General features: G+C 40.0%; 1 protein-coding gene across 1 annotated transcript; it reads left to right on the top strand.

Moving 5' to 3' along the window:
• Window positions 1-26,147: 26,147 nt before the first annotated feature.
• On the top strand, window positions 26,148-50,009 carry LOC141145900 (mas-related G-protein coupled receptor member H-like). The gene is made up of 2 exons (XM_073632708.1): window positions 26,148-26,366; window positions 48,571-50,009. Exon 2 carries the CDS (start codon window positions 48,574-48,576, stop codon window positions 49,603-49,605), a length of 1,032 nt encoding a protein of 343 aa, XP_073488809.1. The 5' UTR covers window positions 26,148-26,366; window positions 48,571-48,573; the 3' UTR covers window positions 49,606-50,009.
• The last annotated feature ends 1,970 nt before the right edge of the window (window positions 50,010-51,979 follow it).

The raw sequence follows: 51,979 nt of genomic DNA, 5'->3' as shown, positions 1-51,979 counted from the left end.
ACGTGTCGTACGTACGTTCTGTGCGTCGAATTAGGGGGCGGAGAACATGAGTTAATTTCGAACGTCAGGGGCGGGCGACGCAGGCGGAGTTTCACACATGCGTAGTGTATGAAGAGGGCCCTTGCGCACGTGTCGTACGTACGTTCTGTGCGTAGGTGATAGTGGACCAGGACGTTACAAAACGAAGGTAATTTTAAATATATTTTTTTTGGGTTTTATGGTCATGACTTTGTAGCAAGCGGCCTATATGGCTTGATAGATTGATGAGGCCTACATAGGGAGAAGATGATGAGGGGTTAGCCGAAACCTATAATAAAAGTGTTTTTTGTCTTGTGACTTCATCTTTTCCAGATATAATGAATCCCCTATTTAAGGATCCAGAGTTCCTTACATCTTTTATTTCCAAATATCGAGAGATGAGGAATTTGTGGGAGGTGAAACACCCTCAGTATTATGCTAAGCATGTGAGGAAGTCAACGCTGGAGAGACTTCTGGCCTTTGTCCAGGCGACCATCCCGGAAGCAACAATGGAGACATTGCTCAAGAAAATTGGGGGCTTGAGGAACATGTATAAGAGGGAGCATAAGAAGATCCAGGAATCAAGGAGATCAGGAGCATCAGCAGATGATGTTTATGTACCCAGGCTGTGGTACTATAATCAACTACGTTTTCTGGATGACCAGAATGAAGCCAGGCCATCACTTTCAACCCTTCCCTCCACCCTTCCCTCCACCCCAGCAGAGGCTGATGAGGAGCAAGCTGGGTCTTCCATCCTGGATGAACCAGATATGACCATCTGGAGTCAGGTAAATTATTTTAACAAATATTTACTGTACTAATATTAATGATGTTAACTGGATGTTATAATTGTCTAAAATAATTTGGCACTCAAAATTGTGTATACATATCAATTGACAGTAGTGGCTAAATATGTTTGGCACCTGCTTGAAATAATTAGGGTGTCTGATTAGACTCTTTTATTAAAGAGAAGTATTCACATTGAATTTGCTATTCATGAGAAGCAAACTGTGTGTCATTGATGAACCCAAAAAAATATACTCAAACTATTGTCCTTTTTTTATACACAGGATGAGTCCATCCAGGAGGAATGTGGGGAAAGTGGCAGGCAGGAGGAGACCAGGCCCATGGACAGCCTGGAGGAGGCCGGATTCACCATCATCCTGGAGGAGGCTGGGCCCAGTGTCAGGCAGGAGGTGGCTGCTCCCAGTGAGGTGGCTGCTCCCAGTGAGGTGGCTGGGCCAAGTGAGGTGGCTGGGCCAAGTGAGGTGGCTGGGCCCAGTAGGAGCCTGACCGAATCCCAAGTGCCTCCCCTCCACCTTCCCAAAAAAAGGGCCAGGAAGGGGATGGTCACACAGGACGCATCCCTGCGCCTCATGCAAGAGGCCACCCGTTTTTTAAGGAGCCCCCCCGAAGCGGAAGAATCCTATGGCTGCTACTTAGCCAGCAGGCTTCTTCAGATGAATAGGGAGCAGCGCCTCATTTGTGAGCGCCTATTTGGGGAAACAATCCATAAGGGGCTGCAGGGCACGCTAACACAAAACACCCAACTACATGAGGCAGCCCCCCCTCCTCCTCCTACTCCTCCTCCTCCTCCTCCTCCTCCTGCCACAACTGAAACACCAGAGCCACAGCCTCAAAAGAAGGCTACAGGGAAGGCTGCAGGGCAGCGTGGAGGAAAGGCTGCAGGGAAGAGAAGAAAATGATGACCTGGGTTCAGTCTGGTCTGACAGAAGACGCAGGCTGTTGTAGGACCACAGTCTGGGGACATCTAGATCATCTGCTGGTGCTGTTGATCTCTGGGATTCTTGGACCAGATTGTGCTCCCTCTTATATGGACTCCGCAAGATCCCAATTTTCTGGTACACCGACTTTTTCCAGCGTTGACTTCCTCTTTATTTTATTTTGACCATGAATAAATGGATCATTTTTTGAGTTTAGCAAAAGACTTTATGTTTTTTCTTTGAAATCATTGATTTTACACACAATGTTAAATTAACAAGGGACAACAATCTCATTGAGTTTGAAAAAAAACACACCAAAAATACATTACTAATGTTAATAATGTTCAAGTGGTAAGTCTTGAAAATCCAAAAATTTACGTAACCAAAAACGGTGCTTTGGGTTAACTTTATCTAAAAACTAAAAAATAATCACTATAAAAAAAAAAAATAATAATGGGTTCTTTGTGTTAACTTTACAAACCTAAAAAAAAAAAGGGGAAAAAGTATTATTAGTATGGAAACATTGTTTTTAAAATGCATACTATATCATTCATGAGATCAAAGAGAAAAAGAATCCAGAAATCAGTTTGGGAGAACTCTGATTATGAACAGCAAAACACCTTCGTTCTTTATAGAGCCTTCGTAAAGAAGAAATAAAATGCGCTGCATTCAACGATCACAGATTTTGCAGCGTGATGAATGTGCTACCTACAATACGAACACTAGTTTTACTAGACCGAGTGCTTCCGTTTAGTTTTTGCTTATGAGCATGCGTCGTTTTTTTGTCCGTCGGACTAGCATACAGACGAGCGGACTTCGGGGTCCGTCGTAGTTACGACGTAAAGATTTGAAGCATGCTTCAAATCTAAAGTCCGTCGGATTTGAGGCTAAAAAAGTCCGTTGAAAGTCCGGAGAAGCCCACACACGATCGGATTACCAGCCAGCTTTAGTCCGTCAGCGTCCGTTGGACTTTTGTAGACGAAAAGTCCGACCGTGTGTACGCGGCATAAGTGTCAGAAAGGGCTTTGTCTTCAAGTGGTTAGAAGAGTGGGTGATGTGTGACATAAGCTTCTAAATGTTGTGCATAAAATGCCAGGACAGTTCAAAACCCCCCCAAATGACCCCATTTTGGAAAGTAGACACCCCAAGCTATTTGCTGAGAGGCATGTCGAGTCCATGGAATATTTTATATTGCGACACAAGTTGCGGGAAAGAGACAAATTTTTTTTTTTTTTTTTTTTTTTGCACAAAGTTGTCACTAAATGATATATTGCTCAAACATGCCATGGAAATATGTGAAATTACACCCCAAAATACATTCTGCTGCTTCTCCTGAGTACGGGGATACCACATGTGTGAGACTTTTTGGGAGCCTAGCCGCGTACGGGACCCCGAAAACCAAGCACCGCCTTCAGGCTTTCTAAGGGCGTGAATTTTTGATTTCACTCTTCACTGCCTATCACAGTTTCGGAGGCCTTGGAATGCCCAGGTGGCACAAAACCCCCCCAAATGACCCCATTTTGGAAAGTAGACACCCCAAGCTATTTGCTGAGAGGTATAGTGAGTATTTTGCAGACCTCACTTTTTGTCACAAAGTTTTGAAAATTGAAAAAAGAAAAAAAAAAATGTTTTTTCTTGTCTTTCTTCATTTTCAAAAACAAATGAGAGCTGCAAAATACTCACCATGCCTTTCAGCAAATAGCTTGGGGTGTCTACTTTCCAAAATGGGGTCATTTGGGGGGGTTTTGTGCCACCTGGGCATTCCATGGCCTCCGAAACTGTGATAGGCAGTAAAGAGTGAAATCAAAAATTTTCACCCTTAGAAATCCTGAAGGCAGTGATTGGTTTTCGGGGTCCAGTACGCGGCTAGGCTCCCAAAAAGTCCCACACATGTGGTATCCCCATACTCAGGAGAAGCAGCTAAATGTATTTTGGGGTGCAATTCCACATATGCCCATGGCCTGTGTGAGCAATATATCATTTAGTGACAACTTTATGAAAAAAAAAAAAAAAAAAAAAAAAAAGTGTCACTTTCCCGCAACTTGTGTCAAAATATAAAATATTCCATGGACTCAATATGCCTCTCAGCAAATAGCTTGGGGTGTCTACTTTCCAAAATGGGGTCATTTTGGGGGGTTTTGTGCCACCTGGGCATTCCATGGCCTCCGAAACTGTGATAGGCAGTGAAGAGTGAAAGCAAAAATTTACACCCTTAGAAATCCTGAAGGCGGTGATTGGTTTTCGGGGCCCCGTACGCGGCTAGGCTCCCAAAAAGTCCCACACATGTGGTATCCCCATACTCAGGAGAAGCAGCTAAATGTATTTTGGGGTGCAATTCCACATAGGCCCATGGCCTGTGTGAGCAATATATCATTTAGTGACGACTTTTTGTAAATATTTTTTTTTTTTTTTGTCATTTTTCAATCACTTGGGACAAAAAAAATAAATATTCAATGGGTTCAACATGCCTCTCAGCAATTTCCTTGGGGTGTCTACTTTCCAAAATGGGGTCATTTGGGGGGGTTTTGTACTGCCCTGCCATTTTAGCACCTCAAGAAATGACATAGGCAGTCATAAACTAAAAGCTGTGTAAATTCCAGAAAATGTACCCTAGTTTGTAGACGCTATAACTTTTGCGCAAACCAATAAATATACGCTTATTGACATTTTTTTTACCAAAGACATGTGGCCGAATACATTTTGGCCTAAATGTATGACTAAAATTGAGTTTATTGGATTTTTTTTATAACAAAAAGTAGAAAATATCATTTTTTTTCAAAATTTTCGGTCTTTTTCCGTTTATAGCGCAAAAAATAAAAACCGCAGAGGTGATCAAATACCATCAAAAGAAAGCTCTATTTGTGGGAAGAAAAGGACGCAAATTTCGTTTGGGTACAGCATTGCATGACCGCGCAATTAGCAGTTAAAGCGACGCAGTGCCAAATTGGAAAAAGACCTCTGGTCCTTAGGCAGCATAATGGTCCGGGGCTCAAGTGGTTAATTGGCAGCATGATAGGCTTCCTGAAGAGATTTCTTTTCAGGGATCACTTAAAGACAGCCATTGTAGGAGATAGCCAGACAGATTGAGGTCCCTAGACACTTTACTTTAAAACACAGTAAATCTACAGAGGGTCTAAAAGTCTGAGTGATTGAGACGATACTAAGAGGAGGATCAATTGCTAATAGGTTTAACAAATTATGTAATAGAGAGACAAGTTGGATTTTTACTCTTGTTTCTCTAGCATCAAAGGGACTCAATAAGTAACTAGAGGTAAACACCATTTTGTAATGGGTTCAGGAACATTATTAAATAATCCTTCAGTATATAGGTAACTGTCATTGTTATACAATTGAATTAATAAAGAGGATAGTTATAATTATTGTGTTCATTTACTGCAGGTGGTGTTATGGTTGTGATTTGAACCAGTGGCCCTTGTGTTGCCAGGCAGAGGTGCAAACCACATGGCCACTATGCTTTTGCTGTTTTTATACTTTACATTTTAAAGTTTTAGATTTGAAGCCATATACTAATGACATATCCCTATATTTTTTATGGCTTTTAGTTAATTATAAGTATAATTTGGAGTCTAAATATACAACATGTGGATCTCTAGAAGAGGTTTTTATAGCTTTGAACCAGTCACCAATTCAGTGGGTCTGCTGGGTAATGTAGTCTGCTAGTTACTGCCCAGTAAACTGTGAGCGTGCTGGACACTTTATGTTAGTATTCCAGTGCTACCCTATTTCATGTGTATCTTTTAAAAATATTTGTTTCTGTTAGTTGTTTTCACATGGTCCAGCTGGTCTATGTAGTTTTACAAACTGCTGTTCCTGGTTGTATTGAGGATAATGGGTTGCAGTGTTGTGGCATGCAACCTCCCTTTTCTCCTGTAAAAATCAATCACAATATTCCCTCTAGATAGGCTTGACAAAGAAGGGGGTCCTTCAAAATGCATAGCCACGTCCACTCATCTGCCCACATGTGGCATTATCCAGAAGATCCCTTGGAACACACTGTGTCTGTGTACAGAGCTCTGGTCTGTGCTTCAGCTGCAGCTATTCCTCCATCTGACAGCTCTGCTATCCAGGACTAGAAGTGTGAGCACAGAGAGGCATACTTAGATTGTTGAATACATGCTTTTTCGATTTTAATTTTGTGAGTGGCCAATTTGCATTTGATTTTATCATTAAAGCTTTTAACTGTACTGCACTTAGTGTGCGCTCTTCTTGTTTGTTTGTATTAATACGTGTAAGTTAGGGGTGAGTGGTGCTACCTGTAAATTAAAAAATAATATTAGTGGATCACCCTTCTCAAGTGAAAGTGCACTAAGGTGAATTACCACCAAGTGTATTAGAAATTTAGTGTGCTAAAAATGCTCCACCTTAAAGGCGCATGTGCAGAGTCTGAGGGAACAGACATGTCTCCTTAGAGCAAAATAAGGAAAAATCTTGCGAGCCACAATAATCCAATGCTCAATGTGCATAAAACGTGAAACTCAGAAAGTAAAATATATAAAAAAAAATATATATATATATATATATATATATATATGTAAATATATCTAGCAGCAAACGCAGTTCACGCATTTATAATCGTGCAAAAAGTGTAGAAAAGAGATGTTTGCGCTGCGCTTGATAATCTATTATAACTGGTATCAAAAATCACTATTAAATAAAAATAAATGACAAATAAATGAATACAATTTTCCACATAAGAACTTCCTATGTATAGTGTGCGCATTAATTTCTACATTGTGCATCCATATCAAACAATCAAAGTGCAATGTGCATATACAATAACGCCAAAGCAAACTTAATCCAATGATGTATTTAGACAACATGCAATATCTCGCATGTAGTGCAGCATGCAAAAAAAATCAAATAGCATAAAAGTGCTCAGTGCGTCTTAAACGCTATCAATATAATCTGCGCTTAGTGATCTCCAAACTATAGTGTCCATAAAATGTCCAAATCAAATGTGCATCTGTGTCCAGCAAAATCCAAAACATCCAGTGCAATGAATTCGAGTGTTGCAAACAACCTTGGTGTATTCTGGTAACCCCCCAAAGTGATTGCGCTCACCTCAAAGCGTGTGACACAGTAGCTAGCTATGTCAAATCACGCTTGGTAGCCACTCATTGGGCTCTGCAAGGTATGTCAGATGCGATCTCCACTCACTCTGGGTTGAAAGGGCTCCATAGACATCTCTTTAACCAGTTTAGCAGATTTAAATTATTTGCTTCATCAGATTCCGGCGTATGAATGTTGTTAACATGGATATACTACCCAGCACACCTTCCAACAATGGACATTTTCACACACAGCATGCTGCTGTCTCACAGAACTTTAGAGTCACAGAAATCTGCTCTTACATTAAAGTTCCTGTTTCTTCTTTTAATTTATGAGTCTCAGCCTGGTTCAGTGTTCTCTTTATGTTTTAAGGGACTTTTCACGGAAGCTCCCAGGAAAGTAATAGGAAATGGGACTCATCAAAATTAATATGGTTCATATATTACATATTGGATAGTCTATGCGGTCCTGATGAACTGAAGTCGATTCTAGACTACTTTTTTTTTTACATAATTTTTTTTTTAAATTTAAACTTGTTTTTTTTCCCTGCAGGTATTTCATTATGTTATTTTTGGCCACAAGTGGCCCTGATGAATTCATAGCAGTTTTGTTGTTATTTTTATGCTTTTCTTTTCTGGTCCTCAATGCACTATTACTTTTTGATTAGATATAGTGGTTCTCCGGTGCTGTCCTTCCTTTTGGAACATCTTGCAGCCCCTTACGTCACCCCCAGACCCCCACTTAAATTATGTGGGACTCTGATGGTGGCATTGGAGACTCTCTGGGATTTTTTGAATTTCCTCAGAGATGCTCCTGTACCCTATTGATAGCGTTTTATATGTTAACATTTTTGTATCTAATAGGGTTGTTCATTTGGTTTTTGTTTTTTCTCCCTCTCTCTCTTTCCTCTCTTTTCCTTCTCTCGGGGTGGTGGTTGCGGCTCACGGTTCGGGTTGTATATTCCCTGACATAACGATTGTCTTTGACGTGTTATGGCCCCCATAAATATATTGTACTTGAATTACAAGGATTCAATATTCCACATAAGCGCACTAAGGCTCTGCGCTCCCTTGCCACAAAAAAGCGCATATTATTTGTTTACAGGAAACTCATTTCATCGATAAGGCCTCTCCTAAATTTTTATCTGCCACATACCCACAATTCTATACAGCTTCAGCTACTGTTAAGCAACGTGGTACACTTATCGGGTTTCATAGAACTATACCATTTACTCTTGTATCCCAACTAAACGACCCTGAGGGTAGATATCTTCTACTTACGGGATATATTTCAGATACACCAGTAACAATTGTATCGTACTATGCCCCCAATAAATGCTCGGAGGCTTTTCTATCACATCTTTTCCAAATTATTGATACACACAAGTTTGGGACAACCATTTTATGTGGGGACTCGAATACTACTGTTTTTTCCATATTTAGATAAATCTCCACCATCAGTTATTACAAATTCTAACAAATTATCCCTCCAACGCTTGCTAAGTATCCATGGTGTGGTAGACTCTTGGAGAGAACTTAACCCCACTAGTAGGCGCTTTACTCACTACTCATATCCACACAATTCTTTTTTGCATTAAGTCTCTTCGCCGATTACATCATTTTGATCCTAGCTAGTATGCTCCCAGAGATTATTTCCTCTAAAATTATTCCCTTTTCTTGGACTGATCATTGTGCGATTGTCACCACCATAGCTTCTCCGATACCCAGGTCACAAGATACAACTTGGTGTATCAATGATTCGACACTAACCCACCCATCCCATCGCTTAGAGATAGAGGCAGCACTTACAGATTACCTTTCATTTAATGATAATGAAGATATATCAGCCCTTACTCTATGGGAAGCCCATAAAACTGTAATTCGTGGCAAACTTATACAACAGGCCACATCTCTTAAAAGAGAACGTAAGATTTTATTTGCAAAGTTGGAAGCTAATTTTAATGCTAGTCATATGGCTTTTCAGTCTAATCCTAATGCTACTACAAATGCAAATTTAGATAAAGCACGTCTTGATTTGGACCTATTTTTAACTGACTCAGCAGATAAAGTCTTACGCAAAAAATATCACATTCAATATCTTAAGGCTAACAAACCTGACACCTTAATGGCACGTATTCTTCGAAAAATACAACATACACAGACATCTATAAGACTGAAAACTTCTCGCGACGCTTACATGAGTAATCCAGTTAAAATATTGGATATTTTCAGTTCTAACCTGGCTAAACTGTATTCCTCTAACATTGACTTTGACAAAACTAAGGCAGACGACCTGTTCTTTGGTATTAATCTCCCTACTTTAGAACGAACGCAATATGATCTTCTTGAACTTTAGAAGTTCAAAACGCCATCAAATCCTTGAAACCCCATAAGAGACCAGGTCCAGACGGATTTTCAGCAACTTATTTTAAACAATTTTCATCTATTCTATCTCCAGTCTTAACTAGAGCTTTCAACTCTTTGTTATCCGGAAATTCGTTTAGAATCGAAACTCTGACCTCTATAATAACCATGCTTCCCAAACCTCGTTCTGATCTCACCTCCTGGACTAATTATCGCCCCATTTCCCTCCTAAATTTAGATATCAAATTATTAGCCAAGATCACAGCGACATGATTGAATGTGATTATAGGTCAATTAATACATTGTGATCAAACAGGTTTCATGCCCATGCGAAAGGCGAGCGACAATATAAGATGAGCTCTCTTGCTTATCCATACTGCTAAAAAAAGAAAAATTCCGACATGCCTTATATCTTTAGATATTAGAAAAGCTTTTGATTCAGTTTCCTGGCCATAAATGCAATATATTCTGCAAAAATGGGGGTTTAGAAATCACTTTCTAACATGGGTTTCCTCTCTTTATGCTAATCCACAGGCCTACGTTAAATATGCTGGTTATAAGTCAGCAAGATTCGACATTAGTAGAGGAACTAGGCAAGGTTGTCCTTTATCCCCGTTGCACTTTGCCTTACTTATAGAGCCCTTGGCACAATTAATCCGTTCTAATGCGAATGTCAAAGGCATAGAGTTGGGTGGTTACAAGCGCAAATTAAGTCTCTTCGCCGATTACATCCTTATTTTCTTAACTCATCCACATGTGTCGGCCCCTAACTTAATAGACCTATTAGATAAATTTGCAGTAGTCTCTGGACTTTTTGTTAATCATAATAAATCTAACGCGCTAAAGGTTTCTTTAACACAAGCGGAATTTCTCCAAGTCCTCATTACCATTCAACTGGGTATCGCATCATCTTCCATATTTGGGAATACAAATCACAAACTCATTAACAGATCTTTTTTCCTTGTCAAAAGAAGTTTATTGAGTATACAATGTTATAAAGATACATAAAGTAAGTTTACAAGGATCTATAAAGTAAGCTCATTGTTTTACAGTAGGGTTTATATAGGTAAATATCATGAAATTTCAAATATTAAACATTGGGTTCACGTAAACCTAAATTAAAGATATATATAATTTCCTTAGTTACTTTTGTAGGTATTTAAATGATTTATACCTACTATACATATTGTTTACAAGTAGAGTGTATATAGGTCAAATAAATTCTGATAATGAGCTTTAATCGTAAGGTGGAGAAAAGGAAAGAGAAAGAAGAAAAAGGGTTGAAAGGTAGAGGTATGGTCCACAAGGTTGTCCCGCTCGTCAGTTTATTATTCTTTTTAGTTCTCTTTGAAGCCTTAGAATGGGTGTCTCTGTAAGTCATTTAATCTGTTACCATGGCAACAGGACAGAGTCATTGAAGTTTAACAGGAACTGTTGTTTTATCCAAGGATGCCAAAGTTTTTCAAATTTTGGAATTTGATTTTGATCGATGGCTACCATCTTAGCATGGGACATTGTATTATTCATTCTGTGAATTGTTTCTGCTAGTACCAATGTAGGAGATTTCCATGCCTTGGCCACTGTTTGTTTTGCAGCCGTTATTAGTTGGATCATTAGTTTGAATTGAGAGAGTGTTAACCATTCCGGTTTTAGATTAAGTAAAGTTAAATATGGATCTGGTTGTATTATTTTTTTAAATATTTTAGATGCAATCACGAAGACTTCCTTCCAGAAGGTTTGGATTACTAGGCACGTCCACCATATGTGTAAATATGTGCCTATTTCTGGGCATCCTCGAAAACAAAGAGCTGAGGTATTAGGTGAATATTTTGCCACTCTAGCGGGTACAAGGTACCAGCGAGTTAGGACTTTATAATTTGTCTCCAGTGCTAAGATGTTGGGTGAAGATGACTTAGATGTGAGCCATATGTTAGACCAGTCCGTGTTTTCTAAAGTTCGTCCCAGGTCCTCCTCCCACCTCTGAACGTAGGAGGGTCTATTAAGATTTGCTACTCCATATAATTGATTATAAAGTGATGAAATTGTACCTTTAGCAAATGGATCTTTTGTACAGATTGATTCAAAAATGGATAATTGGGATAATGGTGTATCCCCCTTTAGGAATGGTGTATAGAAATTTTTGATTTGGAGATATCTAAATATCTCAGAGTTTGGTAGATCATATTTTTCTCTAAGCGATGGGAATGAAAGGAATGATTTAGATGCTATGAAGTCATTTAGTGTCTGAATGCCTGATGTTGTCCAAGCTTTAAAAGAATTTGGGTAGATCCATGCCGGATAAAAGGCTGGATTTCTGATAAAAGAAAGGAGAGGATTGTGTGGAGATTGTAACTGATATTTGATTTTTAGTTTATCCCAGAGAGATAAGAAGTGTTTAGTTATGGGATTATGAATTTTAAAGCGGTCTTTAGGATCAAGCCATAATAAGTTTGATATTAATAGAGGGTCATTTTCTGAAGCCTCTATAAATACCCATAATGGGATTTCCTGTTTTGCATGGTATTTGGACAGACTGGCCAAATGTGCTGCTCTGTAGTAGTTAGTAAAATTAGGGTATCCCAGGCCTCCTTTATTTTTGGGAAGATGTAGTGTGTGTATAGGTATACGTGGTTTAGAAGAGCCCCATATAAACGAAGTTGCTCTTTTTTGTACTATTCTCAAAAAATAGGAAGGAATTGGAATAGGGAGGACTCTGAATAGATAAAGCAATTTGGGTAGAATAGTCATTTTGATTGCATTAATCTTCCCCATCCAGGATAAAGGAAGTTGCGACCATTGTTTTATTAGATTTGTGATCTGTCTTAATACAGGAGGATAATTGGTTGAGAATAAGTCAGAATGAGATGCTGTTAAATGAATTCCAAGATATGGGATTGATTTTTCAGCCCATGTAAATGGGAGTGCAGTCCTAGCCGGGATCAATTCCATGTTTGTGAGTGAAATATTAAGCACTAGGCATTTCTTAGGATTAATCATAAGGCCGGATAGGGCTGCAAATCCATCAAGAGCTGGTATTAAGTTAGGACCAGAGACCTGTGGTGATGATAGAAAAAGTAATATATCGTCTGCAAATATACATAATTTGTGTGTAATACCTCCTACTTCAATGCCAGTTATAGTTTGGTTTGTTCTGATGTATTGGGCCATGGGTTCGAGTATAAGGGCAAATAATAAGGGAGATAATGGGCAACCCTGTCGGGTACCTCTTTCGATATTAAAGGCTTCAGATTTGTATCCAGCATATTTTATATAGGCTTTGGGTTTATTATATAATGCTTTGATCCATGTTAAAAAGTGGGGTCCAAAACCCCATTTTTGTAATGAATATTGCATATATTGCCAGGATACTGTGTCAAATGCCCTCTTAATATCGAGAGATGGAAAACATAAAGGGATTTTCCGTTTTTTAGCAATATGTGCCAATAACACTGCCCTGCGTATATTATCGCCTGCCTGTCTATTTGGCATGAAGCCTACTTGATCTCTATGTATTAATTTTCCTATAATGCTATTGAGGCGTTGTGCTATTATTTTTGCTAATAATTTAATATCAAGGTTTAACAGAGAGATAGGCCGATAATTCACACAGGAAGTATCATCAGAAAGGGGTTTTGGGATCATACAAACAATTGCCATTAGTGTTTCTTGCCGAAAAGAATGTCCATCTAGAAGTTTGTTAAAAGTTTTAGTGAGAATGGGAGAGAGTATTTCTGAGAATGTTTTATAGTATAAAGCCGAGTAGCCGTCTGGGCCTGGTCTTTTGTTAAGTTTTAGGTCTTTTATGGCGTTAGCAACTTCATCTATAGTTATAGGCTCATCCAAACTGCTTTTTTGATTCTGAGATAACTCAGGTAAGGTTATTTTTGAGAAGAAGGATTCATCCTCTGTAGGATTAAATTCATTGTTTGTCTTGTATAAAGTTGCGAGATGTGAGTGAAATTTATGGACTATTTTAACTGGATTACAAGTGTAAACATTTTTTGATAATTTCAAACGTATTGGTTTGAAAGATTTGTTAGTTGAATTTAATGCCCGAGCCAAATATGTACCTGGTTTGTTTGTATTCATGTAGAAATTGTGTTTGGAGCGTTTGAGGGATTTATCAACTGACTCAGTGAGAAATAGATCGTATTCCAATCTAGATTTTTCCAGATGAGATTTTGTACTCTGAGATGGATTATCTTGAAATGATATGTAGGCTGCATTAAAATTGAGTTCTAGTTTTTTTGCTAGATTTTTGCGTTCCCGTTTAAATAGTGCCATTTGTCTTTGTATTGTACCACGCAAGACAGGCTTATGAGCTTCCCACAGTGTTATTGGGGAGATGTCTGTTGTATTATTAATTGATATGTATTCCTTTAAAGCTTGTTCAATGGCCATCTGATGTAGTGGGTGTTTGAGCATTATGTCCGGTAAGTACCACGTTGGGTCATGCGCTTTTGGTATGGCTGAGGCTATAGTAGTGTATACTGCATTATGGTCAGACCAAGGAATCGGAATTATATCTGATGCAATAATTTCTGGTATCATTCCTATTGTTAGAAAAATATGATCTATTCTGGTGAAGGTTTGATGAGGGTGCGAGAAATAAGTGAATTTCTTTTTCATTGGGTTACTTTCTCTCCATGAATCTACCAGATTGTATTTGGAAAGAAGTTGAGAAAAAGGTAATCTAGAGGTTATTTTGGATGGTGTAAAAGGTGATTTATCTAGAAATGGGAGGAGGACCTGGTTCGAATCCCCACACATTATCACTGTTCCTATTTTGTGTGTATTAATCACTTGTAATATATGTGAGAGGAATGGTGTAGGTTGTTTGTTAGGAGCGTAGTAGGAAATCACCGTGATTGCTGTATCCATTATATAACCCATGAGTATCAGGTATCTACCTTCTGGGTCTTTAATTTCTGATGATAAGGTGAATGGTGTGGATCGGTGAAATGCAATTAGAGTTCCCCTTTGCTTGGTACAGGCAGAAGCCGTGTAAATTTGTTGATAAAAAGGAGAAATATATTTTGGAGTAGAATCTTTGGTGAAGTGTGTTTCTTGGAGGCATACTATGTGAGCCTTCTTGTTATGGAAAGTACGGAAGGCTTTGGTCCTTTTTTGAGGGACATTTATTCCCTGAACAGATCTTTTTTCAACCAACTACTTACCACTTCTAAAATCAATTACCGGTTTATTGAAGCAATGGTCTTCTCTTTCCTTGTCTTGGTTTGGGCGGATTAATGCCATTAAGATGTCAATTCGACCGAAATTTCTTTACCTATTTAGGGTACTCCCCATTCCAATACCTTCATACTTCTTACGTCTTACACAGCGCAGAATTATGTCATTTATTTGGGGCACCAACAAAACCCCGTATCACTAAATCTACATTGTTCCTTACTAAATTGAAGGGCGGATTAGGGTTACCAAATTTTTCTTCCTACTATTACGCAGCACAACTATCCCAATTGCCTAAATACCATTCCAATATGGAAACTCCTCTATGGGTTGCTGTCGAATCTGTTGATATTGACCCCATCTCTGTGGCTAACATGTTATGGCTCCAGCCTAAGGATAGAGTACATATATCTAATCCTATTACCAAGCATTGCTTGGCTATCTGGGACAAATTTAAAAGTTCGCACAATCTTCAGTCCTCACATAACCCCCTCCTTTCCTTCATTAAAAACCCAGCTTTCTACCCAGCTTGGAAATTCCCGATGTCATTCACAGCTTGGTCTTCTACTAACTTAATCAGATTGCATAATTTAGTTTCTAACAACTCATTAGACACATTTTCCGAATTATGTGAAACGTTTGGATTTCCCAGAACTGAACTATTTCAATAACTACAAATTAAACATTTTTATACACCCTTCATTAGGACAGGTTCTCCACTCAACCAGATGTCGCAGTTTGAGCGCATTTGTAAGAGCGACCCACACATTAGAGGCCTGATTTCACTCCTATATCGACACATTAATATTACCTCTAATGAAACACTACCCTCATATACTGTCAAATGGTCGCAAGATATGGATCGCACTTTTGACATAGAAGAGTGGTCTAATATCTGGTTAGCTACTAAAATGTCTTCCCCGAATTGCTTTGCGTTAGAAACCAACTTTAAAGTTTTGGCACGATGGTATTTAGTACCGGCCAGAATAGCAAAATTTGTTCCATCCTATTCAGACTCATGTCCAATGCCTGGTACACACTTTCATATCTGGTGGCTATGCCCGATAGCCCAAGAATTTTGGAAGAAAATATTTGAGATGGCCTCCAAAGCTCTGGGCACCTCTATTCTTCCAGACCCGGCAATGGCTCTTTTGAATCTCAAACCATCGGACCTAACGCAAACACAATTCAAATTATTCATTCACCTTGCCACTGCAGCTAAACAAACTATAGCCAAAGCATGGAAATCCCAAACTTTGGTAGTGGCTGAGGCTAAACATAGGATGAACAGAACCCTTATCTTTGCCAAAATGATGGCTATAGAAAATAATAATATAAATAAGTTTTGCAAGATGTGGCAACCTTGGGTCAAATATTACTTACCAACTGACTTTGACCAATCCTTACTATTACCTTGCTAAGTTTACTCTTCTTCCTTCCACTCCATGTCATTAGACATATGCACTGCCCGGGTGAGAGACTTTCTTTCTTTCTTTCTTTCTTTCTTTCTTTCTTTCTTTCTTTCTTTCTTTCTTTCTTTCTTTCTTTCTTTCTTTCTTTCTTTCTTTCTTTCTTTCTTTCTTTCTCCACATATTGACTTACTGACATTAAATTAGAGGTGAATGATACTTACTTTACATTTTTTTCTCATATGTAGATTAAAGCTTGTGTTGCTCAATTTTTGTTCTATTAATAGTATCTTTCCCTTGTTTCTCCTTTCCTTTTTTTCTTCTTTTTTCTTTCTATCCAATTATCCTCATACATGAAATAATTTACCAGTATTGATACTTCAGTCATACATTGTTCATTTTTCTTATAATATCACCTTTTTTTGTGTATAGACTATATTTACTCTATACATGAAGAAAACACGAGTTATTGTTTATTTACCTTGATCACTCTAAGATTCATCAAACATTCCCTCTATTCTGTAAATTGATCATTCATTATCATAAGATCATGCCCCCATTCGTCCACAGTTTGATCCCATTTGGGGTGGTCGGGTGATCTGGAGGCATGACTCAACTGATGTGCAGATAACTGAGGGAATTTTATTCATTTTTTTTTTCTTCATTTTTATTTTTATACTTCTTAGAGTCTTATACTCTCTAATATTAGGATTGCGTTTGTTCTTGATACTTTTTCAACTTCTTTTACATATATTTAAGCTCTTTCTTGTATTATCTAAATGAGATGGTATCATCAATTGTATGATAATGTTTCTTAATTTCCGAATCTTATGTACATGTCAATATAATGTTATATTCTTCCTTTTATTGTAAATTCAATAAACATATTGAACAAGAAAATGCTCCACCTTCTAAAGATAATAAAACTTTTTATACCTTGTGCAAAAAAATGTGCATTCATTCATTATATACATTAACAGCATGCTTAGAATAAATAAAGAGATGAAAGCTATTGGCTACTGCCCCGTTTATAGTCCCGACGTACGTGTTTTACGTCACCACGTTCAGAATGATCTTTGTGTGACCATGTGTATGCAAGACAAGTTTGAGCCAACATCCGTCGGAAAAAATCCTAGGATTTTGTTGTTGGAATGTCTGATCAATGTCCGACCGTGTGTACGGGCATTACACATAAAATGTGGACAACGGTGGGAAAGATCCTGCGAGCCACACAAAACACTACTCAGCTGCGTGCGTTAAACATGTCTCATACACATGCAAATGACAAATGTAAAAAAAATTACGCTGCGCTAGAGTGTGTTGGACATGCTACTAAATTATAGCATGATAGAACAACTGCGTCTATATAAACACATGTGGATGGGGGAACAGAATACCTCTATAAAGTGAGCGGACCTAATAATAGATGGATACTAACAAATGTAAATACAAATGTGAAATATAACAAATAAATATAAATGCATCAAAGTAATAAATGCAAATTCAAAAGTGAAATATGACAAATAAACGCATCAAAGTGCACAAGTACCAATAAGCATAACTAAATCACAGCATTACAAAAAAGTGCAATGAATAAATAAAAATAAACGCATCAAAGTGCAAATGTGCCAATATGCATAACTATATAACAATATTACTCAAAATATAAACGCATACAGTGCAAATGTGCAAATAAACATAACTTATTACAATCTAAATATATATATATATATATATATATGAGCATGTAAAAAGTGCTAGGTGCCAAAAACAATACAAAAGGAAATTTGGTGTCACACAGTTCATGTGTAAAAAAGTCCTCAGTGGAACCAAAACATATAGTTCACTATGAAGTCCTGCAAAAGATATAAAGGTGCCTAAACGTGATATCCACTGGTGATACAATCAAACTTGCTAGTAACTCTCAAAGTGCCACAGATCATGCAATGGTGGGATTCGGTAACCCCAAAGGTAATGCGCTCACCTCAGAGCGTGTGACCAAGTCGCTAGACTAAGTCAAACCACGCTTGTGAACCACCCCAGGTTCTATGTAGATCACAGGATCCCAGGCTCCAATGCAGTAAAAGGTGTGTATATATATATATATATATATATATATATATATATATGGGAAGAAAAAGCTACATAGTATAATACCATTTTAAAATGTATTAAAAAATAGAGATACTCTCCCCAAAAGCGGTACTCACAATATATAAGTACGTCAGTGCACCACTCTAAGCATGGCAAATATGATACTTTTTGTGAGGGTATGGTGTGCGTCTCCTCAATAGGCAGCTCAGCTGTCTCTCGCTCCGTCCTAGCCCCTCCCCTTTGATACCTTTATATTTATTTGTTATATTTCACATTTGTATTTACATTTATTAGTATCCATCTATTATTAGGTCTGCTCACCTTGTAGAGGTATTCTGTTCCCCCATCAACATGTGTTTATATAGACGCAGTTGTTCTATCATGCTATAATTTAGTAGCATGTCCAACACACTCTAGCGCAGCATAGACATAAAATGTGAACAGATAAAAATCAGCACATGCAAGTGTTTGTAGCCACATAGCCACACTCAAAGTGATATGTGTGTCCTTTTTAAAAACTTCCCAACGCAAGCTGACCTAGTGGCCAATTAGCCGCTGGATTGCTTTTATAGGTGGTAGAGGGGGGTCCCCCCTTCCTGCCACTCTCCATTAAGTTCTCAGGCTCTCTCATCCCACCAGGAAGCCTGAGACAGAAGTCAGTGCTTTCACCAGCTTACCATAGGTCTGAACAGGGACGCTGTTCAATCATCTTTATGGTATAGGAAATTGGACGTTTTATATTTTTAATAACTTTTATATAATTTTATAACTTTCAGTATTGCCAGAGTGATAAAAAAAATTAAAAAAAATCAAAGAGACAGGGTAAAACAAAAAAAATTAAAATAAAAACATTATATAAAAAAATAAAATAAGCACCCCCCATCTCACCTGATTCAGTCCCGCATGCATACGTAAACAGTGATCAAATCTGTGTCAAAGCAGGAGCAATAATTCTAGCACCAGACCTCCTGTGTAACTCTAAACTGGTAATATGTAAGGGCTTTTAAAATGTCACCTATGGAGATTTTTAAATACCGTAGTTTGGCGCCATTCCACTAAAATGTGCAATTTTAAAGTGTGAGATGATAGGTATCTATTTACTCGGTGGAACACCATCTTTTGTATTATGCTTAAAATTAGGTATTACACTCATCTCATCAGGTGGATGTCTAGCATGTCCAACATCCTACAGAGAGAGATTACAGTCATTACTCAGCGGTACACAACTCTTATAGCAGACTCGACCACTTTCTGGTCTCACAGTCCCTACTAGATACCCCCCTCCAGGCATCCCTTGGCCACCTACTTTGGTCTGACCACGCCCCAGTCTATTTGACCCTAGAGCGCCCCCCGGCATCCCGTATTGGCACACACTGGAGGTTCATTGACAACCTGCTACGGGACTCTGTCTGTGTAGTGGATGTCTCCAAAACTATCCGGAACTTTATATCTGACCATTCCTCTGATACTACCTCCCCTCTCATTCAATGGGAAGCCCTGAAATGTGTGGTTCGGGGTGTGCTCATACAGCATGGCTCCCGCCTCAAACGGATAAGAGCGGATGACATCCGCCATCTCCTCTCCATCATAACGGAACTCGAACCTCTCCATAAACAGGACTTAGAAGCCGTATTTGTCCAACTATCGAATGCCCGTAGAGACCTACTACAGCTCTTGGACTCACACTACCTGATAGCTCAAGACAGGGGCTGCAATCATCATTACTCCCTTGCCAACAAATGTGGCAAACACCTGGCGTGGGTCCTCCATCCTAGACCACCCCGATACTCCATTACTTTTATTACCCATCCCAATCAAACCAAGACTTTCAACACAAAAGGCATCTCCTCTGCCTTTAGAGATTACTACTCCCAACTCTATAATCTTCCCCCTGCAACCCCACACACCTGAACCACCTCTTCTGGTGATGAAATGCTGGACTACATTACGGAAACAGCACTGCCCACTATCGACACACTAGACTCTCTGGAGTTAGACAAACCTTTGGTCACACCCGAATTTTTGGACGCCATTAAATCCCGAAGATAGGCAAATGTCCTGGCCTAGACGGTTACACCCCTCATTTTTACAAAACTTTTGCCCCCCAAATAGCACCAATCTTAACTAAAGCTTTCAATGCCATAGGCGATTCCCACCCGCCCGCTAAAGGTTTATTATCTGCTAATATCTCCATAATACCTAAGCCGGGTAAGGACTCATCCCAATGTAGCAGCTACAGACCAATATCTTTGCTCAACATAGACCTTAAGCTGCTCACAAAGGTATTGGCCAACCGCTTATCTCCCCTCCTCCCAAGAGTGATCCATAATGACCAACTGGGATTTGTCCCGGGCCGTGAGGCGAGGGACAATACCACCAAAACAATTCATCTCATCTCCTTTATCCAACGCAAAGACTTGAAAGCCTGCCTCCTATCCTTCAATGCTGAAAAGGCATTCAATGGAGTCAACTGGAGATTCCTCCGACTCTCATTAGAACAATTGGGCTTAGGAACAACTTTTATCTCTCAGGTGATGTCCCAATACTCCCGACCGTCTGCTTCAGTTCTGGTGAATGGCACTGTCTCAGAGGCATTCGACATTACCAATAGTACCCGGCAGGGCTGCCCCCTCTCTGCCCTTTTATTTCTCATCGTTATAGAACACCAAGCGTGCGCCATCTGGCAAAATGCCTCCATCCTAGGCATCCAAACACCCACCTCTCACCATAAACTGTCCCTTTATGCCGACGACCTCTTGGTTTATATACAACATCCCCATATCTCACTCCCGTCCCATTTCCTTGAATTCAGTCGGTTTGGCTCCTTTAGTAATTTCAAATTCAACATATCCAAGACTGGAGCCCTTAATATTTCCCTTCTCACCTCCACGATGTCCTCACTACGGTCCAACTTTTCAATGGCAGACAAAGGGAATATCCTACCTAGGGGTCATCATCACCTCTAAACTTTCCAACCTATTTTCCTTGAATTATGTTCCCCTGCTTTCTTGCATACGGAAGGACTTAGAGGAGTGGGGCGGTTCCTCCTTGCCGTGGTTTGGGTGGATCAATACCCTTAAGATGGACACCCTGCCCAAGCTCTTATATCTTTTCCAGATGATCCCCATCATGGTTCCTAAATCCTTCTCCTTCCTCCGTGCCTTCCTGAAGTCTTCTGTCGCCATAGAACAGGACTAAGCACCCGTAGACCTCCGGGCACTTCTCTGGGGATATAAAACTGACCTTGCCCGTCTACCCTCTCCCTCACCGCTAACACTCACCTCTCTCAGACTCTGGTATAACAGGGGTCTATGCTCCACTCGGTCTTGTGACCCTTCCTCGCTATCTTCCTTGTTTGATAACCCCGCTTTACCCCCAGGGCATAGGAGCGACAACAATAGGGCCCTTTTAACCCCCCCGACTGGCCTCAAGCGCACTCCTTTGTACATCTGCTGCAAGGGACACTGATTTCATCGGCAGGTTCCCATGACTGGCTCACCACCCTACATTTGTCCACGTTCACAAAGCACTTACATTCTTCCTCCCAAATCCACCACTCCCATACTGAATGTGAACGGCTGTGCTCCCTCTCGGAAACACCCAGACACCTTCTCTCAACTATATATTGTTTTCTACAAGCTCTTACACGTGATAACTTACCACCTTACACCAGGATGTGGTCTGCAGACTTGGGAGAGGACATCCCCCGACCGGATTGGTAAATCTCTTTTCATTTTACTCACAAATCAACTATATCGTGCTACTTTCAGGAAAAGAACTAGAAAATTCTGTCGAGGTGGTACAGGGACCCCTCCACATTGCAAAAAATTTTCCCATCTACTCCAGCCTCTTGTTGGCGATGTACTTCTTCTACAGGGACCTACCTACACATCTGGTGGCAGTGCAAGAGGATCTGTCCCTTTTGGAATCAGGTATTTGAATGTTATAATAAAATCTATGATGAAACACTGACACCTTTCCCCAAGATTGCCCTTCTTTCAATACTCCCTGGGACGATAACATCACAAAAACTGAGTCTCCTCCGTTTTTTCATGTCCTCAGCGAGACAGCTTATTCCATCATTTTGGAAGACAACCACCACTCCTCCCTTGTCACGATGGGTCTCGATTATGAACAATACCATGAGAATGGAGGAGATGCTGGCCCTTGACAATGACACCTTTGATAAATATCAGGTACTGTGGTCCATCTGGCTTTGCTTCTCTGCCTCTGATACCCTTGCCAACATGCAGCCGACCCCAATACGATCACCCTAAAATACAACCCGATGGTGAGATGGGCAGGGCATGTACCTACGGGTCGTCCCCCTCCCCCCTTGCTGTCCTCTGGTAACTCTTTTCTATGAATGTCCCCACAGCAGCCCTTGCGCTCTACTCTGACTATCTTTTCTCTACTCTTCCCCTGTCTTCTCTTCCTTCCTCTCCTCCTTTCTTTCTCAATTCTCACTCATTTTTGGGTCACTTCCCCCCCCTTTTTCTTTTTATTCCCCTTTTTTCTTTTCTATTTTTTTATTCTAATTTCTCAATTTTTTTGCATACAATTCTATTATGAACAATGGGGCTTCCCTAGCCGGAATTACTCTTTGTCCCAAGTGACAGTCATCGATGCTAATAATACACTATATGTCGATAAGAGTTAGCCATTGGGCTGACTCACCACACATGCTAGCTTGTGATTGTCACCAGATTGTAACTTTAGACGTTGTTCTCTGTATTGTTTGTTAAATTGCTAATAAATATATATTCAACCCTAAAATTAGGTATTAGATTGTGTTTGTGTGCATTAAAATTTGTGTAATTTCCCCCCAAAAAAATGAATTTGAAAAACCACTGCGCTAATACCATGTGACTTAAAAAATTGCAAAACCCACTATTTTATTCTCAAGAGGCTCCGCTTAGGAAAAAATATAATGTTTGTGAGTTCTAAGTAATTTTTTAGCAAAAATACAGATTTTTACATGTAAACAAAGAGTGTCAGAAAAGGTCTGCTCTTAAAGTGATTAATTGTGCATTGCCACTTGCCGACCGACTCCTGTACATATACATCGGCAGTTTAAAAATGGATGTCTTGGTAACGGCAGCAGCTGCTGCCACAACTGAGGTATCCATCTTTTCGGCCGGCAGTTCTGTTTATGATAATGGTGGTCTCTGCGGCAGATTCGCCGCAAGATCACCGTTATCGGCGGCAGGAGAGGGGCCACCCCCCCTTCCGCTGCTCTCCCGCGCCCTCCGCCACTTACCGGAGCCGTCGGCAGCTTCAGAGGCGATTGGGACCCATCTCCATACTATAGCAGGGCAGAAGCAACGTCAAAACGTCACTTCCACCCATATGTCTTAAAGGGCCATTTTTCTGTTGTCATTTTTTCAAATGACAAAATGTATTTTTTTTTCCTTTTTTATTGCATTTAAGTCCAAAAATGAGATCTAACATCTTTTTGACCCCAGCTCTCATATTTAAGAGGACCTGCCATGCTTTTTTTCTATTACAAGGGATTTGCATTCCTTGTAATAGGAATAAAAGTGACCCAATTTTTTTAAAAAAAAAACTGTGAAAAAATAAATAAAATCAAGTAAAATAAATAAGAAAAAAAAATGTTTTTAAAGCGCCCCGTCCCGACGAGCTTGCGCGCAGAAGCAAACGTGAGTAGCTCCCGCATATGAAAACAGTGGTCAAACCATACATGTGAGGTATTGCCACAATCGTTTGAGCGAGAGTAATAATTCTAGCCCTAGACCGCCTCTGTAACTCAAAACATGCAACCTGTAGAATTTTTTAAACGTTGCCTATGGAGATTTTTAAGGGTAAAAGTTTGATGCCATTCCACGAGCGGGCGCAATTTTGAAGAGTGACATGTTGGGTATCAATGTACTCGGCATAACATTATCTTTCACAATATAAAAAAATTGGGCTAATTTTACTGTTGTCTTATTTTTTTATTCAAAAAAGTGCGCTTGTAAAACTGCTCCACAAATACGGTGTGACAAAAAGTATTGCAATGACCGCCATTTTTTTCTCTAGGGTGTTAGGAAAAAAATGTATAATGTTTGGGGGTTCTAAATAATTTTCTAGCAAAAAAACTTGTTTTTAACTTGTAAACACCGAGTCTGAAAAAGAGGCCTGGTCTTTAGGTGGTTAAATGAGTCATTAAAATTATAAACCTGATGATTACACACTCACCCTGTGCAAAAATTTTTCCTGCTCTGGGACAACAATCTATCAAATATAATGTGCGTGTCACAGACTAAGGATCTTTTTCTTACATGGATGTACATGAACCATCTTTTTTGTACCTTATCCTAACCTCCACACTAGTCGGTTTACTATCTTTAGTATAAAGGCACAATAGAGGATTGGGGGGGGGGCATTAGATACAGACCCTCCAACGGGATACACTGGTACCATATCCCTTGGGATATACTATTGAAATAAAAGTAACCCTGACACAAAAAAAAAAACCTATATGGGATTTTAACAATACCAAAACCAGTTTTCTTAAAAAGTAGGTAACTGTTATTAGTACAAGTCTAAAAAATTGTCATACAAACGTTTAAAAAGCCTTGAATGTAGGGCATATAAAGGTACATCTGTACACAATACAATTACAAATGTTACATGGTAGAGCCGCCAAGGAAAGATATCCATAATGTTCTCTCCAATTTTAATATATGTGGGAAATATTGATTGTTTATAGCTGCTTCAACACATTTCTCAGGGCAATCGCCCACTTCTTCAGGAAGAACCCATTAAATACTTCTCTGGATATATAAGATAATACATCAAAAGAAGGGAAACAATAAGATGTTATGTATGAATTTCATTTATTATCATGATGGTACTGTTGCCATACCTGTTACAGATGCTGACCAATGGGGGGGATATTGTTGCTTCCACTGAGACCACAGGAGGAGTTAGGAAACGGTTTTCACAGGATGACACCAGTGAAAAGAACAGGTCCTTGAATCTCTAGAACTTCTCACAGCCCAAAAAGGTTATCCTTCAAATGTGAAAACTAGAAATACCAAAATTATATAAATCTGATATGATAAAGCAAAAAAGCAGAGGAAGGAACTAAAGTGATCTTCAGCTAGTGTCTTCAATAGACCAATACAGTAAAATGGTCAGTGATAGCCCAATGTGTTACAAGCTGCACACCTACTAGAAGCTCCTTGATGTTTGTATTGTGCACAGATGTACATGTATATGCCCTACATGCAGGGCTTTTTATATATTTGTATGATTATTTTTTAGACATGTAATAATAAAGGTCAGCTAATTTTTAAGAAAAATGGTTTTGGTACCGTTAAAATCCCATATATTTTATTTTTTTTGTGTTAGGGTTGCTTCTTTGCTATAAAGGCCTGTGTAGATGGGCCCTGGGTTGCAATGGCAGGGCACTTTTGACATCGGCTGAGACATTTCTGAGATCATCTAGAATTGACAGTTACGTTTAAATTGCAACTGACCTTCTTCTGGCTTGGATTTGACCAGCTTAAGCTGTTTTTGAATTTTGATAGAGTTGTATGGGGAGAAAAGGAGATCCAAATCAAACAAGGTCCCAATAATACTGGCACTAACACTAACAAGATCAGAAGCCAAAGTTTAGCAAAGCAGCAAGAGATGGGAAATGAGAGGGTAAAAAAGACAGACTGTGTAGAGCCAGCAACAATGCAGATTGAAATTTGTGGATAAAAGGGCACCACATCTTATAGACCTTCTACCCAACTGTATAGCCTGTGTGGCCTATGCGGAACTTTGACCCTGAAAAGAACACACGAGAACACTCATAATGCCTCTGGTAACAAGATACCCTGTTTTGTAAATTACCTAGCTTTTTGTAGCATGCAGGAACACAGAAGCATCATTTTACTTTCTTTCTTTCATTATTTTCCTTTTTTTACAAGGCAGAAAATAGATATGTCTTTAATTAAAAAAGCATAATGTGATTTAATAATGCAGACATGTACCCCATTGATTGATGTGAACTGTAAATTTTAATGACATGCCATTTTAGTAAGAAAGGTTGGAAAATAAAACCTATCGATACTACATTTGTACTGGAAGAATAGTAATAAGCACAAATATTAGATTAGGACATGTTTAGCTGAAAACAAGCACAGTGTACAAGGTAGGTAATAATAGCTTCCATTTCAGATAACCTGAGACAATAAATCAGAGAAACACAGGAAGCTGAGCAGTGATCTGCTGTTGTTCCTCGCAAGACACAAGCATTTCCTGACATTTTCAAGAGATGCCAAGGAGACATTTTATTTGGCAGACAGTAAGCTTACATATTTTCTTTCTGATTCTTTTTGCAAGAACTGTACTCATTAATTGGGGTTATCAGCACATCAATAATAGGATGTACTCTTTAAAAGGCAGCACAATCAATGCATATGAACTGAATCATTTTTCAGGCTTTCAAGTTTTATCTGTACTTGTACTGAGAGAGCAATAAGCATTAAAAGCTTCAACTACTCAAGGTAGGAACTCTAATTTCCCTTCTTTACTTTAATGACATGTAATATAAAATATCACAATAGTTAGGACACTTTTAAAACTTGACACAATGGGCAAGATAAACAGTGCCATTTATTGCATTCAAATTTTTGGGAAGGTACAGCCTGTATCAAGGCATTAATAAAAATGGGCTGCCCCCCACCAAAACGTTGGACACCTAGCAAATTGCACTGTTTATCTTGCCCCTTGTTTCAAGTTCTGAGATTGCCTCAACTATTGTGAGTTTATACTGTATGTGCCAACTTGCAAACAGCACCTAGACATCTTTATGTTTTATGTGTGCTAGAACCATAGATCCACCATAATATTTTTTGTATACAGTATACATTCTTTTAAATGTGCTATAGTTTACTTCTGAAATGGTGCCTGCCCAGTGGCTGGTCTATTTATTTATAGTTTGAATGACCCACAAAAGAAGGCAAAAGGTTAAAACCACAAAGAAAAAAAGTTGTGAGTCCTTAAACTCATATCTAGGTGATTTTTACTTAGGCAGTATATTTGAGTCATTGTAACATATAACTTGAGTTTAATGCAATAGCTCAAAAAAGATGTTGCTACTTCAGCCTCTGCAAAGTGAAATCCATGAGTTTTTAATATAAATTTCGAAAGATCTGATGCAAGTAAAATTTTTCAGATCATTAGTTATGTTCTGCAAGTTCTACTGTCTATTTTCACTATAAATCCTTTTTTTTAAAAAAAGTGGCATATAAATGGAAAATGCAGACATTATTTTATTTAAGCTACCAGCTCTGGAAATAAATGAATTCAAATGTCTTGGATTCCAATGTCTTGGAAATGGTACACTGTTATGCCACGTACACACGGTCGGATTTTCCGACGGGAAATGTTGGATGTGACCTTGTCGGAAAGTCCGACCATGTGTATGCTCCATTGAACATTTGCTGTCGGACTTTCCTCCAGCAAATGTTTGATAGCAGGTTCTCAAATTTTCCGCCAACAAAACTTTGTTGTTGGAAAGTCTGATCGTGTGTACACAAGTCAGTCGCACAAAAGTTCACGCATGCTCTGAATCAAGCAGAAGGAGCCACACTGGCTATTGAACTTCCTTTTTCTCGGCTCGTCATACGTCTTGTACGTCACTGCGTTCCCACGTTCGTAATTGTTGGCCAACATTTGTGTGACCGTGTGTATGCAAGACAAGTTTGAGCCAACAACCTTCGAACAAAAATCCACAGTTTTGTTGGCGGAAAGTCCGATCGTGTGTACGCAGCATTAGGCTGAGGCACTGTTGTTCAGTTTCACTGAATAAACCATACGTAAATTAAATGCTTAGACACTCTGAATGTTCTAAGGTTGTTGGTGATGTGGTGTACCCTGATATTCAGTGTTGGGGTGGAATAAAGCCCCTTCAAGATGTCTTTAACACACAAGCAGACCTGAATGCAAATGAGGTTTTACATTGACACGCTGAACAAAGCATTTGTAAGACCTCATTTAGAATATTTAGATCAGTTCTGGGCAGTTTTTTTACCCCCCCCAACATTGGTGGTCATTGGCAGGTAAATTCACCTCCCCAGCATTGGTGATCACATACATGATTACACAAAACCACACAGGTCTCCCTCTCACCGAGACCAGGTCTTTGCTTGTTAAGTGGTGGAGATCACTCTGCCTAACAGTCTTTTTTACTGTACCATGTGCTGAAATGCATAAAGCGTCACAGTGCCGAAGCACCCTGCTGCTGCTCTGCTACATTCTGGTGCCCATTGGTGGCGGGTTTCACACAGAGGGCCAGTGGGCTGCACTGCCTTAGGGAATCAGGAAGGAATTTTTGGAATTTGGGGGAATTTTTAGAAAATGATCATGCTTTTTTGCCTTCCTTTGGATCAAACATGGGTTTAGGGTTCTGTATATGCTGTTTTTCAAGTTATTTATTCATTTTCAAATAAACTCATTCAACCTGATAAAATGTTCTCTTTTTTAAGTTTGACCAATTATGTAATAATGCCACTCTGCATTCAAAATAACTTTCAATAATTAAATTCCAAATATACACAGATAAGTAGGAGCAGAAATGATGACAACATATGACTAAAGGCCCGTACACACAATCGTACTTTTTGACAACAAACATGCAAATGAGCTGTTTTGGAGCAACATCCGACCGTGTGTGCGCGCCATCGGACAAACTTTTTCTGTTTCCATCGGACTTTTGTTGGCTGTGCGAACGGACAAACTTTCCGGCAATAAAAGTCAGATGGAGCAAAGTCTGATCCTGTGTACACAAAGGCATCGGACTTTTGTACAAACTACAGTACACGGCCACGAGAATGTTTCCAGCGCAAACCCATCGCGCTGGTTCTCGGCGACAGGGTACTGTACATCTCGTGCTGGCTGCAATAGGAAAAACACATTTTCCTGCTGCGGCGAGTGCGAGAGGGAATTCCCCTCTGGGGGCATACCAGGCCCTTAGGTCTGGTATGGATTTTAAGGGGAACCCCCCTATGCCAAAAAAAACGGCGTGGGGGTCCCCCCAAAATCTATACCAGACCCTTACCTGAGCATGCAGCCCGGCCGGTCAGGAAAGGGGGTGGGGATGAGCAAGCGCCCCCTCCTGAGCCATACCAGGCTGCATGCCCTCAACATGGGGGGGTGGGTGCTTTGGGGGAGGGGGCGCCCTGCGGCCCCCCCACCCCAAAGCACCTTGTCCCCATGTTGATGAGAACAAGGGCCTCTTCCTGACAACCCTGCTCGTTGGTTGTTGGGGTCTGTGGGTGGGGGGCTTATCGGAATCCGGGAGATCCCTTTGATAAGGGGGCCCCCAGATCCCGGCCCCCCACTCTATGTAAATGAGTATGGGGTACAGCGTACCCCTACCCATTCACCTAGGGAAAAAAGTGTCAATAAATAAAACACACTACACAGGTTTTAAAATTAATTTATTAGGCAGCTCCGGGGTCTTCTTCCGACTTTGGGGGTCTTCTTCCGACTTCGGGGGTCTTTCCGGCGTCTTCTCCCTCTCTCCGGTGTCATCTCCCCGCTCTCTGGTTCTTCTTCGGTGCCTTCTTCCTTCTGCCGGGCTCCTCCTCTATCTTCTGCTCTTTTGCCGCTCTTTTGCTAGCAGAGGAGCCCGGACATCTGGCTTGTCTTCTTTCCTCTTCTCTTCCAGAGATGTTGACACAACGCTCTCTCTGGCTGTAATGCTGTCTGTGCGCTCTGCTATGACTTATATAGGCGGTGACCCTGCCCCCTATGACATCACAGTCCCGGGGCATGCTGGGACTGTGAGGTCATAAGGGGGCGTGGTCATAGGATAATTTGGCGTGGAGTTCCCCCTCAAGACTCATACCAAACACAGTGCCTGGCATTGGCGGGGAAGTCGGATCCCCGCACCAGTGTGAACCTGGCTCACAAGGTGTCAATCTCGTCAATAAAAGTGTCGAGATTGACACAATATCAGACAACAATACAGAAGTTGACCAAAGGGTGGTGGTAAAGAGCTGAAAAACCACGTGATTTGGTGAAAGTTGGCTGGAAAAGTCCTGTCGTCTGTATGCAAGACAAACTTCTGGCCAAAGCCCTTTGTACAAAAATCCAAGGGAAAGTTTGTACAAAGTCCTATCGTGTGTATGGGGCTTAACAAAGCATTAAAAGCTGGGATAAGAAGAAACCAGAATAAGGGGTAGTATAAAATAAAATAGGGTTAAATCTAAAATGACTAAAGGACAGTTCCAATTTTTATGGTACTATTTTTTTTTTTTTTTTATTACTTGTTGTTTCACTGGTTATCTTTTTTTGTAGCTCATGTTCTGAACTATGTCAATAGAATATCTATTAAAACAGCAGGGCCATAGAACATGTAATTCACTGCAGATATTGCTGTTTGAGCACAGGTTTTGTTTCACTGTGTTTGCTGTGTAAGAAACATGTTCAATAATCAATATAAAAATATCAATTATGCCACTACAGTAACTAAATAGTCAGCTTTGTAATTTTATAATTATTTTGCTTATCCATTTTAGTATTGTAAAAGTTGAGTATTCATAAATATTGTCTGTATTTATAAATATAAACAGCTTTATTTAATATTAGGAAGTACTCACTTCACTCATAAATTCTAAAGCAGAAATAAACTTTGCAAATTAAAAAAAAAAAAATACATGTGCCCCCAGGAGCTTTATGCCATAATGTGCTGGTTTGCACAACATGTTAGCACATTAGGGCAAATGTACCTGTCAAATTATACCCTCCGGTGATGCACTGTCAGCACTCCTGCTGGTCACAGGCGCTTCCATCTTCTCTAATGCCGTGTACACACAACTGGTTTTGCCTTCGGAATAAACTCCGAAGGTTTCCCCGATGGAACTCCGACGGAATTCCGCTCAAGAGGTCTTGCATACACACGGTCACACCAAATTCCGACCATCCAAAAAGTGGTGACGTACAACACGTACGACGGGACTAGAAAATGGAAGTTCAATAGCCGGTAGCCAATAGCTTCCGTCTCGTGCTTGCTTCAGAGTATGCGTCCTTTTCGGTACGTCGGAACAGCATACAGATGATCGGTTTTCCCGATAGGAATTGGTTCTGTCGTAAAAATTTAGAACATGTTCTCTTTCTAGGTCCGTCAGAATTTTTGACGTAAAAAGTCTGATGGGGCATTCACACGGTCGGAATATACGATGAAAAGCTCCCGTCGGACTTTTTCTGTCGGACATTCCGCTCGTGTGTACACGGTATAAGTCTTCCTTCTGGGTTCACTTTGTTCATCTGCTTGAATAAATGGGCCACTATGATGTCACTCCCACACATATGCACAGGTACAGGAAGGTGCCTTAAATGTATGCTGAGCTGCTCACGCATGGCTCAGTGTACATTGCCTCTGACAGGCAGAGAGAAGGGTTTATGTCAGAAGCAATCCACCATTGACTCCTGCTGCTGTCAATCACAGCCAGTGAGGAAGAAGGGTCTGAGCCACACTCTGTGTATCAATGGATCAAACCTGCATGAGTGCTCCCATAGCAAGTTGCTTGCTATGGAGGCACTCAGCAGGGGTAGAAGCCAAGATCGCTGGCGGGGGACCCTAGAAAAGGAGGATCGGGGCTGCTCTCTGCAAAACCACCGTAAGTTTATCATGTTTGTTATTAAAAAAAAAGAATCCCTTTACAATCAATATTTTATATTGGTGGATCAAGGAGCAAAATATAACATCAGCTGGGTTATTGATACCTGGGGCACTATCAGTCATGCAGCTGATGTTATATTCTGCTCCCTGATCCACCAATGTAAAATATTTCTGAGCATTGAAGAAATACTGTGAGGTTTGATGTTTCTAGGCAGGGAAGGCTGGAAGATGGGCATGTAACTGACTCTTAATCCTGAGATCAACTTGTAGTGGTACTTGGAAAGTAACAAGTGATACCAGCATCTACAGTTCACTTCCTAAGAAGCATGAGGACAGCACCAGAGTGGTCTCTTAAAAGGGAAGCTAAACCTGAGAAGCCTTTATATCACCCCGCAGTGGGGAATGCGTGATATGACCAATTAAGGTCCATACTGGAGGTGGGAGTCCACCTTAAGCACAGGAGCGGTGGTGGGATTTCACTTTTTGTCTTGTAGTTTACTGCACAGGGATTTTGGTCACACACCTAAGGAAGAGGAGTATACCTACAGTGTATCTGAGTTGAAGCAAAGGGAAATCCAGAATTCATTAATGTTGTGGACATCTAAACTTGTTTATTGTATTTAGAATCATTGGTTGCTTTGCAGCACTGTTTTTTTGGTCATAATGTCCACATTTTTTTTTACTTGTACACTTTAGATATCTGTGTATTATACTATTGGTTGCCTTACAGCACTGGAAATTTGGTCACATTTCTATTTATATTTTATTGGTTTATCCCTATATTTGTGTTTTTAATTATTTGCAAGTTTTCATTTGAGAAAATAGGTAATAAAAACCAGACTGAGCTCAACCTCAATGTAAAAAATATACATGCAATGCATCCTTAGATAGATGTATTATAAGGGGACCTACTGAAGTAGTCTGACACATGTCACAAATTATTGAAAACAACTTTATTTAACATCAATAAGCTAAGCAATACAAAACCCAAAAATAAAATCATAACTGGCCAATTATTAAAAACACAACTATGGCAACTACAGTTATGTAAACACCCCCTCTCCCCAAAAAGAGGGAGAATAAAATGGAGTATTAACATGTATTCCTACGTGTATGGGCCCCAATGAGGGGGCACAGCCTACATAAACGAGATCAAAAACACATATATATCTCCTCCCCATTGTGGTATTATAATGTATAGCTTATAACTTGACGTTTTTGGGGGGATTCCTAAAAAGCGATCCTTTGGTAGAATATATTCCAGGACTGGCTTAAAGTTGAATTTTATTCCAAGTCCATTAGAAGATCTCATGGGGATACAGAAATCAAAACAACATATGGATAATGTCGCCCCCATATGGCCAATAGTATTATAATTACTTTGGGTTGAAGCATGAAATCAACCCACATATAAATGATGTAATTGCCCACCACATGTGGTTAATGGCATTTATAGTCCACGAGGGTGTCCTGTGTAAGACCAACCCCCATATAAACAGCATGGAGTCAGAGTGAATAATGGTATGTGTATCAGACGTCAGATATAACTGGATAACTCTCAGGGAGGGGTGCCCCTGTCATCACATATGGCACTTGTGTAGCTTATAGCATGGCATCTTCTGCCCTCCCTTTGTTGGCAATTAGATAGACAAAGGAGAACTCCTCCAACTATGTGGTATGTAATTCATCATTACTCAATGTGAGAGCCATCAGTTTAAATCAAAGGAGAATGTCCAAGCCATATAACACTCAAATAAAAAAAGTGTACTTAGCCATCCATGTGGTTCTTTTAAGATCCAAGCCGTACCTGTAACAAATGGTAGTTTATGAGTTCATATATAGAGAGATCTTAGTCCCTTAGAAGAATGGAGGAGGTAGGGGAGGACTCGGAGGAGGTATCCCATTTTTCTTTCTTTCTTTTTTCTCTTCCCTCTATTCTGTCCTGAGGACACATTTTATCCTCTTTTTTCCTTAACAAGTTTTGATTTGGTAATTTTTCTGCGCTACAATATTTTATTTATAGTTTTAGATTAGATTAGATAAGTTGTGGGAACACGTGTCAGCAGCAGCATCAGCGCATCGCATATTCAGTTCAAGGGAATAGCAGCACATTGGTAATTAGTTAAAATAAACTTTTCTACATTTTTTGACACACTGCACAAGTCACAAGAAAACAGACCAACTGGCTACTCCTTATTTTAACCACTTTTTTTTTAGAAATAGGTACATATTTACTGTGTAGACCAATTGATACCTGCTACTAAGGGCCTATTCACACCTGAGCGTTTTGTAGCTTGAATCCTCAAGCTACAAAACGCTGGAGGGGAAAAAATCAATTATTCTCTATGGAGATGGTTCACATCTCCACTCCAAAACACCCGAAGCCCTACGCCTGAAGCTCAAACAAGTTCTGGACCCTTTTTTGTCGCGCGAATCGGGCAGATTTGTGCGTTTTTCTGCTTTATACATCGGTGACCTTTTGCCCTGCACAAAATCGCGACAAATTGCGGTAAAAAAAACACAGCAAAAACAATGTAAAAAACTAATTTTACTGTATATGGTAAAAATATATTGTATGAATTTTATTAAGGTTCAAAGAATTGTTGAAATGCTATTAGGCTTCTCCTCCATTCCTCATCTACACACCTTAGCAATAGAACATGTTCCAAAAACTCTTCATGCACATAACCACCCTATCTTGCAATAACCTAGATGGGATACACAATGCTCCCGTGGCAACTCCTGTCAGCTGTCTATTATATATATTTTACCATTAAATACAAAATTACTGTTTTTCAAAATAAATTGTGATAGATCCATAATCAAATTGTTCTGGATTTCAGTCTATATATCTGTAAAAAATGTTTGTAAGTTCAACCAATTCCTTTTGACATTGATGTACAAGGAGTGTGCGTTGATTAAATCATTCTCCTCTCATTATACTGAGTGAAGTTGACCTACCATGTAATTGCTATTGTTGACATTGGAGGATAGTTTCTCAATGTGGTGTTGTAACTCATCTACCCATATACAATATATGCCCTATATGATGATTAGAACTCCTCACCACTGAAATAATAGGTTAAACCAGTGGTGTTTCTGTACCTTTGTAACCTTTTAGGAGTACATAAAAATTGGGAATATTGAAATTCTTTACCTTCGCATATTTGTATTCCTCTGGATTCATGACATCCTCCATATACAGTGGGTATAGAACAGAATAACCACCCTTTAAAATAATCACATTTTGTTGCTTTGCAGCCTGAAATGAAGACAGACACAGATTTTGTTTTATTCAGCTGTATTTACTCAAATGCAATACACGATTAAGACCTAAAGTAAAAACTATCAAATTCACAATATTTGTAGTTTCATCATTCATTTTGTCCTCCTTGAGTTAGTTTTAAGGACACAAGTTCTTCTAATCTATTTTTTTTTATATTCAAGCATCTTTTTCTTTGACCTCTAAAAAGATTCCTGTTCTTTGGATTTCTCCTTTTCATTATAATTGTCAGAATCATCGTTTTTTAACCTGGAGAGGTCACTTATGTGATTCAAGTTTAACCACTTCCAATAAAAGGATGTACCTGTATGTCCTCAGGATTCATTGGTTCTACTGGGGTCATGGCTGCAGCAGCGATGACCCTGGAATTTTTTTTACCGCTAGCAATGCTCCATAATGTAAAAGTGAATTGGGTGGCTATAAAGCCACTGAATCACTTTTACACGTGGTGAAAGGTGGCCCCCCTTTCCATCTCCTTCTCAGGCTCTCCTGTCCCACCGGAAAAGTATGAAACCCAAAGCAATGAGAATTGTTTTACTTTCGGTTGTTTACAAGCCATTGCCAGCTTGTAAAGCATCTGATCAAACCGATCTTAGCTTGATCAGATTCTTTTGAGGGCAGAGGAGAGATCTGGGGTCTAATAGACCCCAGATCTCTCAGTAAAGAGTACCTGTCGCAGCCCATGCTATCACAAGGGATGTTGTTTTCTTCTAGCCAAACCTGAACACTTTAGCGGTGCACAGCAATTTTTGTTTGGTTTGTTCTTAGTATATACCATGCATATATTTTGTGATTACATAACATTTCTAATCATTTATTAAGTTAATCCTGACTTTCCAAATTATTTGCTGTAGAAAGACACTATTTTGAAAGGCTGTCTGTATACAAGGGTCAGTGTCACTCCCCCCCCCCCCCCCCTATAATACAGGGTCAGTGTCACCCCCTTAATAATACAGGGATCAGTGTCACCCCCTTGATAATATAGCCCCCCCACAGAGACCACCATTAATGTCCCCTTATAACAGTGACCCCCCCTTCCTTACAGACCCCAATTACATCAGAAACCCCCCTATATCAGTGCTTCCCTTTAGATGCACCCCATTAGATCAGAATCCTGTTATATCAGTGCTCCCCTTAGAGACCCAAAAAACAAAAAAAAATTAAAAAAGCAGCACACCCTCCTCCTATAATTATATTAATCCATATATTTCACATATGAATGAATAAATATAATTATGGGGGGGGGGGGGGCTCATGTAGAACTCTAAACTGATAACTTGTAAAGGATTTTAGAGCATCGCCCATGGATAATTTAATGTACAGTATCTGTCCCCATTCCATGGGCATGCACAATTTTAAAGTGTGACATGTTAGGTATCTATTTATTTAATGTAACTTTTTACTATTGGGTATTGTATTGTGTTTGTGTATACTGAAATTCATTAAAGTGTATATTTTTTTTAAAGTGCGCAAATATCTTGTGACATAAAAAATTTAAACAATGAACATTTTTTCTCCAGGGCCTTTGCTTTCAGAAAATATATAATGTCTGGGTGTTCTAAATAATTGTCTCTTAAAAAAAGCAGATTATTACATGTATGTGAGTAGTGTCAGAATTGGCTTGGGCAGCAAGTGCTCAAGCTAATTATACACCAGTTTGAGATTTTTTTGAGAGTTTTTAAGTTTGAGATGTTAATAATGTTTGTTCGATTTTCTAATCATTATTGGGGTCAAACCGATGTTAGTTTTTGGACTGCAATAATAGTTGGATTAAAATGAGCAGGATAGAAATGCATTTTCATTAGGAAAAGTCAATTTATTCTAAAACTGGATGTAAAAACTTTTTTTGAAATACTTTCGAATGACATTCATCATGTCATTGAATGTACTCGAGAATTCTCATGTGAATGTTCGTACGAATGTTCATTCAAAAAAAGTGTATGTCAGCGTAAATCAAATAACTTGCGTAGACTAAAAATATCATCCGTTCCCATTTCCTAATCTCATTTAAGCTATTGTTTAAAATATCAGCTGTCTCTCTCCTAGTACACATCACTTTGCTCCATTTGAACAGCGCTGACTATGTGCCAGGCATGACCCCATGTGAGACTCCCAGGCTATTGCAGGGGAATGACACAGTGTTCCTCCTACGCTTTGCAGACTTAGGTGTGCTCTGTGTTTGAAACTGAAGAAATCTGCTCAGAGATGATGTTGCTCATTGAGGGACATGGAAATTGGCTAATGGTACTAGCATAAATAAAATTTTCTGCGCCCAAAGTAAACTTAAGTATATCAATAAACAAAGGCAGCATGACGTCAGCATGTAACAGCTTTGCCCGATGTGTTTCGTGCTAATGCACGTCTTCAGGGGATGCAATTCTTTCAGCAGTGCTCAATGATTACCTGCTTCCCTCTAGTCGAGAGTGGTGGAACCTGGTTGTATACCATTGGTCCAGTGCCCCATGGTGGAGAAGGAGGAAGAGGGAGACCGAGCACATCCAAGCATGGCAGTAATGTGGCCACTTGAGAAGAGGGAGAGAGCCCTGCTCTTTGTTTTGAGTGTTACATACTGCTGGTGCTGGCAACCATTCATTTTGGTGATTGTATAGTGGTGTAGATGTGGTGGCACTTGCCTTGGATGTGGAAGACACTGGCTGGCCTTTCAATATTGGTAGTGGAAACACTGTTGGCTGGGCACTAGTGGTGTAAATAGCAATGCTACTGTTCATTAGGGTTACTCACGGAAAACATTGGTTTCTACATTTTCTATTTGCTGTCTCTGTACATGAAAACACTGGGTTCACGTACTTGCTTCAGGTGAATATTTTAACTGCTTTGACTCATATTATTGATTTAGGTAAATGAATCATGTTCCACTGGTTAATGAACAAAAAAATTAGATAACCAGCTGATTCTGTTTTCAGTACTTCAAACTGATTTGGTTAAAAAAATATTCTCTGCTTTCTGAGCATGGTGTTCTTGACAGCATTAAGGCTGATCACAGGTGATTTTAGCTCAAAGGATATCATGTTCCTGAAAATACAACAGTGCACACATAACACAGCAAATTCTGCTCTTATAATGTTATTTGTGGCAACAATGGTACGCCTAAAAAATATTTTGCTGGAGTGTTGTGTATCATAAATAATTGCCTTCGCTTTTTGGTCATCATGTGTTAAATCTCAGTGCTTCTGATCTCCTGCAGCCTCTTTGCAGCCACTTCCCATCTATATGCATACACACGAGGTGCTGCATATCATTTCTTAAGAGGATTTGATGGTATGGGCATGGGTGCTTGTAGTCTCTACTGGGAGAGAACAATGCAAAGAACAATTGGAAGACAGGCACTGCAGATTCTCATACCATAAAAGGAAATATGGTATAAGGACCTTTATTTTTTTAAATAAATATACAGATTTAAATATTCTGAAAATAATTTTGAATTTATGTTAACATGTTTAAGCCTAAATTACATTACAATTAAATACATTTTAAAGAGTATGTATAGCTGAAATGTTTCTTCTCGCTTCCTGTTTTTTTGTGACAGAAAGTGAAGGAAAATTTCCCTAATAGGACACAGACAACAAAAAATAAACTGACAGGGGTTTTAACCACTTCGCCTCTCACACCTGTTCACCTCCAATGGGCCAGAGCAGTTTTTACTTTTCTGTTGTGGACCTGTTTATTCGGCAATAACTTTGTCATTATTAAAGATAACAAGGTAATACATATATTTTTTTAAATACAAACAAGGCTTTCTTTTCGTGATATTATCTTGCAACAATGATTTTTTTTATTGCAATCCAATAAAACTTAACAAAACTAAACAAAACACATTTCTCCCCCCCCCCCCTTTTTTTTTTTTTTTTTTTTTTTTTTTGAGCAGAGGTAGTTTAAATTAGTGTCACTGCACATAAAACTTGTGCATTTTATTCTGTAACTTGTCTTGTGTAAAATTACACTAAAATTATGATTCTAGTACAAAGCATTGCAAAGTTATTTACAAATGAAATAAAAAAACAAAAAGTTTAAATAATAATAGTTAATAAAATAGAAACAAACAAAAAATCTTCAGAAAAATAATAGTTGAAGAGGGAAGGTATGTAAGGCGTTAATTAGGGCTGATTAGAGTAAACTAGGGGTAATAAGGGGTTAAACAGAGGAACATTTTATTAGAAAAAGCAAACTTTTTTTTTTTTTTTTTGCTTGTTGGGTTGCTTTAACTGAAATCATCTGCAGATCTAAATTCATCCCTTTGATCTAGAGATGAATGAACAGAAAGATAAAAGGTAACAATATGCTACATTGTACCTTTGTATAATCATGGTCTGAGCAATGTTGTTTCACAAATACTGATTCAGACTGCTTTTTTTTTGACAGCTAGACAACTTTTTCTCTGAGTATACTGTAATGATGGCTCTGATTAATCACAGCCGACAATTACAGTATACTTAGAGGAGGGCTCCCAGAAGCAGGGCAGAGATACTGGACATGCTACACACGCCATGTGTACAATGATGATGTCTTTTCGGCGTGTGTAGCATGCCCAAAGTCTGCAACTAATTAAACTACCTAAAATTAAAAAGAAAAGTTCAGGCTACACATATAGTTTAAAGAGGAAGTAAACTTCCTCTGCAAACTTTTACCTATAGATTAAGGCTCGGTTCACACTAGGACGACTTGGGATCCGACTTGTAAGCCCTCAAGTCGCCCCTAGTCGCCCCAAGAAGAGATTCACATTACAGGGAATCAGAGCGTCTTAATAGACACTACTGAAGTCGCTCCGACTTCAGAGCGTACTCCCTGTACTACTTGGATCCGACTTGGTAGGCGACCTGTACCATAGAAATCAATGGAAGTCGCCTCCAAGTCGGATCTCTATCTAAATTCAAGCAAAAAAAAATGACACCACTACACATGCTTATTACCCTCCCTCCCTCACACAGAGCACTGCCTGACATCCTGAACTGCCGTTATCTGCCGTTATCACTGTGTTATCTCTGTGTAATAATGTCTACCAGAGCCAGAGAGGTAGTACACAGAGAGGCAATAGACAATGAGACACTGATCAGGCTTGTGAGACAGCGCCCCTGTCTGTATGACAAAGCAGATAATGAGTACAAGGACCAATTAAAGAGGGACACTGCCTGGCTGGAGATCTGCAGAGGATCATTTGAAAATTGAGACATCATGACGTCGACCGAACGTAGTCAGAAATGTAAGTTAACAAGTTTATTTTAGTTATGTCTGTTTTTTTATGCAGGTGTTGCTCAAATGAAACTGTGACAGACCTGACTAGGCATGATGGAACTTGTAGTTCATAATCAAATGGAGGCCGGGTGACTATGTTTCACAAAGTTGCGCGATTGTCCCTCAATTTTTTGCAGCAAACTGAAGCGATGTCTGTTTAATGTTGCACCTCAAGTCACAGTAGTGCAGGGACTACTTTGAAGTCGCTGCGATTTGAAGTGTCACAGATATGAATGGTATGCATTGAAAATCATGTGGTATGACTTGTCATTTGACGTTTCAGTCCGTACGACTTGACATGCGACCTTTCAGTCCCAGATCGCATGAAAAGTCGCACTAGTGGAAACCTAGCCAAATCATGGGGTACGACTTGTCATTTGATGTTTCAGTCCGTACGACTTGACATGCGACCTTTCAGTCCCAGATTGCATGAAAAGTCGCACTAGTGGAAACCTAGCCAAATCATGGGGTACGACTTGTCATTTGACGTTTCAGTCCGTACGACTTGACATGCGACCTTTCAGTCCCAGATCGCATGAAAAGTCGCACTAGTGGAAACCTAGCCTGACCCCTGTTGCAGACTATCACTCATCTCTATTCCTATTGCATAAGGTAATCATGTTAGCATGTTGTAGAATAAAATACCTTTATTAATATATGTAGATAATGAATGATCAATACCAATACAGGCTCAAAAAAATTATGGTTTATTTTATTGTAACATGTTATTTATATGAAACACAAGAATAGTATGCGATACATACGACAGTATAGCATAGTCAAATTAAACTAAACAAATTAAACTAAATAACTATACAGGCTTTAGTCAAGCAACAAAATATAAATGTAAAGAACTTAGGAAATAGCATCCAATTGCCATTCTACTTCCCCAGCCGGTGAAAGGAAATATGAAGCAAATTGCTCGCGAACACTGATACCATCGCTGGATCCCCTAGTAGCACTGAGGTGTGCACTTTCCATATCATGCATTAGGGAATCATCAACACAGTACCCGTCACGTAGCCAAACAAAATTGTGGAGAACGCATGCTGCTTTGACAGCAGTAATTGAGTTTTCAATGTTTAACGCAATAGGCGTGTGTAACAAACGCCATTTATTGGCAAGGATTCCAAAAGCGCACTCAACCACCCTTCTTGCCCTTGTGAGACGATAATTAAACACTTTCTTGGGTGTACTCAGATTCCTGTTGGAATAAGGCCTCATTAGGTGTTCCCCCAATGCGAAAGCCTCATCAGCGATGAACACATAGGGTAGCGTGGGTTCAGATGTGCCAGGAAGTGGACAGTTCTCAGGAATACATAGTTGATTATTCCTCAGCCTTTGACCAAACGAGGAATTAGCGAAAATTCTTGAATCGCAGCTACTGCCATAGGATCCTATATCTATGTAGGTGAAGCAGTAGTTTGCATCGGCCACAGCAAGCAGCACAAAGGAGCAATATTTCTTGTAATTGAAGTACATACTTCCACTACCAACAGGCCTAATGACACGTATGTGCTTCCCATCTATAGCTCCAATGCAATTCGGGAAATTGCTACGCCTCCAAAAGAGTCTTGCAATATCCCACCAGTTCTCTTGTGTCGGCCTCTTCATTACTATGGGGTTAAGCACATCCCATATGATTTGGCAGGTTTCTCGGATGATGTAGCTGACTGTCGACCTGCCCACCATGAACTGATAATGTAGGCTAATTAGGGAATGACCGGTTCACAGGTACCTGAAAGACAAAATACATAATTGATTATTTTTAAATTTATTTTTTGCAGTGTCTCAAATACAAATTCGTTGGAAAGGCTTAAGGGACTGCTTCAAACGATATCTACGAAAGATATCAGAGGCTCGAAGTGGATCGGGATCGAAAAGGCTTGTACCCTATGTTCACGCTGACGAACTAGACTTCATGGAGCTGAGAGAGTGAGAGAACATCTTTCATATTAGAAAAGTGCTACTATACAGTTATATAAAGAAGGTTGTGCCTGACATTATTATATCATTATTACAGAACACAATCCAGTTGGGAAGTGGGTGAAGAAGGGCACGAGGTACCTCTGGAACCTCAAGGGTCACAGGACCAACATGCGATGGCTGAATTGCCTGCTCCTGAATTGAACCCATCGGAAACGTCGGTAGATATGCCGGTGACAGCTGGACCTAGTCGCGTAGAAAGCCCTGGCCCAACACAAGTAAGATTGCGTAATAGCAGACCAGCAGGAAGGCAATCTCAAAACATGGATCGATTTGCAAACCTCATCGATCGACTCAACCAAAAATTAGATGATCTAGAATCCGAGGAGCACGGATTTGGGATTATGGTGGCCGGCATGTTAAAGAAAATCCCAGAAGAGAGAAGAAACCAGGTGAAAAAGGCGGTAATGGACTTACTGGATTCTAGTGTGCGCAATGAGCTACCAAATTGCTCTTCAGCAATGTTCGGACCGCCGCCGCCATCCGGTCCATATTATCCCCACTCAAACCCCCCACCACCAAGAACCCACCCCTACTATTCCCCTCGCTTCCACCCATATGGCAATGTGCGACCTTCTTCCCATCCACCGATCCCATATCCATCCCCGTCCCCGATTACCTCCACCATTGGTGCACCAAGCTTTACACCATCTCCAGGCCCTTCCACCAGCAATGCAAACCCCCATTCAGAGTACCAACCCTCTTACCATCACTTATAAAAGAGTATAACTTTTAATAAAAAGATTCTTATTTTTTTAATTTTTGTTATAAATAATATACAACAATTAAAAAAGTTATTAATGTTACAGTTAAGTTCGTCAGCGTGGATAGGGTACAAGCCTTTTCGATCCCGATCCACTTGTTACAGTTAATGTAAAGTTACATTTTTGGAGTATTATTACCAGCTAATAAATATTGAAAAAAGTAAGAACTTTTTCTAAATATTTGTGGATGTTTGTGTGCTACACTATACAATATATGTTACACATTATTTTATTTATTATACTTACCTAGGTGGATGCAGCATCGCACCGATGTTGCATCTGTCAACTGCCGCTTCTTTACACAGAACTGAGTCAACAAACATTGTCGATGGCTCTGTTCTCTACCCTCCTGAGAGCTGCTGACATTCAGTCACCATGTCTCCTGTTCTGCTCCTCCACACTCATTGGAGCGCAGAACTGTGGCGTAGCATGGAGCGGCTTGCTTGGGGGAGTCCAGGCAGCTGGTGAATAAAGACGTTTTGAAATAAGGATGATGCGCTGCCTGAAATGAACTTGGTGATGTCAATGCAGAGCGGATTTCTGACCACTGCATGCTGAAAAGGGTTCACAGGAGTACAAAAGAAATGCACACATGTGACCCATTGGAGAAGAACAGCTACTGTTGTGCGTAATGTTATGCATCCAATAAAATATAGATTACCTTAGTGTAATAATCAGTCTTTCAGTCGGTGAGATACTTCTGCTCCATGATGTGTTCTGTCATTGCAGATGGATGGAAATCAGACCAAGCAATTCGTCAAAACTGTTAGAAAAAAAAGGAGGAAATTTAGTATATTGAAACACATACATTAACCCCTATTCTGCAGGGTCACTGAAAAAAAACAGATATCTAAGCTTTGGGGCTTAGAAAGACTTTGGATACGGAGTAAAAAAAAAAATTTATAAATAAAAGGGTAGTTAACCACTTCCTCACAAGCTATAGCCGAAACATGGCTTCAGCGCGGACGCCAATTGCCGGGAGGACGTGCCTGGACCTCCTCCCGTGCTCCAGCGAGATCGACCCCTTTATATGATCTGTGATCAGGCTAGTCTCATAGACTCGGTGATCACAGAGCACACCGTGTGCGCCCTGCAGGAGGCGCGCAGGCCGCTGGAGCACGGGAGGAGCTCCAGGACCCCTTACCACATGATCCGCTGTCATGACAACTGATCATGTGATGTAATAAAAAGCTGGTAATTGGCTATTTTTATTATTTATTTTTCATTTCATTCACGAGGAGAGAAAAAAAAAAACGCACACCGGCTGATGCGAGAGGAACTTCAGTCAAGATCGTGAGGTAAATACCAGCGCCTACCAGTGCCCACCAAGGCCACCTACCAGTACCACACATCCGTGCCCACAGTGACACCTATCAGTGCCACCTCACGGTGTCACCTATCAGTGCCCATCAGTGCCAACTATCATTGCCACCCATTAATGCCAACCATCAGGGCCCATCAGTGCCGTCTTATCATTGGCCATCAGTGCTGCCTTATTTGTTCCTATCAGTGTCGCATAATCTGTGCCTATCAGTCTCGCCTTATGTGTGTCCACCAAAAGCCCATCAGTGTAGCCTCATCAGCGAATATCAATGTGGGAGAATAATTAACTTTTTCCACAATTTTATAACAAACTATGAAACATGCATTTTTTTTTTTAAATTTATGCAGATCCACATATAGCATTTTAACTTACCTTGTGATAGACATCAGGGTGTAGTTAAAAAACTTGTCATCATAAGCACGCAAATTTTCATACATGGCCCAGAATTGGCCTCTGGTATCTCTGTTTTTAATGATTGGATGTATCCAATAGCGACGTCTTCTTTTCATCCTCATCCTCTGCTTCCTCTCTTCCTCTTCCTCTTCCATCAACACTGCTACACCAGCTGTTACCACAGCTGTCATCAAATAACGCAAGGATAACATTGTTGTTTTCACAGGACACAGGGAACTTGGAACCAGGAACAACAGGAAGCGGGAAGAGAACAGGAACATGTCACAGGAGTTGATGAGCTCTGATTGGCCACAGGCAAATTCTGAGGGCCTGGGGCGACTTGAAGTCGCGTTGAAGTCCCGTTGATGTCGCGTTGAAGTCGCGTTGCAAAGTCGCGTCGAAGTCGCGTTGCCCCTGTGTGAACCGAGCCTTAGAATGGGCTGTATGTTTGGGTCGAACATGAGTTCGACTCGAACATTGGCTGTTCACCCGTTCGCTGAACAGCGAACAATTTGGGGTGTTCGCGGCAAATTCGAAAGCCGTGGAACACCCTTTAAAAGTCTATGGGAGAAATCAAAATGCTAATTTTAAAGGCTTATATGCATGGTATTGTCATAAAAAGTGTTTGGGGACCTGGGTCCTGCCCCAGGGGACAGGTATCAATGCAAAAAAAGTTTTAAAAACTGCCATTTTTTCGGGAGCAGTGATTTTAATAATGCTTAAAGTGAAACAATAAAAGTGTAATATTCCTTTAAATTTTGTACCTGGGGGGTGTCTATAGTATGCCTGTAAAGGGGCGCATGTTTCCCGTGTTTAGAACAGTCTGACAGCAAAATGAAATTTCTAAAGGAAAAAAAGTCATGTAAAACTACTATCACTAGCACCGGCTATAATGAATTGTCGGTCCGGCAATACACATAAAAGTTCATTGATAAAAACGGCATGGAATTTCCCCACAGGGGCACCCCGAACCAAAATGAAAAAAAAAATGCAAGGGGGTCCCCCTAAATTCCATACCAGGCCCTTCAGGTCTGGTATGGATATTAAGGGGAAGCCCGTGCCAAAATTTTAAATAAAATGGCATGGGGTCCCCCTCAAAATCCATACCAGACCCTTCAGGTCTGGTATGGATTTTAAGGTGAACACCGTGTCAAAATTTTTAAAAAAATGGCGTGGGGTCCCCCCAAAAATCCATACCAGACCCTTATCCGAGCACACAACCTGGCAGGCCGCAGGAAAAGAGGTGTGGATGAGAGAGCGGCACAGTGGCTAATATGATTTTTGTTGCATTACTGACCTCTTTAATGCTAAGATTTAACCCTTTTACTGCCACAGGAGTAAAAGGATATGTCAGAACAGAACTGCTAGCAGCAGGCCGGCTCAGTTCCCCTTCACTGTATTTGCTACTTAAGGGACAATGAACTTGAACCCAGGTGGTGCCTAGCACTTAGCCTTTTTGTGAATAGACATGTACTGTTGTCCAGGGGTGGCTCTGCTCAGGGCCAGGACAAGGGCTGAGCTGGAGGGGAGGCTGCCCTGGGGTTTATCGTAGGGGTGGGGTCCCTGTGCTGTGAGTTCCTTCTGCTACAAGACATCACTTCTCCTGTCAGCCAAGCACTGGAAGTGGCAAAGAGAGTAGGAAGGAGCTGACAGTAGGTGTGGGCTGTGCTCTCTCTCCCCTTTTCAGCTCCTCTTTCCTGCTAGTGCTGCGCTCCTGAATTAATAGGCCTGCGAGGTGTTCACAGGAATACAGGAGCGTTGCACTAGCATGAAGGAGGAGAGGGAGAGAGAGCACAGCCTGCACAGATGAGCGCTAGAAATGTTCTAGAAAGGAGGAGAGAGCCAGGAGTCGGCAGGGCGAAGTTCTCTATCCCTCTTCAGCTCCTCCTTTCTGCCAGTGCAGCGATCCGGTATTTCTATACATACAATTACCATCTTTTGAATACAGGAGCTCTGCCAGATCAGGATTTTACAGAGCTGGCTTACCCATCCCTTCATCTTTTTTTCTGTCATCTTTCATCCCCTGACCACCTCCTCCCCACACTGGCAGCAGAAATTGTGGGTAGGGGTTGGGTAAGCAAGTCCCCATCTGTCAGTGTACCTGTACTAATAAGCCAGCGGCACTGTCCCTAGTGCTGACTTGATCTGACAGCAGCAGTTAGACAAGGGTATGAATGGCTTTAAATATCTTCAGATCCATAGATTATGTATGAATGGGTATGAAGGTAAACAAAGGCATTCATATGAATGTAGATAGCTGAAGTGAGGATAATGATGACTGACTACTGTACTCAAAAATATAAATTGATTTATTAATAAACACAAATACATTAATTAAAGTTGTGTTCCACCCGCAATTTTTTTTTCTTAAAGTCAGCCGCTATAAACACTGTAGCGGCTGACTTTTAATAAGGACACTTACCTGTCCCTCAATGTTGGCCCGGATCGGGTGCAGGCGCCACCATTCTAATTAAGGGAAACAGGCAGTGGAGCCTTGCGGCTTCACTGCCTGTTTTCTATTGCTCATGCGCGAGTCGCGTGGCGCATTGTGAATGTCCGGCTGTCTTCTGGGACACACACATGTCCCAGAAGACATCGGGGGGGGCTCGCTGAAGAAGAGGAAATAAAGTCCTGCGCCATGGACCGGCTGGATCTGGAGTACAGGCTGTACTTCATAAAAAGGTAAGTTAGAAACAAAAATAAAAAATTTAACTAGCCAAAAAACGAGGGGTGGAAAGGTGGTCTTTCATTTAAGACCACCTCTCAAAAGTGGGTGGAACTCCACTTTAATGTAAAAAAAAAAAAAGAAATGATAAAACAGCAGCATAAAATAACTGTTATGTCCTTTAGGGTACAATCACACCAGCGGCTGTGTTAGAGCACAGCGTGTGGGATGACAGCACGGCGATGCGCCAATTGGAGCACATTACACTGTTCCCTTTTGTAAACAAATTTTATTGAAATGCCACACAGTGACACATTCTACTGGCTGCAGCGTGAGGCAAGGCAGTGGATTGGCCCACACTGCATTGTGCTAAAAAAAAATAACACATGCAGTACTTTATTCTGTGCACACAACCAGCCAGATAGGAGACAAAGAATTTTGCCTTGTCTTGTGGTAGGACTGCAGTGGGACTGCGCTGGAACAGCCACTCAGCATAATCCTTCTGCACCTGGTGTAATCTACCTTCACAAATAGTTGTATTTTATTACCTAAGCTGTTTTAAACAGAAATATAAAAAAAAAGTCCAAATAGCTAAGTTTTAAATGTAAACGTAAAGAGACATCAACACAAGGATGGGCCCATTGTTTAAACTTCAAAAGTTGCTATTTTCCATCTGTATTTTTTCTTAACGTATTAGTTACTAACTATTTAATTTGTAGCGAATTTAATTCGTAGCGATGTGATCTGACTTAAACAACCCATCGCTTTTCCCTAACCTGTGCATCTATATACCTTGACTGGCATGTGTGCTCTGCTTTTTGTTTTTGGCTCTGGCACACAGAGGCCAGCAGAGGCAGAGAAGAAAGTAGGAAGGTCCCACAACATCCCTGTTGATGGCAATTTTGATAAGCAGATGACTGCTGGGAGTAGGATACCCTAAGCTCCCACATATTAAAACAGGAGGGGGGGGGGGGGGGGGCTGTTTGGCATATCTCTGTCATGGATGAATTTTTCCTGGCACTGGCTTCCCCATAGATAAAGGAGACACCCTATGACAAGAAGTGTGTTACTTGCATAATCACCAGGTTAAAATACAATTTAAAAAGCCTAAACAAAGAAAACGAATGAACCAACCACATCTGAGGATTGGAAAGCTGCAGTATATTACCGTCTTATCCTTTGGCTTAAATATGCTTTAAAGCCATGTAAACATTCTTTTCATACTATATTATAGTACATTAATACATGTGTTATTTAATAAAGATTAGTGTGTGTGTGTAGAAGAAAAAAGAATCAACAGCTTACAGTATCTAAATAATAAATATGCCCATAGAAATGACCACTCCCTGTACAGATTAACAGAAATCATATTATGGCCTACTATAGCAAACTGATCTGTAATTCTATTTTTAACAGGACATGATGATGATGATGACTGAATCAAACATGGAATTCAACAATGCCTCAGTGGAAAAAATGAATGGAACGGAAAATGATGGATCCTCGCAAAGAAGTGCATACGTCATGCCCTTGACTATTCTCTCTCTAGCTCTGTGTGTTTTGGGGTTACTGGGCAATGGAACTGTGTTTTGGCTACTTTATTTCAAGATGAAAGGGAACCAGTTTACCATATATATCCTCAACCTTGCTGTTGCTGACTTTACCTTTTTGCTTGGATTAGGGGCATGGATGCTGTACATGTTCTGTGTTTTAAACGGAGTAAGGAATTTACCAATTGTGGAAGACACTATTGCGTTTATCACTGGACTGTTATATAATTTTGGATTTAATACGAGCACTTATCTTCTTATGGTCATTGCACTGGAGAGATGTCTTGCTGTTTTATATCCATTTTGGTATCAATGCTATAGGCCCAAAAACTTGTCAGGCTATGTGTCCATCATGTGTTGGTTGTTGTCCTTCCTGGTAACAGGGCTAGAAAATTTAATATGTACTGGTAAACAACAATATCAAGCATCGGGTTCACAAAGCTGCACGAACGTCTACTTTTTTACTTCGGCCCTGTATCTTATCATTGTTCTTATTATGGTAATCTCCAGTTTAACCCTTATATTTCGGATTCAAACAGCTTCAAAGAAGTGCCACACCCCAAAAGTATACATAATTATTGTCATCAGTGTCACAATCTTCCTAATTTCTGTGGTACCTGCAAGAATACTAGGTCTTCTGATATACTTTAATGTCCTGCAGTCTAAACCATTTCTGGTTTCCTTCTTCTTTATAACATCCCTGTGCTCATCCTTTAACTGTAGCGCTAATCCATATATTTACATGGCTGTAGGTAGATGGGGCAAGCTCAAATCCGAGGACGGATCGATTAAAAAAATGTTGGAAAAAGTGTTTAAGGATGTTGCAGAGATGGAAAATCCAACTAAAAAAACATATAATATTAAGGATAGCCCAAAAAAGGCATACAATGTGCCTGTATAGGCCACCATAGATTTGCTTAATCTAATGTCAGAGCTTAACTGCATGGACAATTTAGATCTCATGCATCTGGATATTCTAATAAGCATGCAACCACTGGTCTTAATGACTAGACATATCAGGCATACACATCATATTCTCAATAAACCACTTATAAGCCATGTCCCATTTTATACAGTATATCATATATTATTGTACTAAACACATGCACTATAAGCCATGGTATCACTTAAAGAAGAGCACACTCTAAAAGAAACCCCCTCTACTACGAAGAAAATGTAACATTTTCCTTAGGCCCCTTTCACACGGGACGGATCCGTGTTGATCCGCACCGTGTTTATCCGCTGCTCAGCGGGGATCGCTCCGCTTTCCCCAGCTGAGCAGGCAGATGACAGGGCGGGACCCGCACACTGTGCAGGGACCGCCCTGTCAGATCTCCGCTCTCCCCTATGGGGGATCAGACGGTCCGTGTTCCTCCGATCCGCTCTGCAGACGGATAGAAAAATAGGATTTTCTTCCGTCCGCAGAATCGGACGAGAGCGGAGCCGGACAACATCGGGTGTTAGCGGATGTACATCCGCTGACACCCGCTATCCCATAGGGATGCATGTATGTCCGTATTTCATCCGAAAACGGATGGATGAAATACGGACATACGGTCCGCATGTGTGAAAGGGGCCTTAAACATTATTGTGTAAACAGGTATCATAGCAGCTTAGAATAATCTAGATATACATCTTCAAAGTTACATAGTTACATAGTAGGTGAGGTTAAAAAAAGACACAAATCTATCAAGTCCAACCTTTGTGTGTGATTATATGTCAGTATTACATTGTATATTCCTGTATGTTGCAGTCATTCAGGTGCTTATCTAATAGTTTTTTGAAACTATCGATGCTCCCCGCTGAGACCACTGCCTGTAAAAGGGAATTCCACATCCTTGCTGCTCTTACAGTAAATAACCCTCTACGCAGTTTAAGGTTAAACCTCTTTCCTTCTAATTTTAATGAGTGGCCATGTGTCTTATTAAACTCCCTTCTTATTAAACTCCCTCTGGAAATGTTTTATCCCTATTGTGGGGTCACCAGTATGATATTTGCAAAATAAATCATATCCCCTCTCAAGCATCTCTTCTCCAGAGAGAATAAGTTCAGTGCTCGTAACCTTTCCTCATAACTAATATCCTCCAGTCCCTTTATTAGTTTTGTTGCCCTTCTCTGTACTCACTCCATTTCCAGCACATCCTTCCTGAGGACTGGTGCCCCGAACTGGACAGCAAACTCCAGGTGAGGTCGGACCAGAGTCTTATAGAGTAGGAAAATTGTTGCTTTATCTCTTGAGTTAATCCCCTTCATTGGACTCTAAATCTATCTGGTGTATTATAACACACTAATATTCAGTGTGACGACTAATGTAACATGAAAATTACATCCTGTAAATGTGAAATGATGCAGGGAAATGTCCTCATTCGCTGCATCAGAAGTCCAACTCTGAGAGCTGGACCTCTGATGCAACTTGTCAGGACCGGCAAAACCAGTTAGTTATGGGAATGTGATATAGCTATTGTAATGAATACATACACAGATGTAAATTGGGAACAGTGTCCCTATAGTGTACTTAAGAGAGCATTTTGAATTACTGAGGAAACTATTTGGGAGTGCTCTATGTGATTTTATTTTAAGTTGGACAGCACTGTGTTCATGTAGTATGCACCTGTGGGATATTTATGTAGATGTGTATATCTGCCATGATGCTAATAAACATACATATGTTGTAGCACTCTTATGGAGGACTTAAATAAATATTACACCTTTGAAATAAATGTTTTATGATGCGACAGAGAGACATGGAGTCTCATAGAACTAAATATCTGAAGATTTCCAAGATGCTATTGTATATGTTTACACACCAATGCTAATGGAACATGTTACATGTCTTTGTAGTAGAGGGAGCTTCTGCTAGAGTGTTATTTGCCTTTGATACCATGATTTTTAGTGCATAGGTTAGGTGCAATAAAAAATGATACATAAAATGGTAGACAACCGAGTAGTTAATTGAGAATGTGTATGCCTGATTTGTAGAGTCTAAAGACCTCTGGTGATATGCTTATTTGAATTATTTTTATGGTACCAGAGACTCCAAACCACTCGTAACTGTGAACGGACTTTAAATATCATACAGTTTGATATTTTACAAGCACCTGAGTAGTAACCATTTATTGGCAATCACCTTTAAGGCAGTACACTACGTTTAAAGCATTGTAGATTAGATAAATGGCAGCAATAGGTTAAAATGTCCAATGCTCAGTAGCTTGATATTAAAATCAGTATAGTAGTTCACCAAAGTTTAACAACTGCCCCCCAAGATTAACTACTAC

This window comes from Aquarana catesbeiana, linkage group LG05 (assembly GCF_042186555.1).
Source record: "Aquarana catesbeiana isolate 2022-GZ linkage group LG05, ASM4218655v1, whole genome shotgun sequence".
Taxonomy (NCBI): domain Eukaryota; kingdom Metazoa; phylum Chordata; class Amphibia; order Anura; family Ranidae; genus Aquarana; species Aquarana catesbeiana.
Note: the sequence above shows the minus strand (reverse complement) of the source record. Positions and strands in the feature narration are given on the sequence as shown.

Bases quoted from the DNA above. Each gene is read 5' to 3' on its own strand.
- LOC141145900 (XM_073632708.1), top strand. From the start codon at position 48,574: ATGATGATGATGATGACTGAATCAAACATGGAATTCAACAATGCCTCA.